Consider the following 72089-nt stretch of genomic DNA (forward strand, 5'->3'; position numbering starts at 1 on the left):
AGGCAGCGAGAAACTGGCGTACGTTTTTAGACGTCAGCCGAGGCGCCCTCAGGTTTGGAGCGGGTCTTCTGTGCACACCTAATGAGATATGACACCACGGAGCGCTTGTGTATGTATCTGTATATATTCATCATCATGGTCAGCGTCATTCTTTTCAGCGCGCGGCCTGCATAATAAACCGTCGAGGTTGAATAGCTATCTCGCAAGTGGTGGAGGCTGCTCTCAATCCCTTGGTCCTCTACGACTTCGAGTTTCCCTGAGGCTTCGTTCAGACTATATATGTATATATATATATATATATATATATATATATATATATATATATAATATTTTTTCAATACTTTTAGAACGTTAACTGCACCCAAATAAACATAAAACTGGAGCAAAAGTATGGTAAATTGGTACCCCGCTGGCATAGTATAGACATAGAATATGAGAACTTGCGTAGTGGAGAAGGCTACATTACTTAGGTAGCCGTACTTTACAGGCTATACTGCTATCATTCGCACTCCCTGAAGATCCCTGTACATGCTAATTAACTACTTGTTTGCTTCCAATGCTCAATTTGTGCTTTTAATTAACATTGCTTCATAATGTACTACGTAATGACAAAAGCTTGCTAACATTAAGATTACTAGGATGTGAACATCATTTTATAATAATTACGATAACGGCTGTTTATTACTCGAAAAATATTCGATATTCAATTCGATTCGTATCTGGCACGATTCGAATGGGATTCGATTCGGTCTCAAAAATCAATATTCGTGCACCCCTGATCACAAGTACGTCCAGACAGGGATTAACCTGTTCCTCCCCGGTGAACCGTGTGACCGACTCGAAGGAATTAAGGTGTGGCGTGAGCTTGAATACTCTCTATACTAGAATTCGCCGCCTTGTCAGCTCTAATTGGTCCGCAGGGCTGCTACGTACGGCCTCTCTGATTGGCTAAGAGAGCCAAAGTAGAGAATTTGACAGGTGTCCCGAATGCCACCCCGCGGTTGTCTGTATAGTCACGTACACCTCCCCGAATGAACGCGCACTGCTGTCAGACACTACGCCGCATCTCGGAACTCTCTCTCTCTCTCTGTCGTCTGTTTCCAAAGGTGGGGGTTGCTTCGAGTCAAGGGCTTATTTAACACCGTGAACAAGACCACGAGAGCTCGATTCATGACTCGCTATACTAGTAGTTGCCTTCTCAATCTATCCTGTCTGCTGCCCTTCATTGCTGTCTCTTGACTCCCCTACTCCCATACGCCCACTGCTGACCGCTGTTTAGGTGTCAGCAACCTACGCTAGGCAGTTAAAGTACAGTCAGGCAGTAAACTCCTTCCCTTCACTTTCGTTTATTTTTTTCATGATAAGCGACCAAGTAAGAATATACGACTTCCTACTCGCGTCTTCATGTACGGTAATGATGCGCTGTTAATTAAAGAGAATGCACATGTAGTATTTTTTTCTCAATTATCACTGAGACATTTGGCATAAAGGCATAGAGATTAAGTTTTGTAATTTTTCAAATGTATGTCATTCACTCCTTTCCGACGAATGCGAAATGTTCCGGCAATGCCAGCTATGTTGGCTTCGTTACTGGCTAGGCGTTCCTTTTAAAGAGACACCAAAGAGAAACACTAAACTCGTGCAGACTGACGTAGTGTTCGTTTAAAACTGCATTTTTGATAATTTCGCAGTAAGTGGTTAATCACCTGGAGAGAAATTAGAGGGCTCTAAAGCACTTATGCGGCCAAGGTTTCCAGTGGGCGAGTGATACGCGGGCAGCGTTTTAAATGCATGTGGTTTAATTTCAGGCAACTGCAATTCTTAATGCAACATCTTGAAAAGAACAGCTCCTCTGGAAATTTGGTTGGGATACGACGTTCAGGCAGAGTAACCTGCGAAGTTTAGTATTTGGATAGTTTATAATAGAATGTAAACGATATCTGCCGATTCAACAGTGAACTAGGCACGAGTGGACGCCGTCCAAATCCGTTACGTCACGACGAGTTGGTGTGAGAACTTCCAGACGGTGTCGCCACCCGCTTTTCACTTCTGCGTCTTTCTACGGCTTACGAAGATGGCTTACGAAGCTTTCAGGGCTTACGAAGTTCTGCGGGATTGCGCAGACTTGATGACTCCAAACACTTCCCCATACGCGGCAAGAGTGGCATTCTCAATTGGTATTGTGGAAGGCTAGTTTATGAATACACCTCAAGTTACGTTTTCTCTGAAGTGTCACTTTGACACTGGACAGTGTTTGGGTTTTACATATTTGGGTACCTCTGTAGCTACCTGAGTGAGTTTTTTGGTCTGGATATGTTTGTGCACCTCTATAGCTACCTGAATACGTGTTCGGGTTTGGACATGCTTGTGTACCTCTATAGCTACCTGAACACGTGTTCGGGTTTGGACATGTTTGGGTACCTCTATAGCTACCTGAGTACGAGTTCGGGTTTGGACATGCTTGTGTACCTCTATAGCTACCTGAATACGTGTTCGGGTTTGGAGATGTTTGGGTACCTCTATAGCTATCTGAGTACGTGTTTGGGTTTCGACATGTTTGGGTACCTCTAAAGCTATCTGAGTACGTGTTTGGGTGTGGACATGTTTGGGTACCTCTATAGCTATCTGAGTACGTGTTCGGGTTTGGACATGTTTGGGTACCCCTATAGCTACTTGAGTACGTGTTTGGGTCTGGACATGTCTGGGTACCTCTATAGCGGACGCCGCTTTGATTCTGCGGTCTAAGGCACATACCTACCGTCAGCCGAGCTGCACAGAACTGCGGAGGTCGTTACCTTTGCCATCCAATACTCAGTTTTCTTTCTTTTTTCCTTGTCTGTTTTCTGCGAACTAAACGTGTGGCCTCACGCTTGTTCACTTTTTTTTTCTCCTTCTCGTTTTGATCTTTGCTGAAATGCTATTATCTGCGCTCTTTCTCTCTTCTCTAACCCCTCTACGTGTTACCACCGACCAGTGCTCGGTAATGTCACGCTTCACTCGAACTGGGATGTCCAGATCTCGCTGAAACGAAAACGTTCTCGCCGTATTACAGGTCCGAGCCTCGGACGTGGCGGCGGGGTGCGCGAGAAATTTTCGCAACGAAATCAGCAATAGTGTCGCCGTTATCGAGCCAGGAAAATTGCGCCGTCGCCTGCGCATTTTGACAGCCGCCCGCGTGGGTACAAAATTTTCGCTCAGGTTTCGCTCGTCGCGTCGTGACGGCGAAGCTATTCTCGATGCACGTGGCAGATGGGCTACCGATTGTAAGTGGAAATCGCTTTTCTATATAATACGGACTACGCACGCGATTCCGGACAAGAAATTTGTTATGAATGATGAATGATCGTAGATTAGTTTCTCGCTTTGTTTTCTTTAGCCGGAAGGCAGTCTCTTTCTTTTGTTCTTTAGAAATCGGTTAGGTTTATTACTGTCTACTCTTGCGCAAGTCAGCATGCGCCCACAATGCATCCCGATGAAACATGGCCGACTTTTCGGCGTTGTTTTAAGGAAGCGGCATCGCTGATCTTTCTGTTGCTCCTGAAACCAGACGTGAACCGAATTGCTTCTGTCTTGCGTTTTTAAGCAATACCATAGTGTGCGGTTAGGACATTCTAGGTCTAAGGCTACGAGCTCATATCGATGACCTGAATGCCACTGGCACCACCGCGCACTCATTCGGCAACATCATTCGTTCATATGCATCCCAAAGAAAAACGTTGGCTATGATGTGACATGGCAGCGGTGCACTCCGAATCATTTACGACTACCCCGGCCTCTTTCATTTGTACGATAATTTGTGCGCACAGATGCTTTCTGCATCGGGTCCCGTGGCAGTTGGTGAATTTTTCTCGCGAGAAAAGCGCAGGGGAACAGTAATCTTATTTTCCCAGTGGCACAAGGGCTAGGTAGCATCTGACTGAGAATTTGACGCTACGAAATTCGGCTGCTTTGAGGATAGGAATAAACTTTATTTGTCCAACGGTTATGGCTGTTGGTGCCCGGGGCTTTCTGCTTTCTGTTTGCTAGCGCAATAGCCTTATAATGCGAAGAATAAACATATAATAAATAAATAAATAAATAAATAAATAAATAAATAAATAAATTATTTACGTATCCAGCCCAGGAACAACCATGAAGTCTAAGCGCTGGTGCACGCATACATAAAAGAAAACTAATAAAAGTGACAGGGGAATATCAGTAAAAAAAAACAATGAAAAAAATAACAATCTTGAAAAGAAAGGTGTACATACAACTAGTGATTTTATTAATAATAATAATAATAATAATAATAATAATAATAATAATAATAATAATAATAATAATAATAATAATAATAATAACAGCAACAACAATACTCACCGCGATAGACCACTTGTTACGGCGTTGCGCTGCTGAGCTTGAGGTAGCGGCGAGCGCATTCCGATGGGGACGGAATGCAAACAAAAGCAATAAAAAAAGAAGAAAAGAAAGCACGTGTGTACCACTGATTGGGTACACGTTGAAGACCCCCGTGTGGTCAAGTTAATGCGGAGCTCCCTCATTACGGCGAGCCTCATATTCAGATAAATGCATCAGGGCATTTTTACAGCGTAAGCGGTTATGGGCTCATTCCAATAGCCGTTTCGGGTCGCGATTATGCCGCGGCCGCTGGCGTCAGGCGCGTAATCGCTATCGCCGGAAACGCGAAAAAATGTGGCAGTTTCGCCCGACGGCGAAGCATTGATTGCGATAGCAAATTAGTAGAGAGCTATTCGGAGTAGGGATAGTGGTTTTATCGGCTGCATAAACTTGGACACATTCGCTTGCTAACTGAGTTAACAAGCGTGGTGTCAGCGCGCACAGGCAAACATGAATAGATCACACTGAATGACCGCAGACAACGACTGTCAAAACGCTGGCAGCAAGCTAACAGATAGCTACAGCAGCAGATAACATATAGCAAGCTAACAGATAACAGACTGGTGCGGGCGACCGCCACAGCCGCGGGCAAAGAACGAGCGCAGTTGTTAAGGTGCCTGCAAACGCGGCGCGCCCGACATGTAAGTTGCAGTTATAAGGCTTGATCGGGCACAGCAGACTGCTGTGCAGAGAGCATTACTAGCCGCAGCTCGCCGCCGACGCCGGGCGGACAGTTCACATCGTTCTCGTCAAAACGAGGCGAACAGACTGCCGCGAAGACCCTGTTGTGCGGGGTGCCCAAATTGGAGCTACACTTTTTAGCCGCTCCACTAGCTTGCGCTGTGACTGTGCTGCGTGTGCCGCGCAGGCCTGTTTCAATATTGGTTCAATATTCGGGCAGTGCATTTAATAAGGAGGGACTTAACAGCTGAACTGAAGACACGGGACAAAAGGGAGAGGAGACCAGGATGTCGCTAAACTGTCATCATTTACTTACTTGTTCAGTATACTGCGAACCACAATAGGTCCAAGCAGGAGAGGGCAAACATAGATATGTGCAGCCCATGTCATAAAACGTTAATGAAGCTTGTAACTAGATGAGCGTTTCAAATGTTGAAAAATGTGCCACGTGCAAATAACATAAAAATACAGATAAACATCTGCGCCTAGTATCGGCCACGCGATATAGGAACCGATACAGAATCAGGAATCACCTGCCGGGAAAAAATATTTCTTTTCATTGTTGTCCCAGCTACTGAGGCGGTCCTCTTTAGCGCTGTCCCACCTTTTGTGCCGTGTTTGCAGTCCAGCTTTAAAACTTGCTTAAGCCACTAACCGTGTATTTGCATGTCAGCTACTAACCAAGGAAAACGCGTGAAGGCAGGAGATGGATACGATGAGCAAAATGAGAACAAGGTGACAGCCGGAGCCATCGTTTCGACAAGTGCTTTTTTTTTACTTTTCAAGGCTACATCTTGTCTTCTTCGAGGGGATATATGTCGCCTTGAAAAAGACAAGTCCACTTGTCGAAACGTTGGCTCATGCTTTCATCTTGTTCTCGTCTTGCTCATCACCTACTAACCACTAACTCGGAGGAATACCATTCTGAAGCCCTTTCGAATAGTGCCAACAGCTCTCTCGCGTTAGCGAGGATGGTCCAGTGCAGAAACAGCACTGCAGCTCCACGCAGCGGGCCTCCATTCAAACGATAAGAAAGTTGAGCCCTGACCTATCCGGGCGACGAGGACTCTTTTCGATTCGTTCCGCTCCCGCGGCGTTGGCGAGCAGCGGAGCAGGCGGCGAGGGGGTTCCAACTCCTCGCGACAGACCGGGTCGTGAGAGAGAGAGAGAGTAAAACATCTTTATTGTAACACCAAAGTCCGGCGCTCCTACGAAAGGTCGAGCGCTCTCACAAAAGGCCCCGACTCCGAAAAGCCGCAACGACGGAAGCGACGACCGAAGCGCAGCATGCAGCAGCGAGGGTCCGCGTCGAGCCATTAAAGTTTCATGACACCCAGGAGCACTTTGAGCCCGAGCGCCGGCCGCGAAGGGGAAGAGGAGGGGGGTCGCTTACGCGACGAAACGGCCGAGAAATTGCTTTGATGCGCTGACGTGATTGGGTGCGGCCGCGGAAAGGAATCTTTTTTTTCTCTCGGAGCGTATGTGCGCCTCTGTGCGCGGCCTCTGTCTGTGTGTGCTTGAATCACGGAGGCCATATAGCTGCCACCCCGCGCGGTTTTCGTCTGCTCACCGGTTGTCGGCGCCGTCGTCTGCTACGTTCCTGTTGCGGTGACGACTGTGGGGCGCTGCCGCCTGGATCTGTATATTATATAGCCCCGTTCTCGTTCGTCTTTCATTTCCTGCTGGATCCTCTCGGGTGTGTGTATGTGTGTGTGTGTGTGTAAGTGTGCCTGACGCCGCCTAGTGGCCCGGGGCTCTGCTCCGAGACCCGGACGACGTGATGAGCTGCTCGCTGAGTTGGCAAGTGAGCCTCCTGCTCGCCAGCGCGGCTCGCGAATCAAGAAACTCTCGTCGGTGACGACCGAGATGACGCCTCGGTTCATCCGTATACCTTGTCGTCAGGTGCATTGCGGTGGACTGAGGAATTTTTCTTTATTTTATGGAGCTTGCTGTACATCCTGCCGACATTCGAGAATGCCCGCTTTCTTTGGTTCGCTCGCGCTATACAGCCGTCGCATATAGTTCTGTTTTCATCGCGCGGTGCGGCCTCTTGACCCTCTTATTTGGTTTGGTTTTGGATTCTCTCTAAATATGACGCATACCGCCGCTCCCTTTCATCTCCTTTTTTTTCATCTGTTACCGTCTGAGCGCTTTTAACTTGTGACGTGATGATGATAATGACGATTCTCTTTAACAATGGCCCAAACCCACTTCTAGGGGATATACGAAGAATTGGGTCGCATTACAATAACGCAAGCGTAAATAAAAAAAATAAAATCATGTCAAATGAATTAATAAGTAACAAAGTAATCAGCCTCACAAAAAGAAGAAATAAAAAGAAGTTGGGATTGCATAACTGAGGAAAAAGAGTCTGGTAAAGGGCATCTAATAAATTTTAATTCAAAATTTCATGCAATCACGGAAATATGGTGTAAGTAATAATCAACATGAAAAATAAAAAAATGCATTAACAATATAATATATTTGTTTTCGTAGACGTTGCTTAATAAACGTGCGGTGACCTGACACTTCTTTTTTTCCTTTCACTGATGAGTGGTCCGTGCGCATTCTATTGCGAGGCCACCTTCACTTTACTCTACAGATTAGTCATAACTTGTAAAAATGTTAGTTTTGCCGAACATCTTTCAACTCGCCTTTCTTTTCTTTGAGTAATAAAGCACTTGTTGCACTTAAAACTGTCTAATGGCTACATTTAACAGACGAAGTTCAGGTTTGAAAAATTGGTCTGACAGCTCGCTCTAAGAACAACGGTGATGGCCTTGCAGTGTAATCCTAGAAGTGTAGTGCAATCCTGGAATAGTCACCTTCTCATTGAATCATTCTCAACTCAATGAAAATGTGAAAACTGAAGATGTGATCTGCAGGATTTGAAGGTCACAGGTTAATTAGCAAAGTCATAATGCAATAACAAGAAGATGACTCAGGCATAAACTCTTCTGATCAAGTGATGAACTCTTGTTCGGAGCACAGCTTTCAGTGTAGCATTCATTCTCTGTATTACTCTCACAGAGAACAGCTTGGCGCTGTCTTAGATGTCAGTCAACAAACTATCGTCGTCCCGTCGTCATCGTGGTTCTAAAATTCTTTAGGAATAAGTGCCCTCCTCTCACCACCCGCTGCTTGGCCAATCCGCTGTAGTGGACATGCGCCATCGTGAAGAGGCATCAACCACAAATTCGCGCCCGGCGTTATCCTGCGCAGGACGAGCCAGAAGCCAAACGACGATGAAGAAGAAGCGAATGCCCGCAAGCTGGCGGGGGGAGTGGCGAGGCCGTCGCGCAGGGCGTCGCAGGTGAGCTTGGGGCGCTGAAGGGATGGGCCCGCGTCTGGGCTTGAGCCCGCCGGGGGCGGCCGGGGCAAGCGGTCATGCAGCAGGCGCCCGGCGCCTCTCGACTCCCTAAGCTGGGCCGATGGGACATGCTATCCCAGTTACACCGAAAGCTCACATTCGCAGCAGCCGGAGCCGGCAGTCCAATGGATAACCTTCCGCCGGGCCTCGTCAACCGCGGTCAGAACCTCTGCTTCGCCATCTCGTCGCTGCAGTGCCTTTTCCGCACGCCCGAGATGGCGGGCCTCCTGCAGGACTGGGTGCAGAACAGCAACCTCATCATGGCCACCAACGAGGAGGACTTCCTCTGGAGCTACCTGAAGCTGCACGTGGAATGCGTCGCCAGGAACCTGCAGCCCTCGACGCAGGACAACTTCTTCCGGCTCTGCCGGACCTTCATGCCGCAGCTGGTGTCCAGCTCGTCCTACACGCAGGACCAGCAGGACGCGGCCGAGTTCGCGATGACGCTGCTCAACGTGCTGCACAAGATACTCAACAGCCGGCGTCCGCGCACCAAGGCCGCGCAGGCCAATGCCAGCGGCTCGGCCGAGCACAACTCCGAGAACTTCCAGGTGTCCATCTCGACGCTTAACAAGCGCTGCCTCGACCGCATCCTCGAGGTGGCCTACAAGGGCTGGCAGGTCTACGAACGCAGCAACGACTCGCCCATCGTGCACCTCTTCACGGGGCAGACGTCGGACATACACCAGTGCACTTCCTGCCTCAAGACCAGCATTCGCACACAGGAGTACAACGTGCTGCCCATCACCATCGGACTACGCGACCGGAGAGACAGCAATGGCGGAAGGACAGTGCTGCGTCTCTACGACCTGCTGGTGTCCTTCACCGAGGCCAAGCGCATGGACAACCGCGACGCCGACAACGAGAACGAGCTGCAGACGGGGCCCATCTGCAACCTGGCCGCCCACACGAGCTGGCTTCATCGCACCATGCTCTCGCAGACGCCCACCGCAGTGGTGCTCCAGCTGCTGCGCTTCCAATACGACAGCGCGACGTGCCAGACCCGCAAGATTCGCGACCCCATCAAGATTCCCAGTGCCAACATGTGCCTGCCCAATGGCTCGGGCACCTGGCCACAGTACAAGCTGTACGGCATCGTGGCGCACATCGGCACGCGCTCAACGCAGGACGGTCACTACATCGCTTACGCCGAGGATCAGACGTATGGCAAGTGGTACCGCTTCGACGACGAAGCGGTGACCCCCATCTCGGATATCGATGAGGAACTTGCCAAGCCTTTCCTAATGGAGAACGCCTACCTGCTGTTCTACAAAAAGACATGATGTTGAACCATGCAGCGCTCTGCTATGCTGTCCCATCAACAATTCCTTGTGGTATCCTTTGGCATACATTTGGCACTGGCTTAACATAAACCGACAAGCGGCCACGAAATTCTGTATCCTGCGTTTACGGCAACAAGGGATCTGCGTCTTATTCTGAGAGGGACAGTGCCGTGTCACGGAGTGTAGTTTCAGTCATCCCTTTCCTATAACGTTGTGCGACCCCCACCCCTCCCCCCGTCCAGCTGCCCGTTAACGGTGCAAAAATCCCACATTACATTATCTCCACCGAAGACGAGACGTTGATCCTGAGGGGATGTTGCCTTGTAGATAAAATCTCCCGTGTTCAACAGCAGAAGCGTCTGATAAAATTATACTGCGGAATTTTACTTCTGCGCTGCTGCAGGTGCACCATCGTGATCACTGAAATGGTCTGTGTGGTTTGCGAAGTGAAAGTTGATTGCTGTGGCAGTGCAGGCGATGCAATTTCCACTGCAGTAATCGATGCATGAAAAGCGTAAAACAATACATGCAAATGAAGCCTACGTTTTACCAGGAAGTTTATCCCGCGAGTCGCCAGATAAGGTTCTTGCAAGATGCTTTATGCTCCAAATCGCATAATGATGCTGAGCGTGGGAGTCTATTGCAGGGCTATAGTCTGCACTAATGATGACATTCGTGAAATTCATCGCTTATGCACTACATTTTTCACGCTGGTTTGCTTGGTTACTATGCTTAAGGTGGAAGGACATCCGCTCACGTACAGGTCGTCACTAAGCATAAGTTGCCTCCGTAAACACAAAAACATCGCTTTAAGAGTGGCTAAATTTATGGTCATCTGCCTCTGACTGTTAAATCATATTTAAAGAGAACGAATATTTTATGGCTGACTACACCTAATTATAGTGGCACAGTAGTCAGCTGGTTTGCGGGGGGTATATTTGGACACATTTAAGTATTCGATATTAAGGCAATCGTTATAACGCATGAGTGGAATTGAGAGTCCACACGTCTAGACGACTTGCTCACTACAGTTGAAGCGCTTCGGTGTGACGAGAACATGAATTTCAAATCACTGTTTCGGTAACTGCGTCTTCGCCTATAAAGAAGCCTTAGCAGACAGACACGGCTTGTGAGCCTTAAGTACCACAGCTGGTTCTGGGTGAAATTATCAGCCTACTTTACGAGATGGAAACAGGTGGAGTATTCGAGTCAAAACCACGTTCCTGTTTTCATAGTTTCCGAAGTAAAACCATGTCACCTGCGGCTCTCACTGCAAAATCTCACAGGCGTGAAGAAGGCGTGATGTATGGAAAGTTATGTTGCTTCACTCATGAGCCATTTAGTGACAGTGCCCACTTCAAGATGCGAGGTGGTGGGCAATTAGACTATGCGCTTCGCCGGCGTTGTGGAGCGGGCTGATTTTCTGTGGCCGTCAGCTTGGAAGTGGTCTTAAGCAAGCGGTTCATTTAACTGGCAATAAATGATTGCTCGCTTGTCACCGGCTAATTCCAAGAGAACTGCATGCCTTCCTGAGGTCATTCAAGGAAAGGCTACATTGGCTTTCTGGCTGTCGATGACGTTCCTTGCCTTACATGCTTAGACAAGTGACTCTATGAATTAACTATGAGACATGCGCCACCTCCAAATTTGTCTTCTTCTTTCTGGGGTTTTACGTATCAAAAACCAGCTCTGATTATGAGGCACGCCGTATTGGAGGGCTCCGGATTAATTTGGACTACCTGGAGTTCTTTAACGTGCGCTAGAACACAAGCACACGGGCGTTTTAGCATTGTGCTTTCATTGAAATGTGGCCGCCGCGGCTGGGATTGGATCCCGTGACCTCGTGCTCAGCAGCGCAACGCCTTAGCTAACTGAGCCACCGCGGCCATCAAGCTATACGAAAAGATGACGTGCAAATACCATGCACTCTCCCGTGCACACTCTGTTCCGTTAACTGTCCTGTATTACTGTGGTTCTTCAGAGTCTTTACAAATCACAAGTCCTGGAGAACAACTGCGGCTTAACAGAGAAGCGGTTCTCTGAGCCCTACTTGAAGCTAGAGCTGCCTTGATTTGAGCTGGACAAAATAATTAGCCTTGACTGAAACGGGTCTGCATTTTGTGAAAGTCTCCCGTGGAACGGGTAATGGACTAAATAACGACGACAAATATTTACATGGGGGCTCGGAAGCGAAGGCCACGAGTACAACCCTAAAGAGCGGTAGACGACAAGGGCGAAACTTCACCGGCACGACGACGAAAACACCGACAGCGACAACGTCACGTCGACGACGATGATTATGCGACGACGCGACAATGGCGCAAGTGCTCACACATGCATCGGGGGAGCCGAAATGCCATATTTGGCGGCACGAAGTTTTTTTCTCTTTCGATAACTTCTTTTGCCAGGTAGGCATGACCGACGACGATGATGACGATAAACACAATTGTCTCACATGAAAGAGACGGCCGCGAAATCTGAACGAAGCGCGCCTTTTCAAGAGCGAACGCCGTAAAAAAACATGTGGAGACGCCATATGGCTGGCGCGTCAGGAGGTGAAAAGCGAAACAAAGGAGTCAGGAGGAGGAGGCCGTCACTCCTGGGTGGCACGAGTGCGCGGCACTTTCGGCTCTCCTCCACCACCCACCACCCGCGCGAAAGCACGGCACGTATGTACACAAATAGGGGAGGCGAAGGCTGCGCTCGTCATCTGTATGCGACACGGTCGCGGGCACAATTTGGGCGCGAAAAATCTGCGCGTTGTCGGCGGCGTTCCGAAAGCACCGTCTGCAACGCCACTGCTCGACTTCGCTGAAAGAAAGAAAGAAAGAAAGAAAGAAAGAAAGAAAGAAAGAAAGAAAGAAAGAAAGAAAGAAAGAAAGAAAGAAAGAAAGAAAGAAAGAAAGAAAGAAAGAAAGAAGACAGAAAATTGCACGCTCTTTCCGCCGTCGCCAGTCGAATATACCCCCTTGTCACTAAATCGGTGCAGTGGATTCAAAGGTAAGGATCGCTCTACCTACTTAGGGACGACAGCCAAGAAAAGGACCGGTCCACTGTCCTTATTCTGTAGCTTAAAGGAACGTGTTGCTGAGGCTAGTTGGGTCACACTTGGAGGTTTGACAAGTGCTCTCCTCAGGACGGGGGGAAAGGAAGCACGCGCAGGACTCGCCCTTGTCCTGTGTTGGTGTGCGCTTGTTAAAACCTGCGAGTCCTTACTGTACAGCGTGGCGCCTATGGTGACGGACAGAGAGGATCTATGACGGCGCAACATGGCCACATGCCTTACCGGTATTCCGCTTTGCTTAACACCTTGCGGCTTTTACGTACAGCTTTCATTCACGAATTAGCTGAACAAAAATTCCTGATATTCCACTCTCCCGTCATTACAACCGTATGTCGTTAGCCCATCCGTGATCCACCTGGCCAACTAGCGTCACGCACGGGAGGATTAGCAGCGGGTTGTGGACATTTGTACGAACCCTTGGCCTAGTTCTCGCTCTTCGACTGGCTGACGCGATTCGTATAGCATTGGAAGTATTGCACGGATTTTTGTGAGACTCGGGACAGAGCGGAATTCGAGAGCGCAAGCCAGGGAGGGGAGGGGAAGAGGACAGAAAGAACAGCACAGTCGATGCGAAATGGTGAAGGGGGTGGGGGGGGGGGGGGGGGGGGGGCAGTGTGCCTTCCTGCGCGAGTGCGACCCTCTTTAGCGGCAGCGACATTGCATTACACAATGGCGTCGACGACAACGGCGACGCGCCGAATATACAAATGTATGCAGAGACGCCAGTGGAATATTGAGCGCGTCAAATCTGAGTCGAGGCGTCGTCCGAGCGCCGCGTACCATATACACAGAGCTCGCCTGTCGCCGTCTGCTTCTGTTAGACCGAGTGCTCGCTTCACTGCTCACTGGCTTTCATTGCTCGCGGCCGGGTGCTCGAAGTATTGAAAAAAAAAAAAAAGTGTGCGGTCTTGCCATTTTTGCTCCGCAAGCCCAGGCGGAGAACTTCAATGGCTGCTATACCGGCCGTCGGAGCGTCAGACGTCGTTTGGGGACGTATTCTCGGACGGTCACTTTCGGATATATCATTTTCAGTGCGCGCTTATGTTGGCTGGTTGAGCAAAACCGGATGAGCTGATTGGCTGGTTGAAAACTACGTCACGCGAAACGTATAGTATCGCCGATAGTGATCGTCCGAGAATACGTCCATCGGATACGACGCGATACCTGAACATGAACGGTTCCGTTTTGCCACACGCCTTCGCCGCCGTGCGTTTATCTCCTGAACTCCAGCAAATCCCGCAACTGTATAGTCATCGATGAGTCCTGCAGTCTCAACTAAGTATATCCACTTGATGAATTGCCCTTAACGAGGCCGGTACCTCACTTTGGGATCGAAACATAAAAGCGAAGTGTAAGTCTATTCGAGTATGATACCAGAGCCAAGCCATTGCAGAAAGTATACATGCAATTCAATCGCATCTGATCAGAAAGTCATGTGAAGGCAACAAAGTCAGTAGTAACGGAAGGAAAATTTTTATAAATGCTCTTGTAAGTGAGACGGGTATGTTTTCATTCAACGACCTCGAAAAAAAAGAGAAAAAAAAAAACTACGTGCCTGTATATATACAACAGCAGGTGATGGGAGCTTTCTCAAAGCGTCAATCCTTCAAGAAATCCACTGCTTTGTTGTTTGACGATATATGTCTACATAAGACCTGAAAATTGTACTGCTTTCAGTTCTTGCTACTCCTACGCGGGCAAAACTGGCATTCAATATTATGAAATAAATTAAATTAAATAACTCCTGGCAGAACCAACCTTGGCTTGATATCTTTGTAAGTGATAGCGTACACATTACAACAAGAAAGCGCTGCAGATTTCAGTGACGAACGCGTCTCTCAGCCACTGTGGTAGACCGTGCAGAGAAAGCGGAACGTTTATTCAGTATTAAAACGGTGTTAAATCACAGGACACGACGTGCTTGACCTTGAAGAAACGCGCGACATCGCCACAGTACGACGAGCGACGCGCAGCGAATACCGGCGATGAACTCGTCCCGTAACTACTATCGCCATTGTCGGACAGAACATGCGCGCGCTCACTTTTGAAGACATTGTCTTCATCTACCACGACTTCCTTGCCGAGTTACCGCCACTTGTTAACGCGAAAGCGTTAAGGGCCCCGTGTCGCAGAAAATTCGGCGACGGCGTTGGCGTAAGCGCCGCCGTCGTTGGCGGAAATAAGCGTGCCGAACAACATCATCCCGAACCACCCGGACAGGGCAGGCCCTTCGCATGGCGCAAGGCGTTAGTGAACAAAGATTGAATTTATCAAAGTAAAATCCGTCAGAAAAATTGTAAAGTACGAGACTTAACCACAACCTACCGACGTGATAGCATCGGATTGTAATTTGAATATACGAGGAAAAGGTCTGATAAGCAGCCAGGGATCTTTGAATGCTATCGCGTTCCACTCTTAAAGGCGAAACTTTAGCGTCCTCCAAATTTTTTGTATCGAGTATGTCGTTTCAGGAGTGCCGGCCTTCTTCCGGACGTATAAAGTCCATGCGGCACACTATTCATTCACGCCTTTTAACCACACCGTCACCACTCGTAACCATCTTTCTCTCCCCATCTATTTAACCCCGCTCTTAGTAGATGGCTAGAGAAGACGACCTCACGCCGACCTCTCTGCCATTTCTCGAAAACCTTTCTTTCTCTCTTCCTTTTTCTTCTCCTGTAAAGAGGTTCACTTCAACATCTGCTTTAAAAGAAAGCTCTGCTAATGGAACTTGGTCGTCCTAGCGAGTTTCCGCAGAACTCCTTTCCTAATTCAGAATTCATATCCTGCCGAATACTTCGGGTTCTTTTCAAATCACCGAAGCAAGCGGCAAGCCCTTGCGAGCGCTTCGTTCCCAATATTGGACCAACACATGTGTAGCTCTTTCAACCTTAAGGTGGCTCTTTTGGCGCTGCACAGGTAGGGCGCCACGGTGTCATCAATCAAACGATATGCTCCTTCCCCCCACCGCCTCCCTTCCCATAAAGCCATCGTCATCCAGCGGACACCCGCCCCCTCATCAACTGCGCATGCGACACACCGGTTCACCAGCGAATGGGGACTTTTTGCCACCGGCGGTGACAACGGCCGGCAGCCGCTCGTATGCGTCCCTCTCACGCGATGGTCCCATCAATAATGGGGCGGATTGCGCGTATTGCCCAGCGTTGGTCCCCAACCACTACACAAGACTCTCAAAGACGCCGTCGGGTCGCCGCCTTCTTGCCCGATTACACATCCAAAATCCAACACTAACGGAACAGCGCGTGCGCATCCCCGAAATCTGGAGATGCGCCCTGCACGTGCACCCTCTTCCGGCCAACATGACACGAGACGACCATATAGTGGCCCGCGCCTCGCGCGCTCGGAAGCGTTGGCACGTCACTATGGGAACAAACACGGAGTATTCTACGTGGACGCCTCCGGCCCACACCATGGGGGTTGGTACACGGCCGCAGTCGTCCATCAAAAGACCGCGGTGAACGGCCTTACGTTCAAAGCACAAGACGTAACACATGCCGAAGAAGTGGCCATTGCGCTCGCCGCCGCAGATCAGGACTCGCGGGTCATCATCACCGACTCGCGAGGGGCCTGCAGGAACATCGGAAAGAGCTTTATTCCATATTTTCGGTACCGCATACTTAAGCACAGCGATTATATCGGGGCCCCGCGTCTCGCACGATAATATGGACTCCCGCGCACACGGGTCTCGAGGGCAACGAAGCGACTGACGCCGTTGCCTGCGCGGTTACTCTCCGAGCATCGCCCTCGCCTCCTCTCGATACGGACTCCGAATCCAATACGGATTTTACCTTTAAGGAAATCACCCAACATTGCCAATTGGGGCACGCAATCTTTCCTAAACCCTATAGGGGCCTCACGAAGGCGGAGGAGCGTTTACTCCTTCGCCTCTATACTAAAGCACTGCTGTGCCCGGCAGTCCTAAATCATTTCGACCCTGCGTGCACAGGGAAGTGTCCACACTGTGAGAAAAAGTCTTCGGACATTTTCCACACGGTGTGGGCATGCCAATCCACTCCGCACCTTCCCCCAATACCCAATCCTAACCGGGAGGACTGGGAGGCGGCGCTGCTCGGCTGCTCCGGCCTGGCGAGCCAGAAGGCCCTGGTCGTGCGGGCCCAAGCCGCGGCTATAGCCAATGGGCTCCTGTAATGAGGAGCCCACCTAGTGTTTATAAGGAACGTCCCTTAAGGATCGCTCCACACCCTCCCTGTCAATACTTCAGCCAAAAAGAAAGGTTTTCCGTCAGTCGTTCCCCTGTCACTTAGGCCCGAAGCCGTGGTGTGCATGCATCCCTCCCACAGTAGTTTCATACAAAAATTTACTAGAGCTAAAGCTACGTGTCTTTTCGGCTACGGCTACGTGTCTTTTCAAATAGACCATTTTGAACAAACGAATATTGCGTTGGAGACGCAGCAATTCGCAATGATTATGCATGTGCATGCGCAGATACTCATTGCATTCCCAAGTTTAGAAAAAAGAACCCGGCCGAGTTCGTGATGACGCTGCTCAACGTGCTGCACAAGATACTCAACAGCCGGCACCCGCGCACCAAGGCCGCGCAGGCCAACGCCAGCGGCTCAGCCGAGCACAACTCCGAGAACTTCCAGGTGTCCATCTCGACGCTGAACAAGCGCTGCCTCGACCGCATCCTCGAGGTGGCCTACAAGGGCTGGTAGGTCTACGAACGCAGCAACGACTCGCCCATCGTGCACCTCTTCACGGGGCAGACGTCGGACATACACCAGTAAACTTCCTGCCTCAAGACCAGCATTCGCACACAGGAGTACAACGTGCTGCCCATCACCATCGGACTACGCGACCGGAGAGACAGCAATGGCGGAAGGACAGTGCTGCGTCTCTACGACCTGCTGGTGTCCTTCACCGAGGCCAAGCGCATGGACAACCGCTACGCTGACAACAAGAACGAGCCGCAGACGGGGTCCATCTGCAACCTGGCCGACCACACGAGCTGGCTTCATCGCACCATGCTTTCGAAGACGCCCACCGCCGTAGTGCTCCAGCTGCTGCGCTTCCATTACGACCGCGCGACAGGCCAGACCCACAAGGTTCACAAGCCCATCAAGATCCCCAGTGCCAACATGCGCCTGCCCGATGGCTCGGGCATCTGGCCACAGTACAGGCTGTACGGTATCGTGGTACGCATCGGCAGGCACTCAACAGAGAACGGTCACTACATCGCTTACGCCGATGATCAGATGTACGGCAAGTGGTACCGATTCGACGACGAAACGGTGACCCCCATCTCGGACATCGATGAGGAACTTGCCAAGCCTTTCCTAATGGAGAATGCCTGCCTGCTGTTCTACAAAAAGACATGATGTTGAACACTGCAGCGCTCTGCTCTGCTGTCCCATCAACAATTCCCTGTGGTCTCCTTTGGCATTCATTTGGCACTGGCTTAACATAAACCGATAAGCGGCCACGAAATTCTGTATCCTGCGTTTACGGCAGCAAGGGATCTGCGTCTTACTCAGAGAAGGTCAGCGCCGTGTCACGGAGTGTAGTTTCAGCCATCCCTTTCCTATAACGTTGTGTGACCCCCACCCCTACCCCTCTCCGGCTGCCCGTTAACGGTGCGAAAATCCCCCATTACATTATCTCCACCGAAGACAAGACGTTGATCCTGAGGAGATGTTGCCTTGTAGATAAAATCCGCCGTGTTCAACAGCAGAAGCGTCTGATAAAATTGTACTGCGGAATTTTACTTCTGCGTTGCTGCACATAGATTCACTACCGCGATCACTGAAATGGTCTGTCTGGTTTGCGAAGTGAAAGTTGATCACTGCTCAGAGCGGCGGGCGATGCACTTTCCCAAGCAGTAATCGGTGTCTCTGAAGCCTAAAAGAAAACATGCGAATTAAGTCTACGTTGTACCAAGAAGGTTTATCTCGCGAGTCACGAATAAGCTTCTTGCAATGTGCTTTATGTTCCAGCTCTCATAATGGGGTTGAGGGTGGGATTCTATCGCAGGGCTATAGTCTTACTAAAGATGGCATTCATGAAAGTTGTGTCTAGTGCGCAAAATGTTTCACGGTAGTTTGCTTGGTTACTATGCTTAAGGTGGAAGGGTACCCGCTCACGTACGCGCGATCACTAAGCATAAACAAAGCAATAATTAAACTAATGTTTAATTAAGGAAGCATAAAGCTCCCTTATTTAAGGAAGCATAATTGGGGAAGCATAAAGCTTCCTTAATTAAGCACGAAAGAAGCACTTCAAGTGGCTAATTTTATGGACATCTGCCTCTGCCTGTTGAGTCATATATTAAGAGAAATAACTTTTCTTATGACTGAGTGCACCTAAAAACTGGCACAGTACCCAGCTGGTTTGCGAAGGGTATTTTGAAACATTTCAATTAGCGTTATATTTTAAGGCAACCGTTCTGTCTAACGCATGAGGGGAATCGAGAGTCCACACATCTAGACGACTTGCTCGCTACTGTTCAGGTGAACGTGCTTCTTCGTTGGGGCGAGAATTTTGCTTTTAAATAATTTTGCTTTGATAACTGCGTTATAGCCTATAAAAATGCCATCGCAGACATGACGTGAAATTCGGTACCACAGCTGGTTCTGACCGAAATTATCAGCCTAATTTACGAGACGGATGCAGGTGAAGTATTCGAGACAATACCATTTTCTTGTTTCTATAGTTTTCGAAGTAAAAGCATGTCACCTACGACTCCCACTACAAAATCCCGCAGGTATGAAGAAGGCATGATGTATGGCAAGTTTTCTTGCTTCGCTCGTGAGCCATTGAGTGACGGTGCCCAGTTGAAGATGCGAGGGACTGGGGCCAGTAGACCATGGACTTCGCCAGTGTTGTCGAGCTGGCTGATTTCCTATAACCGACAGCTTGGAAATGGTCTAAAGCAAGTGGTTCATTTAACAGGCAAAAAATGATTGCTCGCTTGGCACCCGCGAATTCCAAGACAACTGCATGGCTTCCTGAGGTTGTTCAAGGTAAGGCTACATTGGCTTTCTGGCTGTCCTTACATGCTTAGATGAGCGACTCTTCACTATGAGACATGCGCCCCTCCCCTCCCACCAAATTTGTTATTAAGCTGTACGAAAGGATGACATGCAAAGACCATGCGCTCTCCCATGCACATTCCGTTCCGTTAACTGTCTTTTATTACTGTGGTTCTTCGGAGTCTTCACAAATCACAAGTCCTGGAGGAAAACTGCGGCTTAACGGAGAAGCTCTTCTCTGGACCTTATTTGAAGCTGGAGCTGCCTCGATTTGCGCTCGACAAACTAATTAGCCTTGATTGAAACGGTTTTGCATTTTGTGAAAGTTGCCCGAGGTACGGGTAATATACTAAACAGCAAGGACAAAAATTTGCATGGGGCCGCTGAAGCGAAGACCCCCGAATTCAAGCCAAAGAGCAGTGGACGACAAGGGCGACAACACCGCTACGACGACGAAAGCACCGACAGTGTCACGTCGACGGCGATGATTATGCGACGACGCGACAATGGCGCAGATGCTCACTCATGCATCGGGGGAGCAGAAATTCAATTTTTGGCTGGACGAAGTTTTCTTTTTTCTCTTTCGATAACTTCTTGTGCTAGGCAGGTATGACCGACGACGATGATAAGCACGATGACGATAAACACGACCGTCGCACCTAGAAGAGACGGCCACGAAATCTGAACGTAAGCGCGCCTTTTAAACAGCGAACGCCGTAAAAAAAAAAAAAAAAAAAAAAAAAAAAAAAAAAAAAAAAACATATGGAGGCGCGATTTGGCTGGCGCGTCATGAGGTGAAAAGGGAAACAAAGGAGACAGGAGGAGGAGGCCGTCACTCCTTGGTGGCACGAGTGCGCGGCACTCTCGGCTCGCCTCCACCACCCACCACCCGCGCGAAAGCACGGCACGTATGTACACAAATAGGGGAGGCGAAGGCTGCGCTCGTCATCTGTATGCGACTCGGTTTCGGGCACAATTTGGGCGCGAAAAATCCGCGCGTTGTCGGCGGCGTTTCGAAGGGAACGTCTGCAACGCCACTGCTCGACCTTTGCTGAAAGAAAGAAAGAAAGAAAGAAAGAAAGAAAGAAAGAAAGAAAGAAAGAAAGAAAGAAAGAAAGAACGAAAGAAAGAAGGAAAGAAGACAGAAAATGGCACGCGCTTTCCGTCGTCACCATTCGAATATACCCCCTTGTCACTAAATCCGTGCAGTGGATTCAAAGGTAAGGATCACGCTAGCATGCTTAGGGACGACACAACCAAGAAAAGGACTGATCCACTGTCCTTATTCTGTAGCTTAAAGAAACGTGTTGCTGGGTCTAGTTGGCTCACACTTGGAGGTTTGACAAGCGCTCTCCTCAGGACGGGGCGAAAGGAAGTAGGCGCAGGACTACCTCTCGTCCTGTGCCCTGTGGACTAGTTCGTGTCTTGTCCAAGGCTAGCTCTTGTCCTGTGGTGTACGCTTGTTAAAACCTGTGAGTCCTTACTGTATATCCTGCGCCTATGGTGACGGACAGAGATTAGCCATGACGACGCAAGATGGTCACGTGTCTCAACCGCTTTCTGCCTTGCTTGGCACGCTACGGCTACTACGGTACAGCTTTCATTCACGAATTAGCTGAATCAGACATTCCTGTTGATCCTGCACTCTCCCGTCATATTGACCATGTGCCACAAACCCATCCGTGATCCTCCGGGCCAACTGGCGTCACGAACGGGAGCATTAATTAGCTGCGGGTTGTGGACATTTGTACGAACCCTAGGCCTGGTTCTCGCTCTTCGACTACCTGACGCGATTTGCATAGGATGCTATGGGAATTGCGTCAGCTAGTGCAATCCGTGCAATGCGGTCAATGGACCGCATTGCACGGATTAATAGTACAGTCTATGCAAAGAATAGTACAGTCTATGCGGAATGATAAGGGGAAGGGGGGTGGAGGGGCTCGTCGGTCGCCGTCTCGTTCTGTTAGACCGAGTGCCCGCTTCACTGCTCGCTGGCTTTCACTGCTCGCGTTGGAGTGCTCGAAGTAATGAAAAGAAAAAGTGCGCGGTCTTGCCATTTTGGCTCGGTAAGCTCGGTAGCGGCTGCTATACCGGCCGTCGGAACGTCAGACGTATTTTGGGGACGTATTCTCGGACGGCCACTTTCGGATATATCATTTTCAGTGCGCGCTTATTTATATTGGCTGGTTGAGAAAGCCCGGATGAGCTGATTGGTTGGTTGAGCACTATGTCAGGCGAAAGGTATAGTATCGCTGAAAGTAATCGTCCGAGAATACGTCCCTAGGATACGACGCGGTGCCTGAAAATGAAGGGCACCGCTTTCCACAAGCCGCCGCCGCCGTTCGTTTATCTTCTGCAGAACTGCAGCAAATCCCGCAACCGTATTGTCATCGACGAGTCCTGTGGTCGCAACTAGCGATATCCGCTTGATGAATTGCCCTGAACGAGGCCGTCACCTCACTTTATGATCGCAAAATAAAAGCAAAGTGTTAGTCTATTCGAGTATGACATCAGCGCCGAGCGATTGCCGAAAGTATGCATGGCATTCAATCACATATGATCAGAAAGTCAAGCGAAGGCAACAAAAGTCAGTAGTAACAGAAGAAAATTTTGATAAATGCTGTTGTAAGTAAGACATGTATGTTTTCACCCCCCTCAACGACCTCGAAAAAAAAAAAAGTCTGCGTGCCTGTGTATACAGCCAACAGCAGTTTATGGGAGCGGCCTCGAAGCGTCAATCTTTCAAGAAATCGCCCTGCTATGCTCTTTGAAGATATACTTTGTCGACATAATACCTGAAAATTGTACTGCTTTCAGTTCTTGCGGCTCCTACGGGGAACAAACTGGCCTTCACTATTATGAAATAAATAAAATAAATCATGACAGAACCAACCTTGGCTTGATATCTTTGTCAGCGATAGCTTGCGCATTGCGGCAAGAGGCGCGCTGCATATTTCAATGACGAACGCGTTGCTCAGCCACCGTGGTAGACCGTGCACAGAAAGCGGCGCGTTTACTCAGCATTGAAACGCTGTTGAACCACAAGACACGACTTGCTTGACCTTCAAGAAACGCGTAACAGCGCGACAGTTCGATGAGAGACATGCAGCGAATACCGGCGATGAACTCGTCCCGTAACTTCTATCTACATTGTCAGACAGAACATGCGCTCGCTCACTTTTGAAAACATTGTCTTCATCTAGTACGCCTTCCTTAGCGAATTACCGCCACTTATTTTCTATCGGATATGTTGTTTCTGGTGTGCCGGCCTTCTCCCGGATGCGTAAAGTCCATGCGGCACACTATTTATTCATGCCTTTTAACCACACCGTCACGACTCGTAACCATCTTTCTCTCCCCATCTATTTATCCCGGCGCGTAGTAGATGGCTCGAGAAGACGACCTCACGCCGACCTCTCTGCCATTTCTCGAATAACTTTCTTTCTCTCTTCCTTCTTCTCCTGTGAAGAGGTTCACTTCAACATCTGCTTTTAAAGAAAGCCCTGTTAATGGAACTTGGTCGTCTTAGCAAGTTTCCGCAGAATTCCTTTCCTAATTCAGAATTCATATCCTGCCGAATACTTCGGGTTCTTTTCAAATCACCGAAGCAAGCGCCAAGCCCTTGCGAGCGCTTCGTTCCCAAGATTGGGCCAACACATGTGTAGCTCTTTCAACATTAAGGTGGCTGTTTTGCCGCTGCACAGGTAGGGCGCCACGGTGTCGTCAATCAAACGATATGCTCCTTCCCCCGACCGCCTCCCTTCCCATAAAGCCGTCGTCATCCAGCGGACACCCGCCCCCTCATCACTTGCGCATGCGACACACCGGTTCACCAGTGAATGGGGGGACTTTTTGCCACCGGCGGTGACAACGGCCGGCAGCCACTCGTATGCGTCCCTCTCACGCGATGGTCCCATCAAGGGGGCGGCCTGTGCGTTGGTCCCCTGTCGCTTAGGCCCGAAGCCACGGTGTGCATCCCTCTCACCATAGTTTCCTACAAAAATTAAATAGAGCTAAAGCGGACGCTGTGGAGCGTCTACGGGTGCTGCAAGTATATGGGAAACGATGGGCCGGTATACATGGATTTGCCTTAACTTCGTCCCTTTGGCTTCTAACGGCTACGTGCCTTTTCAAGTAGACCATTTTGAACAAACGAATATTGCGCTGTAGACGCAGCAATTCGCAATGATTATGCATGTGCATGCGCAGAGGCTCATTGCATTCCCGTGTTTAGAAAAAATTATGACTGTCTGTAAATTTAAAAACAATCGGCGGGTCCTACATATCCGTGGAAATCAACTTATAACTTATAAACCAAGATTTCTTTTGACGTTTACTGAATTGCGTTTATTCCTCCTTCTTCTTCACTTCTCCAAGTCTCCGCTGCTCTCTCAATTCACTCGCTGGTCCCATCTTTCAAGCGAAACTTGTATTGTCTCACAAGTGTCGGTGGTGGTGGCGGTGCCATGCTAAAAGTATCGAAAACCTGTCGCAAACTCTCGTCTCGTTCACTTGGTATATACCAAAATTGGTATGGATGGGCATGAATGTATGACTAACAATACTGATAGGTCATGACATCAATACCATCACATGCTCGTCAGTTACGTCACGATTAACGATTATAAAATCACATCTCGCGAATACTCGCATTAGATATGCAGATTTCAGGGATATGCGGGTAAGAGCCAGGGATATATGTGTATGAGCCAAGAACAAGAACGAAGGAAAGAATAGAAGAAGGAAGGAAAGAAAGAAAGAAAGAAAGGAAGGAAGAAAAAAAAGAAAGAAAGAAAGAGAGAAGGAAATAAAGAAATCGCGTGTTGCGCATACCCGCATTGGATACGCGACACGCGTAACCACGAATCACATGACACGCTGATCACGTGACACGCGCGCGACCCATCAGGGTCATTTGGTGCGTCGCGAGGAGGGAAATGGAAGGAAAGGGGGTTGGCGCGCGCTCCGCCGGGCTTCCCTCGCCGGTGAACGGATGGGAATGCCCGCGTGGTGCGTTCTGCTAAGGAGCAGGCTGCGTTTGGTGAATTCCACCGCGAATTCGTTAGGGAAAGGGCTCGTCGTCAACGTGCCGATTCTAGCGTGAGGGCTTTCGTGGCCGTGGCTCGTCGTCAGCGAAGAGCCGAGAATCCCGGGGCGAGGGCTTCCGAAGCCGAGGCATCTCGTGAACTTTACGTTACCTTGACGAAGGTCACATACACACATGACAGGCTTCGCTTACCACCGTTTTTTTTTTTTTTTGGCTCTCTAACACATCTTTGTGATGACGCAACTGTTTCTATACATGCTCTGCAAAACGTGGTGGTGCAATATAATGCCCAGACTCCAGAACACGTGTGTATATATAAATACAGGGTGTCTCAGCTATCACGCAGCATGATTAAAAAAAAGGGGAACGGCGTTCGGCGAAGTAAACCTAGTGCTCATTGTTTCTAGTAGAGTGGAGTAGCCGCCAGTAAATTCTTCGTTACTGAGATTTAATTAGTTAATTGTCATTATTTATCTAACTCGAAAATTACTGCCCTAATTATGGAAGTGTCAATGAGAAAATTGTAGAGAAACATTTTTGTTGCTCAATACGGGCTACATAAAAGTGTTTTTTCGAGTGTGAAAGCAGCCCGCGAATACACGCAAAATTGCCCTGCGACTGGCCGCTCGAGGCACTTTGCGTGTATTCGCGGGATTCTTTCACACTCGGAAAAAACACTTTTATGAAGCCCGTATTGAGAAACAGAAAGCTGTATCGGGAGTTTTTCATGTTGCTCTACAATTTTCTCCTTGACACTTTGACAATTAGGACAGTACTTCTTGAGTTAGATAATTAATTACAATTAACTAATTAAATCGCAGTAACGAAAAATTACTGGCGGCTACTCCACTGTACTGGAAACAATAGGCACTAGGTTTGCTTCGCGTAGCGCTGTTCTTTCCTAGGTGAACTTGTCTGTAGCGCTGTTCCTATTTTTTTTAAATCGTGCTGCGTGATAGCTGGGACACCCTGTATTTAGAGGCACGGCACTGATAACAGCATGTGGAACTTACGCTCCGTACTTTTCCAGGCTGCAGTTTTCGTCTGCACGTTACCCCGGTCTCCTTATTCTTGGCGGCAAAGCGCAGCTGAAGCACCGGCGCACACTTCGACCCAGGTGCCCCTTCGGCCAAGTCTGGAGGCAACCAGGAGCTTCGTCTGGCAACAACGCGGGGCTAATGCTATCGCTTGCGCGCGCGTCCCCGGATATAAACGCCCGCCTGTGAACAACCCTCTTGGGCATGGCAGCGATAACAGCATGCGGAACTTACGCTCCGTACTTTTCCAGGTTAGGTACCTTAATCATGCTTTTTGCATTAGAAGTGACACAGGTGTCTTGTTTCGGTGCAGTGCCCAGTGAAGTTGCTTGAAGAATATATGCGTCCGTTGCTTGTTGCTTCACGACTGTGTTGCGCTTTGTCGAAGATGCTGTTGTTCATTGCAGGTGATATACAACCTAACCCCGGGCCTGGTCTTGATTCCTTAGCTAACCCCCTGCAATCCGTATTAGAAACCGTTTGTAAATTAGATGCTGGACAGCAGGGTATACTGGGCGAACTACGAAGTATAAAAGAGGATCAGGTGGCGATGGAGAGCGAAGTAAGGTCGCTGAAAGAAGGACACAAAGTTACTGTTAGTGAAGTCAAGCGCCTAAACGACGAGCAAGAAGCCATAGGCTGGGGAAATTGCCAGCTTGACAGCTGAACTTGCATCCATTAAAACTGCCCCTGCCTCGCTTAATCTGGCTGATAATAGCGCCGGTCGCAGTTCATTAAGTGACATAAATGATCAATTGCAGACTATTTCCGCAAGTTGCGATGACACTGAGAATCGGATGCGTCGCTGCAATCTTTTTTTTTTTTTTTGGATTGGAAGACGAAGTAAAGGAGGGCTGGGTTGCTTCGGAAAAAAAAATTATTCATTTCTGTTCTGAGAAGCTTGAAATACAAATTACTAGCACACAGCTGGAGCGCGTACACAGGTTGGGCGTGTTCTCTGAAGGTAAACGCAGACCGATTATAGCTGGATTTGCTTTCTTCAAGGATAAGCAAACCGTCCTAGCATCTGCACGCAAGCTAAAGGAATCTGCCTTTTCAATCCGGAAGGACTTTTTGCCATTGAAACGAGAAGCTAGAAAAAGGTTAATTGAGTTTGCGAAAAGTTAAAGTAAGCCCTTCAATGCTGTCTGTGCAGTGTGGACAAGCTTCGCATGGGAAAAAAACTTACACCTATGAACACTCCACTAAAACGATTGTCTTCTCTTCCAGGCAGCTAGCTCAGGCTATTAACTCAGGTGTTCAAGAAAAAACACAGCCATAACCGCCAGTATGTTCTTTATCACTGTCTTTTACTAACATTTGAAACCTGCGGCCTAAACGCGATCTGGTTTGCACTTTCCTTGAAGATACCTGTTCTGACATACTTTTACTAACTGAGACGTGGCATGCGTCCCGATATAACGAGCGAAATTTTTTGTGGTAGCACTTTGTATAATGCATACAGACATGACCGCGCCGAAAAAGGAGGTGGTGGCGATCTAGTAGCCATCAAAAAATATGTCCCATCTTTTGTTGTTCATACCGATTGTGATCTGGAGATTGTCTGGGTTGCGTGTTCATCCCCTTCCGTTAAGGCATTAATCTGTGCGTGCTACCGCCCACCAGATAAGAACCATATTTTCGTTCAACAGCTGCGCAACAGTATTGAAAGTGCTATCCAGCAATTTTCCGCGAATAATATTTATATTTTTGGTGGCTTTAATCTAACGGATATCGTTTGGTCCCAACTGTCTTCTAACAATCGAACTTAAGTCGAGTTCATAAACTTAGCATGAGATTTTAACCTATTTCAGGTAGTGTCTGAGCCCACACGAGGCTCGACTGTCCTCGATCTGTTATTGACAAATGTTCCTGAAACAGTTGGCCCCATTTCTTGCCTAGAAGGTTTCAGTGACCATAAGTTGCCGCATTTACAGGTTAATATTCCGTTACCATTTGCAGGCGTCGTTTGTCAAACAATTTCGTAATTATAGTAAGGCTAACTATGTGGATTTGAACGCTGATTTAACTACGTTTTATAGTGATACATTCCTGCCCTCTTTTCCTTGTCGTTCAGTTAATGAAAACTGGGTGCTCTTTAAAGACACTCTTTTAGCATTAGTTGATAAGTACGTTCCCCTAATTACAATAGCTAATGATAAGTCTAAACCCTAGTTTAACAAGCATCTTCGTACTTTACGAAACCGAAAAAAAAACCTACTGTAAAAACGAGCTAAAAATTGCAGCTGCCCTTCGCATGTGCTTGTTACAATTATTACCTAAATAATTACTGTGCCGAAATAATCTCAGCTAAAGATAGGTATTACTGGCAAGATCTACCTTCCCTTCTTAAGACTGACCCGAAAAAGTTTTGGCGAACAATTGCTCGTGATCGTCTCACCCATAACGTAACACTACTTAATGATGACCAGACAGTAATGTCCGATCAACAATCTGCGTTCGAGTCTACTAGGTTCTTCACATCAGTATTCACCAATGAACTTAATTCCCGAGTGCCCATTGTTTCAGATCTTGATTTTCGATTCATGGCGCCAATTAACACTACAGCAGAAGGGGTAGCATAACTCATCTGAAGTAGTAATAAATTCTAGTAGTAAATTCTTCTTCTCTTTCTGATGTGACTTCTGGTGTACCACAGGGTAGCGTTTTGCGTCCTCTGCTTTTTCTAATTTACGTTAATGACTTACCCTCTCACATTTCCTCTTGCATGCGACTTTTCGCCGACGATTGAATTATATATAGAGCTATTTAAAGTCCTCACGACCACATCTACCTTCAAAACGACCTTAATCTTGTCTATTCCTGGTGTTGCAATTGGCTAATGACCCTCAATTCGTCAAAGTGCGAAATTGTCTCATTTTTTTCGTAAACAGTCAAATTTTAATTGTTCGTACAGAATAAACAACACTCCAGTGGCTAGGGCGCAGTCATATAAGTACTTGGGCTAATCTAATCTTTAATGGAAAACACGTCTAATCTTTCATGGAAAATTCATATCATGACCATATGCGCAAAAGAATCCCAAACATTAGGTTATTTACGTCGCAATCTGAGTCACTCAACTGCTAGCACACGCAAATTAGCTTATATAACCTTCGCTCGTCCACAGCTTGAATTCGCACCGTCAGTCTGGTCACCTCATCAAGATTACCTAATTTCAATGTTAGAGGCAGTACAAAACAGAGCCGCCAGATTCATCTCATCCAACTACGACCGGCATTTCCAGTGTCACTCAAATTAAAGTCTATTTCCTTCAAGCATTATGTACCCTATTATGGTGGCTGGCTGGGCTAGTTGGTTATTCATACTGGTAATACACAGCGCGAAAACAAACATGGGGACGAATAGCAGACGTGTCTGCTATTTGTCCCCGTGTTTGTTTTCACGCTGTGTATTACCATTATATAGCCGTAGAAAAATCGCTCTGTTATGTCTGATACACATACATTCACGGCACAACATACATTGCTCCTTGTAACCCCACCACGTACTTCTAGGCATCTTCTTAATCACCTCAGCTTCACTCGAATATTTGGCAGAACTAAAGTTTTTTAACTCCTCAGCGTTTCCACAAGCCATAGCACTCTGGAATGATCTTCCTGATAGCCTCGTTTCCATCACTAACCGTGAAACATTCCGCGAGAATTTGCACTCTCACTTCTTGTAAAAGTTGTGCTCAGTATTGTATAGAATTTTTGTAGTCATTAATAACGTTCCCTTGTTCCTGTTTATGCTTTATGTAATCTTGTTGTACTTCCTCCCCCATCACGCAATGTTCTGATTGGAACCTGTGGTGTATTTATACAGAAATGAATAAAAGACTGTGTGTGTTTGTGTGTGTGCGTGTGAATGTGTGTCAGCAGCACCTCTGGGCGTTGCCTCGTTGCTGCAGCTACAATTTGTTTCTCTCCCTCTCTGGCTCTCATTTTCTCGTTCTCTCTCTCGAGTATAGCGCGCGACGCTCCGCGAGGTGGTCGCTAGACGACGCAGTGGCAGGCGGCACACATTACGGCCGGCGTAAACAGCTCCGCTGTTAAAAGACTAACTTTCCTTATGCTTCCTTGGCTTCATTATCTGCTGGCTTCATATTTTACATATATTCGGAACATCACGGCAACGACGATGACGAGATCGAAATTCGCGAACTGCGCACTTATAATTTACACGCAATTCGCGTAACTTATAAACGTGAGCACTAAAGAGAGGACTTACTAATGCGCAGTAATTTGCGAACCTCTCTTAAAGTACGTCGGCGGAGTAACTTGACAATATATTTTGCGTGGTGTGAATAGCAGCAATGGACGACGTGGAGGAGGAGGAGGAAACAACATTATTTTGTTAATTTGCTTAGTGAGGGGTGGCTACCAGGTGGTGCCTTACAGCCACCTCCTCAGCTCTTTTGATGGCCCGAAGTTGAACCTCCAGGTTCGGGTTCATAAGTATCGCTTCCCACGCTTCAGGCGAGGGAGCGGCCAGGAGATCTGGTGGGGGGAGATCTTCTCTGCAGTCCCAGAGAATATGATTTAAGGAGGCTATGGACCCACATAATGAGCAGTGTGGGTCTGTCAAGTCAGGGTAAAAGTGTGCGTATATTTGTGGGCTGGGAAAGGAGTGCGTTTGGAGTCGGCGCCAGGTGACTTCTTGTCCCTTGGTGAGCTTGGGATGAGGTGGGGGTTTTGTCCGTCTTGCGAGGCGGTAGTATTGGGCAATTTCGTGCTATGTGGTCAGTGGCTCGCTGACCAGGTCCCCTGGGTCGGAGACGGGACCCACCGCTCAGCTGACGAATCCTCGAGCACACTGGTGGGCCGCCTCGTTCCCCGGGTTCCCTGCGTGAGCCGGGACCCATATCAATTCAATTGGGGTGGGTTCTTCTTCACTATCTTGTTGTTTAGGGGAGAGTAGGGGATGCAGTAGTCGTAGTGTGGCTGGGGCCACGATTCCACGTGCAAAGTTGGATATGGCGGTCTTTGAGTCGCTGACTATGGTTGTAAATCCGGCTGGTGCAGCGAGGGAAATGGCCGCCTCTTCTGCCTCCGCCGAGTTGAGGGCACGCACAGAACAGGCCTTCCGTATTGGTGTTGCTCGGGGAGTAAATTAGTTGATGTTATTGTTGTTGATTATCTTGGGGAGACTAATTACGCTAATTGCGTGGAGGAAACCACGTGCACGCTCATCTCAAACTTCCCATCACCTAAATATATTTTCTCACTTGCACTTGGGCTACGCTGTGGCCTATTTGCTGTGGCGTTTTGTTGCTGAGACCGAAGTCACGAATTTGACTCCATTGTGTCTTTGACTCCCTTTTGACCCCATTTAGAAGTAGCGGATTTGACCACATTCTGATGGGGCCGGAGTGAAAAAAAATTCATGCCTTAGATGCGTGTTAAGGGACCTCAAGTGGTTTAAACTCATTGAAGAATTTAAAAATTGCCAGTTTTGCCCACAAACAAAGCACTCAAAGCGATAGCAAGGTTTGTCGCTCCGCTGAAGGCGTCTCAGAACGCTGGAGTGATTAGCGCCGCCAGTGGCGTTACAGGCATCGCACTTCAATGGTGCACGAAATGAGACCCAAGGAAAACCGTCGGCGGTTTTTCAGCGTCCAAAGAAAGATTTGGGGCTCACTCATACCGGCGACTGACCGCGGTCACGCGACCAAGTTTATCGCAAAGTGACTAAAATGGTCGCAAACGGTGGCTTTTCTCGAACAAAGACTATGTTCGGCCAGTCACTCGATTGTTTCACTCGTGTTACCGCCGTCTCAAAACTGCTGAACCAATTAGATGTGCAGGAACAGGACCTCTGAATTCGCTGATACTTATGTTACGTGGCGATGCGATTGTGAGAAAATGGCAACAGGGCCGGTCGCACTTGCCGGTGTGAGTGAGCATCGGTCGCCTTCTGTCGCTTTTTTGATCGTCAGTCGCAAATGATGTCGCCCCTCAAGTCGCCGGTGTGAATGAGCCTTTTAGGTATATTTAGCTTGACATTTAGGGTTTATTCTGTTCAGGCCAGTCTATGCACCACGGTGTGCACGTGTGCACAAAGCTAGAGTAGATTGAGCGGATCGTGACGGTGCCACGTCCTCTTGGCTTCGTCGCTTTTGCAGCCAAATAGACTGCGATTATCTGGAGTTACAACCCTGCATACGCGAGCCGCACGTGCGCGTCGATACGGTGACAGCACGGCGGTGGCGGTGGTGACATGCGAACGCGCCTCGAGGGTCCTGCATGATTTCTATCGCACTAAAAGAAAACTACAGGCTTCAGCGACTCCTTCGGATCTGAACTCGTTTACTTCTGCAGCAACATTCTCCCACAGGGAATTTCATAAGTGACTGAGCTCACACACTAATAGTCTGTTTAGAAATAAAATCACCGCATATCCACGACGTGAATGATGATGAGTGGGCGAAGCACCGGGGGATCATTCGGGTAAACCGGAGCTACGGACGAGAGAGAAAAAGAGCGCGCGTCGGGAACGAACGCTCTTGTGCACCGCAGCTCCCCTAGCTACGGACGAGAGAGAGAGAGAGAGCGCGTCGGGAATGAACGCCCTTGTGCATCGCAACGCCCCTAGCTTCCGGCGAGAGAGAGAGAGCGCGTCGGGAACGAGAGAGAAAGAGAAACGAATGCCCTTGTGCACCACAGCGCCCCCCCTTACAAAAATTTTTGTTGAGAATGCATTGAAATATCATTGGTCAATGTTGAGTATCGTATTGAGCATTCATTGGGAGTTTGTTGGGATATCATTGAGCGAAGTGTTGAGGGCTCTTGAATATTGGCCACTGAAGTTTTATTGAAACACAATTGGGCAAGTCAATGTTGAATAGTTGTTGAGTTAGTATTGAAAGCACATTGTGCTTAGACATATCATTGTGTAACTTCTGTTGAATTTCTGTTGGGTTTCCATTGATGCAGTCTTGAAATGCTGTTGTGATTGTTCTGTTGACCATTTGTTGAGTGATTATTGACACAGCATTGAAAAGTACATTGTGCACCTGTTGAGATGGCATTGATATTTCGAAAATTGCCGCTGAAATATCATTGATATTTTGTTGGGCTTGTGGCATTTTAGTGCACTTAATTTTGAAATTGCTTTGCTATTTGCACTTGCATGCCCCGGTGCCTCTTCACATAACTTTCCCTAATCCGAACGGAAGCAAAGGAGCGACTGACATATTTCATGTACCCTAATATGTAATATAGCGTGCACATGACACATTATTACAGTATATAAGGCACAACTGTATGAAACCTGAAGACATACGCTAGTGCCTACAGTGCTATTAAGTGTAAGGGAGCAGAACTATAGCACACATGCTGAAAAAATGTTGAAAAAGCGTACACATGCCTAGTTAAACTCGAAACAATTTTTCTGGAAGATATACAACACCACCTGCACTTACAGCATAAAAAAGCTTCCTGTGCCTGTACAGCACAGCACAAAGCAGGGTCATGAGAACTGAAAAGTAGAACTTAGTGGGTTTAAAACTACGATGATGATGGATGAAATTGATAAATATTACAAAGTTATCACTCTTATTGGCTACCTAAGGGACTCCTTGAACTTGACCTACAAAGATGTACAGCAATGTTAAAAACAAACGGAAGATGGAAACCTATAGCCTTCTTGCAGGAATAAACAATGCAAATAGCCTTATGTGTCACAATTTTACGAGCACTTTGGCAATTTGGTGTATGTACAGACTTGACAAACAGCAGCTCAAACAGAGATGCGAACACTGAATTAAGATAAGAATACACACGAATGCTCACTCAACTTGAAGTTTATTACAGCAGAAAGAATTATATTTCACAATTACAGCAGAAAAAAATATTTTGTAAAAACAACAGTCAAGTGACTCAAAGGCAGACCTTAAGCATACCCTTGTAACTAACTTTGAACACATGAACTCTTGGCTTGCATGCATAAATACAAAAATGAAGACCACTGGATACCTTACAGTAAAATGCTTCACACACCCAGTAAACACTCACAGAAGGGTTTACGGCTGCCTGTGAGTAGGCAAAATAACAAGTAAACTGGAAACAAATGACTTCATGTATATATATACAAAACACCTGAATCGTGTTTTTCAGACGTAAACTTCTAAAACATTTGTGCTGTAAAAGCAGCTTACCTCCCTGGCATAAGTCAAGAACTGCACAGTATTTCAAGACAGTAGAGGCTTGGGCTAGTCGGTGCATACTCGAGAGGGAAACAGCGCAAAAAAACACAAGACAAGAAGGGACAAGAAGCGCTGGTGTGTGTCTCCCTTCTTGTCGAGTTTTTTCGCGCTGTTTCCCTCTCGAGTATGAACAGTATTTAATTTCTTGTGTTACTTTTGGGTGCGGAAGAGTTTCCTGGTGGCATTTTCTAATTTAGTGAGCTCATCAGTGAATTTTTTTCTGGACTTGAACAAAGCTAATGAAATCATTTCTTTGGGCCTTTTTCACCCTACACAGCAACTAACTGGTACCTCGGTCAATAAAAAGCAAATGCAAGGCTAATAGTTTCAATGATATAATGAAGTGACATAAAATACACAGACAACTGGAGTGACACACAGCTAACGCAATTCCCAACAGTGAAATAGACGGTCACCTGCATCATCAAAGAGCCTAGAACGACTCATTATAAAGCATGAGAAAAGGTTTCAATAACTGTACAGCCAGATTGGAGAGCTAGTAAAAAACGCAAATAAATGCACGTACAAAACGCCATTTACCACACTTGCGCACATAAATATATATAATTCCACCAGCATTTCGCTGCATAAAATATATAAAAGTTGTGACAAAGCAGTAACTGAAAGACGGAAGGAGCTGCACTACCCATGTTGAAAAAAAATATCGAAAGTTACATACATGCATATTTCATCTGACAGAAAACGTCTTTCCAAGCTATATATTATAAAAACTGTACAACAACGTTAAGAACAAACGAGATGAGGAGCTATACCATTCTTGCAGAAATGAATAGTGCAAATAACTTCATGTATCTCAATTTTACGGATACTTTGGTAATTTGGTGTGTACATACTTTACAAACAGCTCAAACAAAGATGAGAACGGTGAAATAAGGTAGAAACACACAATAATGCTGACTCAACTAGAAGTTTGTTCGTGACGACAAAGATATTAAGCACACTGGCCAACTTGACAAAGAAATGGCCATGCATGCGTGGCAGACAGCCCGGTGCAACAAAAAAAGGAACGAAATACGTGTTTTGTAGTATAAATATGCAGGTAAAAAAAACAGTGAGAGATGTCCTATAAGTGATACCACCAAACAAGGAGAGCTCTTTTAAAAATCCCAACTCTTTCCCATTAAGAGCAACAGATAGCTTATGCATTTGTCTTCTTTGCAATCAATAAATAAGGCTTCCATAATTTCTCTTGTGTTCTGGTCTTTGTGATGAAACAATTGTTCATTCTACCCCTTACAGCAGAAAACACAATTTTGTTTAATCACAAAGGCCACGCATACATGGTTTCTTATCTTTGTCAAGTTCCAATGTGTTTACAACCTGTCTTCAATAATAAACTTCTAGTTGAGTCGGCGCTTGTATGTGTTCCTGTGGTACGCATGTACCACTTGGTTAGGCTGATAAACATTCTCACAAGAAAAAGGAACTACCTCCACTCACAAGGTAGCCAATTCTTTACAACTAAAAGGCAGAACACATCGAAAGTAAGCCTTCACAGCGTCCATGATAGTAAGTCTTCACAGCGTCACAGCGTACACCACAGGGCAGAATAAAAAATAGTTAAAATCCCACTTGACGCAGAGTGGCAACAGAGATGCGAGCTTCCTGGTGAATCAGCCGCAGATCAATGGATGTCTCTTGCGAGAAACGACGCCAAGCTGTTCTTGACGAACGACACGTTAGCACCTGGGCATTTGGTGCATGTGTAACCTGTAGAGAAGGGAATGTAGACAGAATTAGATAATGCAAATTAAAAATCTGTCACACAATATACATAACCACGCACTAAATATTAGTACGCACTACACTGGCAATTAAAAATTTGCGTCTCTTTCAAGAGGGCCGTCGCGAAAATGATGAAATGGATTTTTACAGTAAATGTCACCAAAGATACGCACAGCGATGTTTGTTTCACACCGGTGAAATATATTCCCGGCTCTCTCACAACACGAAAGACCATGCTATAGTACACAGCCGATACCAAGCAGCAGTCCGAATCTTCGGGAGCAGCAGGGCAGACCTAAAAATTCGCCGAGAGCAATGCGCGCGCGAGCGTGCTAGTGAGAACCGGCACCGTTCTTTGAAGCTTAGTATCCGCTGCTGCATGGCTAAGAAAATTCCGCGCGATTTGTGTGCCGCGCGTTGCGTACGCGTCCTGTGCGCATTGCACGCTTGCATCTGTGCAGTGAGCTATCTTCATGAACGTGACATTCCTCGCCGCGCTAACGGTGCTCGAGTGCGGCGCTTAGCTTGAGGCGCCGATGAGCCGTCTGGCGTTCCTTTAAGGCTCATTCACACCGGCGACTGACAGTGGTCGCGCGACCAAGTTGGTCGCAAAGCGACCAGTCGCAAATGGTCGCAAATGGTCGCTTTTCTCGAAAAGCGACCATTTTGGGCCAGTCGCTCACTGCGCGATTTTTCAGTCGCGCGACCGTGGTCGCAAAGCTGCTCAACCAATCAGCGCCGCGCCGAAAGTGATGTGTGTCGTCGTCCACGCCAAATGCAATGCCCGCGTCACGATATGCAGGCTACAGGCCGGTAATTGGTGTCTTGTATTGTGATTCTGGGACGCAGCAGTTGCAGCAACGTGTCGAATGTACGCGGTCGCATTCGCTGGAAGCTAAACAGCAGGAAAAGAAAGCACAACACAAACCCTTTTTCCAGCTTCCGTTCGTTGGATGAGCACGCCACCCAAAGGTGAACAGCGGGTGAACAGCTTTGCTTTAATATTATGCACCGAATAACACGCAATGCGAACTAGAAATTACAACTTGCTCTCGATAATACTCGTTGTCATGCGCACAAAGTTCGGGCAGGAGGCGGCTTGCGTGGCCGGTCACTTCACGCGAGCGGAAGCACGGGCGCACCCACGAGCATCGCGTTTTCTTCGGAGGCTTCCGCGCTGCCACAGCTGACACCCCGGCGGAGCACATCAGCACAGGGACGACGTTTTCCTGTTCGCTCGAATCAAAATCCAGCCATCGCTCGAATCAAAATCCATGGCTGTTGCCGGAACGCGAAACCAATTTACACAGTGCCAGCGAAATGCGCGCTAACTGCGTAGATCCCTAGAATTCTCGCTGAAGAACGAGAATGTCCGGGATTGCGACTTGCAGGTCGCGCTCAGCCGGGCTTGCCGGTGTGAACATCAGTCGCCTTCGGTCGCGCGACCTCCTCAAGTCGCCGGTGTGAATGAGCCTTTAGTTTCTGCAAGCAACGCACATTCGAGTCGGCCCAGCTCAAAGAGGTATCAGAGAACGGCGGCGCGCTTGAGTTATCGCCTATGAAAAGCGTGCAGTACGCTTTAAACGGCAACACGTCACGTTCGATAAATATGCTTACTGCGGTTGGGGTGGCGATGTGTGATAAGGCAAGCCCGTCGGCGGCTTTGCCGACGTCGCCACCACGCCTCTGTTCATTTACGATGTGTATCCGTGTAATCATCGCGCCGATGCAGGAATTATCGGTAGGCTGTTCTCCGCACATACCGAAAAGGCGAAATATATTTTGCAGCACACCGCGACATTAGCCACAACGCAAATAGAGGCGCAGTTAACGACTACGCGAGAAAATGTGCACACTAGCCTTAAGGTATACGATGAGCCACTACAGATTAAGAATATTTTTTTTTAATATCGCAGTGTCGCTACAAAGGCGAAGCATCGATTGCGATAGCAAATTAGTAGATAATATTACGAACATTCCAATCGAAGCAGCGGCGGCAGCAAGCGCTAGCTTCGCGCGCTTTCGCTCCAGGGCATGCGGTTTGCCTGCAGAAAGTGAACGGTGTGCTTAACATCTGACGATCGTCCAAGTGACAAAAAAAAAAAAAAAAAACCGCGGCTATGTGCTCAAGAAAACGAAATCACTTACCTGTGTGCAGAAGTCAGGCTGCGGCTTTGTTCGCCTTCCTTCCATCATGAATTCTGCCGCGCAACTCATCAAAACTGCCAGGCTCGAACATCACCCGAAGACCAGTAGCTGCGTCAGCAAACGTCTTCAACGGATAAACATCCCACTTATCATCATAGAGCAATTTCACTAAAACTTGCGTCATGATGTCCAAAAACAAAAGAAAAAAGCTCCCAACAAAGCGCGCGCGGCACGAATCACCGCACAAGTTCAGGCGAGTGACAGAGTCGAAAAGCGGCCACAGCCTCAGTATCGTATTAAGTTAATAAAATCGTTCCTACTAAAAATAACCACTAAAATTCATAAATAATGATTGATAATTTTTGTTCATAGAAAATATAATAAATTTTGAAGGAAAACTTAATTTGTAGCGTAAAAAATAAATAATACGATTAACAAAATTGCGACTACGAAACTAACGGCACACTGGATACCGTTGCAAAATACTGCTCACAATAAAGTCACGCACGCGCGCACACACCAAAACACTCATGCTCAAACACTGGTTTGGCGTTTATTGCGCCACCTATGAGTAAAAGTTATTACTAATATCTTTATTTTTACGAACAATAACTCTTTCAAGTAGTTTGCAGCATCTTTGCAGATGACGCGGTGAAAAGTAGGGTATAACGTGGGCGCGTAACTGCTGTTTCATTTCTTTCATTTTTCTTTGGCCTTCGTTTGTTCCACTGAACAAAGGAGAGCTGCAGGCTTGTGAGGCTTAATTCTATGGCAAGAATTTTATCGCATGCTTCTGCAAGGCGAGTGTCGGGAGCAGCCGCTGAGGCAGCGATTAGCTGCGTAATGTTGCGGCTGTTGCTGAATCCGAAACTCTTTCAACGCGCTGTGCTCTCAAAGCGCGTTCGTTGTTTGATATCTAGTACCACGGCCGTTGGATAAAAAAATGTATTATGCTTTCGAGACACAGGGTGTGGCACAGGAAATTCTAAGACCTCTGAAGTGTATGTTTACAGCCTGTGCGCGCTTGCATCCTACGGCTCGCACAGCGCGTCCGATGCTCAAAGGTAGCGTCGTCGCTTGTCGGCGCCTGCCTTATCGCCACCATCCGCGCTGCCGCCGTGTCTACTTTTGGGGAACTCCCCATGCACGCAGTCACCGTGTTTGCAAGTGAATTTCACATTCTTTTGCTCCCTAAAACGTGCGCATTTTGGATCGCACCTATGGCTATGCCATATGTTGTATGTTAAAACGACGATGGCATTTGTACGCCGGCGAGAAAGTCACTCGTGGGCGATCATGAAGATGGTTCAACGTCGCAGTTTCTACGTAGCGTAAACGGCTACGAAAGCGGGCTGGTCCCGGACATAGTACAGTCTAACACGGCGCCTCAAAGCGCGAGCTGTCACAAGAAGACGAGGAAGTTAGATGGGGCGCGCGCGCCGAGCAATCAAAGCGCTGACTGGTTTCGGAACGAGAGACGTACGCGTGCGCTCGTGGCCTAAAGGTTAGAGCACCGGGCTGCTGCGCTCGAAGGTCAACGTTCGGTGCCAAAGTCAGTCACACACTGTTTTCTTTTTACGAAAGCGAGCCCAAACTAGAACCTACCTACCTACCGCAAAGTGACAAGAATGAGGCAAAGATTGCTTCTTAATAAAGTTTTGAAATATCGCCTTCATATGCGAGTCCTAATTAGTATATGATAAACTCAACTGCTACACAACAAAAAAACAACTACGAAAATCAACACAAATTACTCAATAAATTATTTATTGAGAAGCTCTCAATGGTAATATCATTGTGCAACTGTTGAGCGAACTCAAAGACTTTAGAGACTTTGTTGAAAGTCCGTTGATTCAACAATACCCCAACAATACGTCAATAGAAAATCAACAGTCATTTTTGTACGGGCTAGCTACGGACGAGAGCGAGGGCGCGCGCGTCGGGAACGAGAGAGAAAGAGAAACGATCGCATTCGGGTAAACCAGAGCTACGGACGAGAGAAAGAGAGCGCGCGTCGGGAACGAACGCTCTTGTTCACCGCAGCTCCTCTAGCTACGGACGAGAGAGAGAGAGAGAGAGAGAGAGCGTGCGTCGGGAACGAACGCTCTTGTGCACCGCAGCGCCCCTAGCTACGGACGAGAGAGAGGGCGCGCGCGTCGGGAACCAGAGAGAAAGAGAAACGATCGCATTCGGGTAAACCAGAGCTACGGACGAGAGAGAAAGAGAGCGCGCGTCGGGAACGAACGCTCTTGTGCACCGCAGCTCCCCTAGCTACGGACGAGAGAGAGAGAGAGAGCGAGCGCGCGTCGGGAATGAACGCCCTTGTACATCGCAGCGCCCCTAGCTTCCGGCGAGAGAGAGAGAGCGCGTCGGGAACGAGAGAGAAAGAGAAACGAATGCCCTTGTGCACCACAGCGCCCCTAGCTACGGACGAGAGAGAAAGAGAGCGCGCGTCGGGAACGAACGCTCTTGTGCACCGCAGCTCCCCTAGCTACGGACGAGAGAGAGAGAGAGAGCGAGCGCGCGTCGGGAATGAACGCCCTTGTACATCGCAGCGCCCCTAGCTTCCGGCGAGAGAGAGAGAGCGCGTCGGGAACGAGAGAGAAAGAGAAACGAATGCCCTTGTGCACCACAGCGCCCCTAGCTACGGACGAGAGAGAAAGAGAGCGCGCGTCGGGAACGAACGCTCTTGTGCACCGCAGCTCCCCTAGCTACGGACGAGAGAGAGAGAGAGCGAGCGCGCGTCGGGAATGAACGCCCTTGTACATCGCAGCGCCCCTAGCTTCCGGCGAGAGAGAGAGCGCGCGTCGGGAACGAGAGAGAAAGAGAAACGAATGCCCTTGTGCACCACAGCGCCCCTAGCTACGGACGAGAGAGAAAAAGAGCGCGCGTCGGGAACGAACGCTCTTGTGCACCGCAGCTCCCCTAGCTACGGACGAGAGAGAGAGAGAGAGCGCGTCGGGAATGAACGCCCTTGTACATCGCAGCGCCCCTAGCTTCCGGCGAGAGAGAGAGAGCGAGTCGGGAACGAGAGAGAAAGAGAAACGAATGCCCTTGTGCACCACAGCGCCCCTAGCTACGGACGAGAGAGAAAAAGAGCGCGCGTCGGGAACGAACGCTCTTGTGCACCGCAGCTCCCCTAGCTACGGACGAGAGAGAGAGAGAGAGCGCGTCGGGAATGAACGCCCTTGTACATCGCAGCGCCCCTAGCTTCCGGCGAGAGAGAGAGAGCGAGTCGGGAACGAGAGAGAAAGAGAAACGAATGCCCTTGTGCACCACAGCGCCCCTAGCTACGGACGAGAGAGAGGGCGCGCACGTCGGGAACGAGAGAGAAAGAGAAACGATCGCATTAGGGTAAACCAGAGCTACGGACGAGAAAGAGAGCGCGCGTCGGGAACGAACGCTCTTGTGCACCGCAGCTCCCCTAGCTACGGACGAGAGAGAGAGCGCGCGTCGGGAATGAACGCCCTTGTGCATCGCAGCGCCCCTAGCTTCCGGCGAGAGAGAGAGAGCGCGTCGGGAACGAGAGAGAAAGAGAGCACAGCTGCGCCTCTAGCGGGAGCGGCAAGTACTAGCGTGGCTACGACGGCGCGACGAGGGACAAGGCGCGACCCTAAGGAGCTTCGCCCCTAAAAACACCGCCCAAGCCCTCTGTACAGATGGTTAACCAGCAAAGCTGAAACGTGCGGCCCGGTGTTTAGCAGTGGGTTAATCCCGACGCTGTATTGAAGCGTTTCTCAATTATTGGTTAGATGTTTCTGTTTCTAGTGGAACGCAAGCGCCAATGCCGGGCGGATGCTGCTAACCACGACGCCGAGCTAACTCGAGATATCGAACGCATGCGACAACGGCGAGCCAATGGCGACGCAGCCAATGGAGACGTTTAGCGAAACACAGGACGAACGGTTTTTCGCTTCGCCTAGCCAGATATATACAGCTTTCACTGCAAAAGTTTATTTGGACAAAAGTTGATAAGGACACTTTGAGTAGCAATGACGCGCACAATTCCACCAGGACGATGGCCTATAGAAGAAGCCAACCATGTGTCGGATTACTTCAGCCTATTGATATGGAGCCGAATGCGAAGCCCTGCTAACATATGCTATCTCTAAAAACCTCTGCACATACACTGGTTAGTTCGCAGAGTAGATGTCTGCTTATCTTATCACAATTACAGGTAACCAAGTACATCAAGGTACAGCGATGAAACTGCTCACGCTTTCTTGGTGTTCTTTATTTAACTTCTATAAACGCGAAGTAAATACATATCGAAAACTGTGATCTTGAAGCGTGTGTTACCGATGGATACCAGAATATGTGTTGTGATCTCAAGTTTGGAGCTTAAAGGGTCACTAAAGGCACGGCCGCTGGATTAAAAAAAAAAAAAGAAAGGTGCGGCCTGCCACGCCGGGCACCTTTTTTTTTATTGCGATAGCAATTATATGGACACCTCAACCGGATTTCTGCCGTCGGCGTCGCCGTCGCCGTCAGGTTCCCTATAGATAAAATCTTCACCGCGCACCGTATGCCCGAGCGGAAGCGTGCGGGGACGCGCGCTATCACGGAGAGCGAACGCACTCATCTCCCACGCGCAAGCAAGGAATCAGGAAGCCAGCGCCGGAGGGAGCGAGGGGGGGGGGGGGACTTCTACTCTGCCAACAACCGCGCTCGTCGCTCGTCCGCACCGTCTCTTATCTCCACACGGCTCTGACCTTTATTCGCCGTGCATTCGCCGCTCAGTTTCCGTTGAAGCGATAGACCGCACGTACCTTCGCCCGCTGCGGCGTATGCTTGCTGCCAGCGTTTTGACAGTCGTTTTCTGCAGTCATTGAGTGTGATCTATTCGTGTTTGTTTGTGCGCGCTCACACCACGCTTGTTCATTCAGTTAGTAATAGTCGGGCCACATTTTCCAACGCACGCTACACATGCAATGCTGCCCGGATCGGCAGTGCAGCGCTACAGGTGTGTCCCTTCGCACGCGCTGCCCACGGGAAGCGCTTCTCATCAACACCACCGCTTCACAAGCGCCTTCTCGTGGTCATCGAGTCTCTCTTCATGTCGGTCTACTTACGGCGCAGCACACCTGCTTACTTAATCAGCTCATGTTTTTCTACAATTCACATTGCTACCAAAGCCGCTCACCTTACTTCGTATGACATTGCTGTGTTGCTATCGCATTCATTGCTTCGCCCTTAGGGCGAAACTGTGACATTTTTTTTTTATCCAGCGGCCGTGCTAAAGGTAAACACTACGTTGACTGCCTAAAAATTCAGAGCCCTTCCCCTGTCGCGAAAATGGAAGCGAAGCTTGTGGGAAAATGACGCTGTCGCAGGCGTTTCGCTTCGTTTGCCCTAAACTAACGGTCGGCGGCTCTTTGCTGACGTTTGGCCCCAACATCGCGCTCCCGCAACTCGGGGCCCACGGCTCGCTTCGGAAGTCCTCACGCTAGAATCGGCACGTCGACGACGAGCCCTTTCCCGAGCGAGATCGTGGCGCCATTGCTCAAACAAAGCCTCCTCCTCGACGAAACGCACGACGCGCGGCTTTCCATCCGATCGCAGAAACTGATCTGAAGCGAGGGAAGCCCGGCGGGGCCCGCACCAACCCCCTTTTCTTCCCTTTCCCTCCCCGTGACCCACCAAACGACCCTGATTGGTCGCACGCGTCACGTGATCCGATGCCGGCGCAGCTTTCCCCGCACGTGATCTACTCTGGGAGCAGCCGGGTTTGCTTTCTTTCCTTCTCTTTCTTTCTTTCTTTCTTTCTTTCTCCCTTTCTTTCTTTGTTTCCTTCCTTCTTTCATGTCCCTGGCTATAATACCCGCATATCCAATGCGGGTATGCGCCACACGTGGTTTTATTATCGTTAATCGGGACGTAACTGACGGGCATCTGATGTCATTTGTGTCATGACCTATCTGTCATGTTAGTCTTCTATGCCCATTTTGGCATATACCAAGTGAACGAGACGCGAGTTTTCTACTGGTTTTCGATAGGGTTTTGGCGTGACACCTCGTAAACTGGCAACAGGAAACACGTCACACTAGTATTGACGCCGTTCAATAGCTGCCGCGACCATCGAAAAAAAAAGTGAAATTAAGTTAACATACATTGTTTTATTTTTTTTTTTGTAATTATTTGCCGCGAAAAGTAAAACGTTTTGAGTTTAAATAGTGAGTTTTAGTATAGCGTAAAACGCTTGAGTTAGCGTCAGCGTTCGATGCAACGCTAACGCAAAGAAAGGCTGCACTGCGCGGCACAAGGTAGTGTTTATAATAGCGGAAGGGAGCAAAACGCTAACGCTAATACACTTGGGCGCCATCTCAGGCGGATACAGCAAACATGAGCAAACCCTCTCGTTAAGCCTACTGCGTCGCTAATCGAGAACGTATATCGAAAACAACACCCATGTGTCACCTGTACGCCGCTGTCGAAGCATCATCACACAAATCTAAGGGAAACACGAGCATTAGTGGGGAACAAAGGAGCCGAACAGTGCAGGCTGAGGACTCGATAGATCCGAAGCGGGCAGCTCTGACTTCGACTGGAGCCGCCATGTTGCCGTACGTAAGGCTCCTCTTGCGTGCGTTAGCGTTCACCGCTAAATCCTGAAAATAGCGTACGTACGTAAGAGCTCCAGCACCGTTTACATATAGCGCGTGCGCAGTGTGGTGCACGCAACGCTAACGCTCTTTGCGTTTGCTGCTTTAGGCTATACTAAAGCTGTCTAATGAACTGATACTTTGCGACTTATTTTTCTTGCGTTACCTAGCGACAGGTCAATGACACGCCAGATGCATGCGTGATGCGTCATGTGCCAGACACGCCACCGAAGTGAGCGAGGACGGCTGCGCGCGTGAGCAGAGAAATGCGGAGAACTTTGCAGAGAAATGCATTGGCGTTCCAGTTAGGTTCTTAACAAAACGTCGCTTTATGCTTTGAAGCACAAAATTAACTGGAACGCCAATGCAATTCACCGCAAAGATTGGGAATTAATATCTCGAAACTGGTGTCGTCCTGAGAATTAATTCTAAGTGGATCCGTCTTGCGAACTCCAGGGCTACAATTTGTAAATTGCAATATGGGCCATGATCAGGTAATTAGTTAAAATTTAATTAGCGAATTTTTGTTAATTCGTCGATTATGCATTTAAATTTTTGTGCAAGTAATGTCCCCCTCTTCGGGTAGACCAGTTCATTAACTAGAATCGGGCTATCTGCCACAGGCAACCTTAAATAAATTTTGAAAGTGTTCGCTGAAACACCCTGTATAGATATATATACATGTATATATGTACATATAGAAAAGTACTGAAACTAGAGCTATATATATATATTGTAAGACAATGCCCGGTCCGAAGGCAGAGCCCTTCTATTTCAACGCGGCCGCGCGAGCCAGCCAGCGAGCACCAGCCATACAAACGATGACGATGATGATGGTTTCTTCTAGTTTATATATATATATATATATATATTTCATGTGACATACATTGATCAGGTCTCCACCTCGGTTACGCTTCCGGCTGTTGAAGGGGTGCAGTCGTCGACCCTTGCTGACGCAAGACGCTCAGCTACTATTTCAGTGTTGTGGGCCGCCTGCTGCGCTTTCCACCAAAACAGCCAAAAAACTATACGCATCATATACCGGCCTTCGGCCTCTCAAGGTGTTCAAGCAGCGTCAGACATGTTGCAATAAGTGAGTTGTCTGACAATTTACAAAGGGTCTTGAAACGTTTCACAGCTGAGTACTTGGTGATTTTATCCTCACTGACAATAATACGGTTTCAGTTGTGGCCTCGAGAGGGGCTTCGCAGCATTAATGCTAGTAAATGCAAAACTCGCCTTTCTCTTCAGCCAAACAATAGACTGAATGCTCATGCCAGGTACTTCTATGGAAGACTAGCTGTCTCTATATCGGTAGTATCCGAGCCAATCCTCGTTCGGCCAATAACATGACATAAGGTGCCTGAGATGCCTTTCTTTCTGTTTTTGCTGTTTACCTTCACTAAGCTTAGCTAAGCTCAGAAGGCGGATTCGCTTAGCTTAGTCGCCAGCAAGCCCTCCTACGGCTTGCCTGGCTCGAACAATATGACGAGGGTGCCTGAGAGGCCTTCGTGATTTTCTCTTTTGCCGTTAAGTAGCGTATAGGAAAGTGTGAATGCGCCGTTAAATAGTTATTTCGATTTAATAAACGTTATTAAGACGAAATGCGGTTCCGCGCAAAGTATTATGTCCGGAGGCTACTGTAAAAAAAAATGGAATCTTGTCACGAGGAAACAGCAAAATGTGCAACATTACATACATATGCTGCCCAGGGGATGATGAACCAGTCTGTTATCTGCGCACACACGCACTCGCACGCACAGACGCATAACATAGAAGTTCGCGACACATCCTTGAAACGAGCTGGGGACCTTCATGGGCGAAAAGCGGAACTGCTCTGTCGGACACTTCCTCTCCCCCCTCGTCCCTGTCACGTTTTGCCCGGTAGCACGTCTGGTAAATTCACGCTACAGTAAGCGTCGCCGGACGGGCCGTGTCTCGGACGCCGGAAGTAGAGCGCCGGAAGTGTCGGTAGCGTGTCGTCACGGGCCCCTGCCCAATCGCCGGCCCGAATCGGTCGCTTGTCTCGGCGGCCTCCGCTGTGCCCGGGATGTTCGCTCGCTGCAGTTCGCTGCCTCGCGTCTAGCGTCCGACCGGCCCGACGCTGCGCACCGCACAAAGGTCGCCGGGTCACGGCGATATATTGTAACATCCACCGGCAATCGCAACCGTGAGTCGTTCCGCGCTACGGGAGCCGACGTGAAATATCTCTGTGACACGGAGCAGTGGTTGCTGATTGACAATGCTCATTCCGGAAATATTGAAGGAAGGATGCGAGAAAGAGGAAGTATGGCGCGAGAGGGGGAAGGAAGTAAAAAAACAAATATTGAAGGATTCGTGGTTCGTATTCGTCACAATAGAGATTACGCATGCTTATTAATGTTTGCAGAATGCACGAACAGTTTGCCACTAGAGACGCTCACAATGGCAATAAGCATGAACGATGAATAGATCTACAGCCTCCCGCATTTTTAGTTATATCGCGCGAGAACGCTATAATATGGTCGTACGTCGTCCAGAAGGGAACACCGCATTAGACGACTCTTGCAGAGGAAAGCGTTTATTTAGTGCGCTTGAGAGTTCTTCTGCCGGTCTCGCTGAATATCGCTGCTTAAAGGCACTAAAATGAGGCGTGATGGACGCTCGCGCGATATAGCTAAAAATGCGAGAGGCTGTACATTTTAGTATGAAGCAAAGGAAAAGGCAGCCTGACCTGACAGGGTCGAATCCCTCACAAACAGTGAGGGATATGGTAAGCATTTGACGGTAAGCAGCAACTCCACTTCGCGATAGAGTAAACATAGTCTCATGGGATCTTTACCTGGGATACTTACTATCGATACAGATTCAGTGTGACCACCCAACGGCTCTTATACTCAATACATTTAATTATTATTTCCCTTTAAGCAGCAGACACTTTGAAACGATCTCTCCGTTTTGAATTGAATTCTGGGGTTTTACGTGCCAAAACCACGATTACATTAGGACGCACGCCGTAGTGGGGGACTCCGGATTAATTTTTACCACCATGGTATCTTTAACGTACCCCCAATGCACGGAACACGGGCGTTTTCGTATTTTGCCCCCATCAAAGCGCGGCCGCCGCGGCCGGGATTTGATGCCCCGACCTCGTGCTTAGCAGTGCAGCACCATTACAACTAAGTCACCACGGCGGATGATTTTTCTGGAACTCGCTTACACTGAGCTGTTAACAACTAGGCTCGGAAAAAAAAAGAAAAGAAAAAAAGGTTCATGTGAATGGTCTCCACGAGCACCAGTGATGGTGGCGAAATATCGTCACGCTGTATTTCAACGAGCGTGCTCGATTTCATTTGCAATGATCGATTACTTTGTACTTAGCTGATCGCGTCTTGTAGTTTTTCACTGCAGCGTCATATTATTGGGAAACAGAATAATGATCTTGTTGCCGAAATCGTCGTTGATTCCTGAAGGAATACTGAGGGTTCGCCGGACATTTCCTACTTGTCATTTTTTTTTCTTGTTGCTCTAAATGTAGGCCCGAACCCTCTCAACTCGACAAAAATATACTCGGAAGCATTCGTGGTGTCGTAACTAATTTATTGATAATACTTGCTCTTACGGACCAGTATCGGTTTCGGTACCCAGTAGGGTAGTGCGTCATGACGTCATCATAAGTTGGCTCGTTCCGTTACTGCAAAGGCTACCACAGCCAGACGCGAATGTATACCCGCAACAAACGCACTCATCACTGTTGTTTATTATCATTAATATTATTAAAGACGATAGTCTTTCTTGGGGAACTTAAACGCTGAAAATTTGGTCTGTCTGTCTGTCTGTCTGTCTGTCTGTTTGTCTGTCTGTCAACCGATTCAGCCACCCGGCCAAAGTTGGACCACTTGCTTACCGCCCACACTACTTAAACTGGTACGGCTGTTCATACTTGTGAACGTTATCGATCAAAAAGTAAATATTACGCATATCTGAGGCGCAACATCACTAGGTAAGTATTAGGAGGTGTGTTCCTTTAATAGAAAATACATAGATACGTAACTCTAAAGACCCTAGTTTCTTAAGCTGCGCTGAAAATGCAATGCTATGCGCGCCGACGAACGACGTCTGCCACGAAGGGAGGGAACCCTCTGCACAAGCTCGTGTCACCGGAGACGGGAAGGCGTCTACTTCGGCGCACCAGTAGTACATGCGCACAGCCATTGACCCTTCCACGCAATAAAATACATTCATGTCTCACAAATGGTTCTTCTTTGCAAACTATCATGCTATACAGTATACCACACGCGACCGAAACATTGCTGACATATCGTGGAGGTACGAACACATGGCATGCCAGCAGTGATAATGCGGTAAAATGAAATCTGTTCAAACAAACCTCCATTGCATTTATCATGCCAGGACGGAAATGGTACGAGAACAGCATCACGGGTGGCCGCGGATCAGACCAGCACTCATGTAGTACGGCCGCCAGAAGACTATCGTCTTTCGACGACATTTGCAGCGAAGCACGCAGATACGCCGCCATTTTTTGCTTCACATTTTTTTTACTGCTAAGCGTCCAGTGCACAGTTAGATAGAAGACTAACTCTTTGCATCAAATGCTTGCAGGTATACTTTTTATTCGCGAGTCTGTTGCGTATTCTTAAAGTTGCATTGAAAAACATCATCCAGGAATGTAGCCCGATAGCGGTATTTGCTTTAGACAACGCACAGGCATAATATTTGGGCATTTGGCTCCAATGACGATCGCCACGTACTGCGCTCGGTTCAGGTCGCTGAGATGCTGATGTAACCTATTTCTACACGTATTATGTACTGACGGTCAGCTTAAACAGCTCCGCTGTTAAAACACCCGATATTGCTTTCTGTTACTCAACAGGTGCTACATAAAAGTGTTTTTCCAGGGGTGAAAGAAGCCCGCGAATACACGCGAAGTGCCTCGAGCGGCCAGTCAAGCGTCAATATTGCGTGTAATCGCGGGCTTTCTTTATAACGCGGAAAAAGAATTGCCCGAGACATAGCACACTGAAAACAACTGAATCGGGTGTTTGAACACAATTATTACTTTCTCGTCAAAATCCGCACACTGCATCTAATAATTAAGAAGTTTCGTTAATTAATCTCATCTAATTATTGAGGGTTCAATTATGAAGAAAAGAATACTCCTGGTGCGTTACGTCACTGCTGACAGAACACCATTGGTTCGTCGTCGTATATTCCATATTTTATTTTTAACAGCTTGGCTAACGCTGGCACGCACTATACATCTAGCTTTTTACACAAGTTCCACGCATACACGTAACAATATTTATTTTGGCAAGCGACACCGCACTTGTTTAATGAGTAAGCGAATATTTAAGTTTTTACTTGTAATACTGCTTGCGCCTGATTGCATTTTCTTTTATATTTGATGTTTATTTCGTTTCGTTTACGTGCTTGTTAGAAAAATGTATTTATATTTGCGGAAGTTCATACGCGCCGGTGCAGCTACTTTCACATTCCAGCATGGCGGCGGAGCTCGGTTGGACGCTAGATGGCGGCACTTTCCGATAACGGTGGCGCCACAGAAAAAAAAAAATAATAAAAACCAGCGGAGACAAAAATAGAAACATCCGCCCCCGGGAGGGCTCGAACATCCAACCTTTCGGTTAACAGCCGAACGCGCTAGCCGATTGCGCCACGGAGGCCGGATGTTGGGTGGGAAAGTAAATGAGTAGAATATAGACCACCACATCAGCAAAAAATTTCAATGTATTCAAGCACAGCTCCGCGGCCTCGAATTGGCTTAATACGTTGTACTGGTTTAACACGTGCACGTAGGCGTGCGCTCTTCATTTCACCAGGAATGCCACGGCTGCGAAGAAAAAAAATAAATAAAATCGTGCGACCTTTGATCCTCAAACTTTTGCTGGCGACTGTACATGAACCCATGCGTTGAATTGGCCAAAGCCAGGTAACAAAAAAAAAAAAAAAAAATCCCGTCCAGTGAGTTTACCACAAATAAGCACTCTACTCAATAGTTTACGAGAATATTTCTCGCTTCTGGAAATCTTTGAAGGGCCAGTAACGCTCTTATTAGTGAGAACGCACCAATATGCGCTTTCTCACTAATGAATCTGCGAAGATTCTATCAGACTGCAGCGTTAATTTCTCTGCACTGCACTTCGTGCGCGGTCGTTGAAAAAGCTTAGCAGGGGTGGGTGCGACTACTATAGTTTGTGTTCCCTAAAATGCGCTTTCCCAAAGGAGTAGGCGTGTATTTGGAGACCTCAACGGACCCTGCGAACACCGCACCTACATGCACAGTTCTGGCCTCCTCTTTCATTCCCTGTCGTCACCGCCATTATTAGATGTAAAGACCTTGCACGATTGACGTGGTTAATTTAAACCGTTCATATTCAAGATAACACTGGGGCGTTCGGTTTGGCCTACGCCTTTATTGGTGTTCTTGTATAGCGAACATTGCCAATGGAGCCAACGATGTCCTAATTTACGGACACGGTTGTAACCGGTGAATGTGCAAATAATATTCACTTGGAATCCATTCTGAGCATTACACCAGTTCCGAGATATACATTCAAAAATGTGCAATGAAATTTCAAGAAAGTTCTAATGTATCGTTACTGCTCAGCAATGTCAATGGTAGATTGTTTCATTCACCAAAAGTGCAGAAAAGAAAAAGAAAATTTGGAATGAGAAGAGAAAAAGAAACATGAGCGTCAGAACTTTGCGTTGAAGTTGCAGTGTCTGGGCGCCAATGCGCTTGCATGAGTGTTGTGGGCCAGTCGGTGTTACGGCAGTTAGAAAAAAATAAGCCTGTTTTCCTCTGAACCATTTCAAGTGCGTTAATATTTTGTTATACAGGGTGTTTTTTTTTTCTTGGCTGCACGAAATTAAAAAAAGAAGATTACTTCTAGGGGAAATTAAACTGCTTAATTGAATAATGAACATAATTGCGCTAACTATTGTAAATACTTTCTTTACGGCCCATATTTCATTCGACGAATTGTAGCTAAACTCGTGGACAACTTTCTGTGGCAATGAAGGGAATGATACGGAGGGAAAGCGCGCACAAGTGAGAGCGCTTTTCAAAAGAGTCCCGTGTTTTAATCCACGTCAGTTTAGGCTGGAGAAGAGAAAGCATAAACACCTTAGAAGCAACAGTTAAATAGACAGAACACACCACTGAGTGTAAATTTTTACTTATTTTCTGCGAGCTGCCTCACCGTAGCTATCCTTGTTGCTAACGGTGTCAGCAAACTTTGCGACGGGTCGGGACGTCACAATAGTTTCAATTACGTCAGCTCTCGCGCTTCGCGATCACCCGTAACGTCAAATTAAAATATCTCGTTAGTGTTTTCCAACCTCCACACTTGCTAGGTGTCGAGGCTTTTTTGTTTGCGAGAAGCATGTGGTAACGTTTCTACGACTTCCAATTTATGTTTCGTTCCTACTCCTTTAACTGATCGAAAAAAATAGCACGGGTGTGGTCTCGTTCTTGACGTGATCACGTCAACGAAGAATGTAGAAAATAAAGCAAGTGCACAATGCGAACGGATGTGAGGTCGCACGTGCGTAAGCCGCGGAACGATGACTGATGCCATTCGCGTCTAAGAAAAAGCCGTATGATGACGGTGACCAAGGCTCTTCCAAATAAAGAGACGAGAGCTTCACCACACGGCCGTGGCTTTGGCAGGGAAAAGCCCGCGCAGATTCCAAGGGCGTGACTCTTTCTCGCGTTGCTTCCTCCATCTCCTCCTTGACAGGTCGCGGTCGCTGCGGAATATGCATGAAGATGACGGCTTCGACGGGCTGCCGAACGAACGTGTCACAAGAAGCCAACTGGCGCCATGTAAGTGTGCTCTTTGCTCACGTGTGCTTATTCTTATTTCCCCCGACACACGATTCAGTGATAGATCACTTGGAGTCGGCACAGGCAAACACGCAGCCGGCCGTGTTACAAGCAGGAAATTCCATTTGGCAGTACGCAGAACGGTAAGGAGCTTGCACAAAAGGTGGCAGGGCTAAAGGAAGCTATGCGTGGTTTTCGTGCATGACATTTCAGTATGTAGTCTCTGCACTGTTCTCATTTCCTGCGCGTATCACCTCGCGTCTTGTCTGTCTCCTCCTCCATCCCATCGCCGCCAACGTCTTGAAACGATGGTAACCGTCACGCTTCAATTTCACTGCCGTTGTTGTCGCACCAGCTACCCCTTTCCTTTCGGCGTGGTCCTGGCCCTTCTTTCTTAGCTCTACTTTTTTTTTTTTTTTTGACGTGAAACGTATTTGAGTTCAGTCAGCATAAGGAGTCGCTAGCTAAAACCGCATGTAACTAAATGTAACGAAAACATGTAGCACTAATACCACTTATACCTTTGCAACCGCACACCTACGGCGGCTTATTTTGGTATCGCTATGTAGAGGATAGAAGCCCTTACTCGATCATGTATGTGCCGGGTGTACAGGGGGCGCTGTTGTTGGGTAACGCATGACGTAATCGAAGCTAAAATTAGAGGGATGGCTCGATAGTACGTTTGACGATCTGCGTGGGAGTGGACGCGTTTTAGACCACTCGCTCTGTCATAATATGTAGCACGATTCATCAAATTGAGACCTGTGCCCATCAGGAGTTATGAGGTTTACAAGTGTGAAATTTGTTGCAGAAATTTGACGGTGAAAGGGAACGAGCACGATTGCAAGATTAGACCATAAGTCCCCCACTAGCTGTATCAGAAGTTTGGCATGCAAGCTTTGTAATGCATTAATAATTAAGCAAGTGTTACACGTCTGTGAAACTTTAAGGCGAAAGGCTGACTGCACTCTCAGTACACTTTTTCTCACGATTAAGATACGTTTATAAAGAATTGTGGTATCTGAGTGCCAAGTGTGCAATCAGGCTTTCGCCATCACGTTTTACAAACGTGTAACACTTGCACTATTTTTTTTTGTACCATCTCCGTCGAAGGTTCGTCCATCGGTCCTCCGCAATCGACAGAACTCGCCGAAATCGCCGCACCTACTGGTAGTCGGCCAGTGCCGTCAGCGCCTTCGCAGAGGGAAGGGCAGTATGAGAACGTTGGCATGATGAGCGGCATCGGAGACAGCTGTGGACGACGACGACGACGACGAACGCGTGAGAAGTGGCACGATCGCGTCTCTGTGACGTGTACAATCACGCACGCACTATAGGCACGCCTTTAGTAAACCAGAACCGTGGAGCAGCTGTGGCTTTAGGGAAGCCTGCTCGCCTCACACCCCGAAGGCCCGCGGGCTCGATTCCCACCCAGACCGAAATATACCAAATTTTTCTTTCAAAGCCCCTACGGGAACCTCCAGGAGCTTGTTTACAGGAACCTCCCTGAGAAATGTGGTGTCAATCTGAAGTTTTGTTGACGTGTTTTTACTCTTTGCGGCGTCGGCCATCTTTCGTCACGGCACAGTTTCGCCAAGGGCACCGCCGACATAGACACCTAAGGCTTTCGCCTTAAAATGTCACTTCTGTATTTGGTTGCGTCATTTCTGTACCTTAGTACCCATACAACTTCCGCAGCACACACAAGACGTATTGAGTATCTCAATGCGGCTGCGTCTCTGATACAGCCTATCCGATAGTCTGTTTTTTTATCTAACCGCATACCACCCTATGCGTAGCGTACTCCTACTGAAGAAGTTGAAGGGGGAAAGGGAAAGGGGGAGGCTGGCAGTTTTCGTTGTCGCCATGTAGTAAAACAACAAGACCAGCTCCAATAACTGTGCTCTGTCAGCAAAGGTGAAATCTGTAGGCATGTTGTCAAGTGTGTCGGGGCTAAGGAGCCTTATGCTGTATTGTTTCCTGTATAACACGTTGTTCCATTTTCACTTTGTAACTTTTGTCGTCGAAAGGCTGGTGACACAGGTTGTCAGCACTGAAAGCGTTAAAATGTCATCTATTCGACTGTAAAACGAAGCTACAAATAAATGCCGTGCGAGTTTATCAAGAAAAGAAAAGGCTTCGCAGTGGAAGAACAATTCTTTTTTCAAATGCGAAGAGTGTTTGTGAGTGTTTTAATTTCGACCAAAACGGGGCTATAATGCAGTAGGGAAGCTACGACTAAGCGCCGTAAATGCGTATGTGTCTTGGCGGGGGTATCTTCTCTACGGTGCCAACTCAAAGTTGTTCATATTCGGCGAGATCGTTTGAAATATATGTGTTTATTTGGAAATGCTGCCCATTAAGTTACTGTGGTGCATTGAAGTGAAGTTCGACAAATGGCCGAAGTGGTAATTTCCAAAATTCACGTGTGTGACGAACATATCAGCGAGGCCGAATCATATGCATAGGGGGGGGGGGGGGGGGGTATTTTAACGACTCTTTCGCTGACGTGTAGGCTCACGGAGAAGGCATATAGGTCTGATCTTGTGTGCACATAAGTTCTCTTGCGAAAGCACCGGCCGCGATTCCTCATCGACGTGGGGATCGATTCGTTGTTACGGCCATTTTTACCAACCATGACGGGCATCCCAAACTCCGCCCGATGTGAAAACGCTGTTACGTAAGAGAAGCATTGCGATTGTGGACTCAGATTTGCTCGTTAAAAGCGCGGTACACCGTGTATAACGCAAGCAATATCGCGAACGTTTTCTTTCATTTTATTTTTGGAAATTCGCTTCAGCCGTGCGAGGTCGGTATCGGAAAGTTGCGTGACGCAATCCGAGAACGAGATGTGCAGGTAATTGCGTTGTGAAATATTGACATATCAAAGTCTAATCGCATGGAAGCAGAGTACACGAAGCACAAAAATTGCAACATTAACGAAGGGGGCTTGAAGATCGCACATTTGAGATTATTGTTATAATAAATTAGATGCGAGCGTGATAAAAGTGCAAAGTCCCATGTTTTTTTGCCGGACGGACTAATCCAACGGTCGTAAATATCCTTCTTCTTCCATTGATTTCTGCTGCTTGCGCACGTCTGATGATATATATATATATATATATATATATATATATATATATATATATATATATATACATACAGGGTGTTTCAGCGAACACTTTCAAAAATTCTTAACGGTTGCCTGTGGCAGATAGCACAGTTCTAGTTGTTGAGCTGGTCTACACGACGAGGTGGACATTACTTGCACAAAAAATTGCAATGCACAATCAAATAATTAACAAAAATTCACTAATTAAGTTTTTAACTAATTGCCTGGTGGCCCATATTGCAATTTACAAATTGTAGCCGTGGAGTTTGCAAGGCGGATCCACTTGGAACGAATTCTCGGGATGACACCAGTTTCGAGATATTAATTCCAGAACTTTGCGGAGAAATGCATTTGCGTTCCAGTTATGTTCTTAAGAAAACGTCACTTCATGCATTGAAGCTCAAAATTAACTGGAACGCCAATGCATTTCTCCGCAAAGTTCGGGAATTAATATCTCGAAACTGGTGTCATCCTGAGAATTAATTCAAAGTGTATCAGCCTCGCGAACTCCATGGCTACAATTTGTAAATTGCAATATGGGCCATCAGGTAATTATTTAAAAACATAATTAGTGAATTTTTGTTAATTAGTCGATTATGCATTTCAATTTTTTGTGCAAGTGATGTCCGCCTCTTCGAGTAGACCAGTTCATCAACTAGAATTGGGCTATCTGCCATAGGCAACCTTAAATAAATTTTGAAAGTGTTCGCTGAAACACCCTGTATATATATATATATATATATATATATATATATATATAAAAGCAAGGTGATTCTTACTGTTGTTAACGCGTCTCTACTTGCGAAACCGTTCTTGCCACACTCGCGCGCACATGCACGTATCAAACGTGCAACTGTCAAGATACCGTAACATCGCTCCAACTGATTCATGGCAACCATTGAATATTTCTCCTTTCTCTTAAAAGTGATTAAATTTCACCACTCGAACACCTCTGAGTTCTCGTTGAAGTTTTCATATATTGATTAATACCGATGTCTTAATATAATCTTTTAAGAATATTAATCACTACAATTTCATATGTCCACTAATATGCAATAAGCATCATTCGAGTGGGTTCAGAGTTTGCCTAATGACAGCGTTCGTGGGTTTCACCCTTATTTAAAGCGAGGGCCCGCTTGCAAAGGATTTTCTTCCGGGCATGAAATATTACTAATGCACTAAGTTTACGAACGACGCAGCGCAAATATAAATATTTAAATGAGCGTCGCAAACTCGTTATAGATCGCCCTCATTCATTAGTTATATTTCGAACTTATCTCCAGCCTTAACCCACGCAAATCGACCGGCCATGCTGGTGAAAACGTGCGATCGATCTCTTTTATCGTGCACGGTTGAGTCGACACTGACAACTCGAACCAGCATTTGCCCACTTTGGTTCGTTTAGAGCACGTTAAAGCAGCAAGCGCGCTTCATTGTCTATCCCACTCGCGTTGCTCCAAATGTAATTAGAAAACTTGACGACGCACCACGTCGATCAGTTAGGAATTACCTGTGTTAGCTGAACTATTTAGTAGCCTCTGTTCGCTGAACTGCGCGCGCGAATGGGAAATTCCGTGTAGTCGAATACACAGTATATACATTCCGGAATCTACACAATGTAAGCGTGCAACTTAAACATGTCCTTCTGACCCTTTGGAAAAGAAGCTGCTTTCGCGCTACGCCCTTACCCACTTTAAATTGAGAATCTCATTCATACACTGATTCTTATGATGCTCTTCATCTGCGACACAAACATTTGAACTCGGTAACTTGCTGACGTTACTCGGTCCTCTGACTTGCCCGTAAATTTCAAACCCGTCATCATATCTTTCTATCACTTGTTACAGCGTTTGCAACAGTTTTTTAGCAAAAAAGATATTCCTGTCGTAGAGATCAGTTTCTTGCTGATGTTACATTTACCGTCACCCTCGTGGTGTAAACGTTAAATGTGGCCGTTGTTCAGTGCAGAACAGCAGACGATGCCTTTCGGAACAGGCGTGGTTTTCTGTCTTTCGAAGCAGAATTGGTGTCGGTTATATGTACTGGAATGCGTGCAGGTGTGCGGAGTTGGGCGCATTAGTGGCAATGCAGAAGAGCCTATAGGTAGTACGTGGGCTGGCTAGCTCCTAATTTGAAGAAGAACGGTGTAATGGCGAAGACATGAAGTAGTGATAGACAACGGTGTTTCTCCACTTCTCCACAAACTGTCATGCGTTCGCGTACGCCCCCATACGTCATAAGATTGCGCTCCTTCGCTGCAACGTTTCGGTTCGCATAGCCAGGGAATGTAAGAGTACTTCTTGTTGGGATATAGTTTAGGATGCATAGTTATTAGAACAGGGGAGCCAATTAACCAATTAACACATCCACAAACGAAGGAGACAGGAGGAGTCTCTTTCGTCTGTGTAGGTTAATTTGCACCCCTCTCCTGATAGCCAGGGAACGTTGCCATGGCGCCGGGTTGCAATCATCGCAGGGACACAACCTTGCAAATGCTGCGTCATTGACGATGCCACAGAGGTCTGAAACAGAGTCTGCGTCCGTCACAGGTGATGCCAGCGCACCGTGAGTCAGCGTTCCTTCGCGTATTGTTTCCATTCTTCTGGTCGAGAGAGGTCGCCGTGGAGACAGACCGCGATCCCTGCCCAGCTCTGGCACTTACACTAACAAATGCTGCGTCATTGCCGATGCAAGAGACGTCTGAAATCTTGCAACATGTATTACGCAGTCTGCGTCTGTAACAGTGAGCGTTTGCACATTGAGTCGGCCTTTCTACAGGGCAACTACCACTTGGGACCAGCACACACTCTTTGCTATCTGATGGAGTAACCGTAACGCTGATATACACAGCGCTAAGCCAACGCTGTTTTACTTCATCCTTCCCTCCACAACTCCATGATGCTCATGCAGCCATGGCTTCCCTTCGTCAACGCAATGACTGCATTTACTTTTCGTCTGATGCCAAGACTGAAGGACCATTCGCTATCTGGTGAGTAACGTTCGCCCGAAATGTATCCGCCGAAGGAATTTCCACGAGCATGACCTTCAGATGAACGCTAAGAAACTGAGTTGGGTGTGGTAGCCTGAGTAAATTGTTCTAGCTTGCACAACCTGTGCTTATCTTGTTCCTACAACAAAACATTCCGGAACATATGAATATGTGGACAGATTTGAGAGTGCACATTCGAACTACTGTCCCTCCACTTAGAATAAATGTTGCTGTCTGCAGGTGCGCTAAGTGACAACAGTTACGGAGTAGTGCACAGCGACAGCGTTCAAGTGCAAGATATTCTTGAGCATTGCTAGCGTAAACATTTGGTTGTGTGACTGGGGTGCTAGGTCATGGGAAGGGGTACATATGAGTGTAGCTGCTCAGCGAAATCATTGACTTGGGTCTGTTGAGGATTTTCTTTTACTCTCTCTCTCTCTCTCTGACTTCTTATTTTTATGCGTTAGCACGTTAGCATTCTTTGGGTACTTAACGCACTTTTCGGGGCTACCTGTCTCTTTTTATCTATCTATGTTTGTATGTTATCTATCTATGTTTGTATTTAACTGTTTTCCCGCCTACCTGGATACCTACATGGTTCGCACGTGGTCGGATGGTTAGCACATCGGGCTGCTGTGCAGAGGTAACAGGGTACAAAACCATGAAACCATCAGACCAACTTGGGTCACTGAGTGTGTGGAAACGTTTACATTGGCGCCTCTCTTCAACAAAGCACTGTCACGCCGGCATGGGTCACTGATGGTCCGAGGCTTGGTATAGGCACCGCTGTTCGAATCAACTGACGCCTGCTTGGAGAACTGTGTTGGTCTTCAATGAATCTCCTTGATGCCAGCTTGAGTCCCTGGGTATGCGCCAGTAAGTGCGCACCGCTCTTTAATGAACATATTTGACGCCAACTCGGGTAACTATAGGTATGTGCCACCGGAAATGTGCCGCTCCAGAATGACGAAAAGGATCCCTTAAATTTCTTTCAGGCTGAGCGTAATCGAACCCACGTCATAAGGGTTCCTCAAGCACAGCAACCCGACGCAGGCTGCGCCACAAATGCCCCGGGTGTGTGCCGCTTTTCGATGAACGCCTCTCACGCCAACGCTTGAGCGAGCTGCGCCCATGAATGCACTATAGGCAGATATGTGTCGCTCTTCAATGAACGTCTCGCCAGCTCAGGCTATGTGCTACTGAGAGTGTGTAAAGCGAGGGAACAATTCTCGACGTTCGCAAGTCCCCGTGCGCCGTGCATTTCGGAGGCCACGCCCAGGCTTCGGGCGGCGGCGCGTAGATGGCGTTGAGTGTTCTTGGAGAAGTGAGAAAGAGAAGCTCCGCTGGAGTACACGTCTCATAGATAGCTCGTTTGGACGGTGGCAATACGTTGTGTGGCTATATTGAGTCAATGCTAACGCATTACCGTCGACAGTCGTCATGAGATGGGTTCTGCCGATTTCATTTTTATACAAGGGCGTATTACATTTGCGTTCGCAGTGCATGGGACAATGCCGCGCGACCGAAAGCCTGCAATTATGGCATATTTATTGTCTTCAACTTCGTTGCCAAAGCTGAGTGCATGCCGAAATATTCTATAGCAGATGCAACCGTACGATGGAATACACGACGCTTTCTCGTCGTTTTACTGTTGTCTTTTCAGAGAGCTATACTTGCCGCGTATACGTGGCCGACTCCGAAGAAATTATAAAAAGAATTCGAATAATTACAGTTGTGAAGTTCGCGACACCTGCTTACGACTGGCGGTGTCGTAATTTGACGTATACCCGTCTCTCAAGCGAACCTTAATTAACCGTCTACGTGTTCTGATCTTCTCAGAAAGAGAATTTAGTAATGACAGCCATCGTTTGCAGAGTGACGTCGTGGAGGCTTATTCATCGGGCCTGTCATCACCAGCGACGCCGGGCAGTAGTCACGTTAGAGGAACTTGAATAGAAAAAGTAAAACGCACGCACAAACTCCATGCGCAGTGAACTGTACTTAAAATGGGGCACCACGTGGCGACGATCCGTCAGGGAGTTCTAAAAAATGCCTAGCAGTAGTCGTTCATATGTTAGGCAATAGCCTATGAAATTCAGTTTTTTACGCGTGGAATTGCGTTATTGCGTGAGTTGAGCACGATTCGAACGATGAAATTTTGACAAACTTCGGGTCGCTTTTAAGTGACTTTTCTTTTTGGCTTGTCTGGCTCGGCGTCGTTTGCACGCACCGCAAAACTACAATTACCCCTAACATCGCTGAGGAAAATCGATTATGATGAAAAGCGTGAACCTCGGAAAATAATAGAGCCTCAACGGACTGAATAGAAATCACGTGTACCTGGCACGCGGGCATTCTGTGGGCGCCAACTGCATCGACCGTTCAAATCTGTAGCTGTAGGGGCTGGCGCAATATGACTCCCGCAAAAGCATAGATCACAGTGTGCGCCGGTCGAATCGTTTAATTCTAGCACTTCTTTTTTTTCCGGTAATGGAATATAAATTCATTTCTTTCTCTGTTTTCGATGTGTAGATGACAGCCCCTGGATGAGCACTGTAACTGGCGAGGTTTGGAAAAGGGCACGCGAAGTTTATCGACCACAATGTACTCGGCACCTAATGTTTTTCTTGTTAAATTTACATCGGCTCGGGTTTCGAGTCTTGCAGCTAGTGTTGGCTCTTTAAGGACACTTAAGGAGAGATTAAAGAGAAAAATAATTTGAGCTGTGCTAGTACATTACCCATCTGCAGTTAAAGAAAAATGAAATGAAACAAAATGAAAAGCTATACTCTTGTAGTGAGAGGACTATTGGCAAGCTAGAAAATTAAGAAAGCCAATAAGCAACAGGTGTCGATGCCGCATTGGAAATCCCGCAACTGCTCGCCGCGAGGTCATGGATTTTAAACGTGTCTGATGGGGCCTAGTTGTATTTTTTTGTTAATCAGTAGAGAATAACTATATTGCATTCTAATGGGGAACCAGCGCTGGCCAGAAGGCGCAACGGCAGTTAGGGTGTGCAGCTGAAATATGCTGCCACCATCCAATAGGGCTCTGGCCTTAGCCCTGGCCATACGGCCATACCGTGCCGCGCTGGAGAAGCGCATGCGCTCATAAGTTCTAGCATGCCGGTTCCCACTCAGGCCAAAATCTTAACAGATGTACTATACCTCAAGATGATCGGTGCAATTGATGACACGTAATCGCAGCATGTGCCGCTGAAAACGGTTTCCATCGCACGCTAGGCTGTGTGTTAGGTGTTGTTGCTGTCATGCGAAGTTTCAGCCCTGGTTGCCCATAGATTCAGACACTTCGAAAGTTTCGAAAAATTTTACGCTAAAACAACTGTCTCCATAAAAAAAAAAGTAATTTGAAATTTGTGACGTCACAATGATGTAACGGTGCTCGGGTTTCCCTAGGATATGTAAGGTTTTCTATGTAAGGTTTTTGTTAGGGAAGTTTTTTTTTTTTTTTTTTTTTTTACGTAAAGTTTTACGTAAGGCTTTACGTAAGGTTTTACGAAATGTAAGCTTCTTTACGTAACGTTTCGTTACGAAACCTTGCGGTTTCCTTACAGGGATGAGATTGATACGACCGGATCCGTTACAGGCATAGGTAGCGGTACAAGGTAGATAGAGAAGTTTTGAGGAAGACAAGATATATTAAAGATATGTATACAGAAATGCTAGAATGAGTAGCAGGTATAGCATACCTGAGTAATTCAAACAGGCCAGGTGACTATTTTTCACCGCCTCGATCGTTTCAAAGGGGATGGGAGATAAGAAGGGCTTTCCGATGTACGCCCAGGGTGAAGGTGACGGGAGCAGGTGACATAACAACATAACAGTCAATCAGATAAAATATAGTGGAAATATTGTATCAGAAAACCTGCGAGCACTTATTTGCAATGGCCTGTGCCTTCAAGTGTACCAAATATATGACAACAATGTCATTATTTATCCATTATAAGGGAGATGTTTTTGAATTGAAAAATCACATGCCTATTTGCTTCCTTTCAGTATTGCACAGAGTATTCTTTAAGGTAACTTCGAATAGGATGATAGCAACGCTTCACTTTGATGTGCCAAGAGAACAGGCTTGCTGTAGAGGTGGATATTAAACAATAGATCGCATCTTGACACCAGTCGAGTATTTGGATATCGTGCGGAATAAAGCCGATTCCTATATTTGGTAGATTCGGAAAAGGGGTTCGATTCAGTCGAAAAAACAGCAGTCATGGAGACATTGGGCGCGCAAGGAGAAGAATATCTTAGAAATATCCACAACTTTTATCACTTTTTCACAGGAAAAGTAGAAAAATACCCATTAAGAATGGTGTCAGGCAAGGGGACGCAATCTCTCCAGTAATGTTGGTCGTATGCTTGGAGGATGTGTTCAAGGGAAAATAAAGAGAAAAAAATATTTCTTCTGCATTAGTAAATCACCCTTCCACAATACTAAGAACACCACTCTTACCGCGAGAAAACACTTGGTAGACCAGAAATGGGGTATATAGAAGCAAAAGATGGTTGGTGACGCATGATACATAACGTCACGCACCAGCCCGCCGGGATGTCATGAATTCCGACGGCGTCTTCTGGAGCCCAGGTAATTATTCAGCGGTAATAAGATCGACTGAATTGTGTTCTAAAAGAGCCGAAGACTGAATATAGCAGGTTTCAGGCCTTTTTTACTGAGCCAACGCCGTCAAAAGTTAGAAATGTTGCTTTGAAATATGTGACGTCATATTGACGTACCGACGTTCGCTAAATTAACGACAGCAGACAAACGAGTTTTCAAAGGCCACTTTAGTGTCCTTTAAGGCTGGTGGACTGGGAACGATTTGGTGTAGGGAGCTTCAGGGAACATCTCAACAACCTAGGGTTTGTAGACGGCGCACTGCTGGAGAGGACTTACAAGTTATAACTAATGATTAACGACACTGACCAGCGATATCTGCAGATAACCCTATATGACTTGGCGTTGGGCTAGTTGGTGATTTTTGAGAATTGAACATGCTGGGTGCGGAAGAGAGGGAAATAACATTTATAAGTCCCAAAGGAACAAAGAAAAGGCCCCAGTCCGAGCCTCCTGGTAGGCCCCATGCCTCCAGGCCCAGCACGTTCTTGACGTGCTGCACCAGCAGCGGCCACCATAGTTTTTGAAACATTCGTGGGGGAGTGGTCCATTCCTCTCAGCATCGGAACGCTAGTTGTGTGGTAGCTTATGAATTATTGTCTTTCTAGAGATGTAGTTGGCAGGGCAATCCCACAAGGTGCGTTTATTTGATGGATAGGCCCCGCACTGTTTGCAATACGGGGTAGCCTGTGTCCCTGTTAATGTAATGCGTATATGTAGTGGGGTGTGAGTAATGTGTGTGTTTGTGCTTTTCGCGTGACTGAGGCATCCTCTCTCGAATGCGTGTAAGATATGGTGTGTTGAGAAGTGTTGATGCTTCCCTGCGTGACTTCAAAATATGTAGCCGTTCGTTTCGCTGCATCTCCCGCTCTTTTATGGGGTTGTAAGTGTCTTCGACGGGCCAAACGATAGGAGTTCCCGGATTTTCGGCGCGGGAGAGCTGGTGTGCTCTTAAATTTCCTCGCAATCCTTGGTGGCCTGGAACCCATTGTATACGTACGTGTAGAAGGGGGTGAGCCTGCATGTATACATGTGGAGCTTTGCGCTTATGTGTAAAGGCAGGTCATCATTTTGAATATTTCTGCAAGCGCCTTGACTGTCTGTTCGGATTTTTATCGTGTCAGATGTATGTGTCATATCCGTTATGGCAAGCATTATCACCAGCCACTCTGCGTCTTGAGGCGTCGGGACTCTAAAGTAACTTTTTACAAGCGTCGAACCATGACCCACGACCACTGCTTTGCTGATTTCGGTGTTATGACTGGCATCTGTATAGTATGTGTTTTTATCGTCTGTCGGCTCCATTATATTTATTCTTTTTGACCGCCGCTTTCAATTCTTTTCCGGGTGCTTTTTTTCTTTTTGTAATGTGGTCTGCTTTTATTCTTGGCAAACCATCCCATGGTGGTAACTTCGGCGGAATTGGGGGTAAGTTAGGGATTTCGTATCCCAGTCTGTTCGGCATTCGTCGACCCTGATGAGATGATTGAAGTCTTTGTGTTTGCGCCTGATTGTGGATGTGTATTTTGTCTTCTAGGGAGTTAAAAAGCCCGGTTACTTCAATTTTATGGTTGGATGCGTACTTAGGAATTCCCAGGGCAAGTCTATCGCACTTTCTAACTATGTTTTCTATCTGTTTGCGTTGTATGTTGGTTATCTTGGCGTATGGTAGATAGTACATTATCCTGGAAAAGATCAGAGATTCTATAACCTTACGTACCTCGTGTTATTTCATTTCTCTCTTTTGTCTAGTTACTCTACGCATCACTGCAAAGACCTGTTCGAATTGTACGGTCAGCTTCTGCACCCATGTCGTTGCTTTACCATGGTCCTACGGAAAGAAACCGAGGATTCTTATGGTATACTTGCGGGGTAAAGCTGCGTCTTTCATTCGAAGTTTTATTAAGTTCTTATATTATTCGGCTCGATTGCTTACATCTTCACTAATGACAATATATTCTGATTCCTGAGGGGAGCATCCTAGCCCCTGGTGTTTCAGCGTATTCACGTACGGTATCTAGTACACTTCGAATCATGTGTTCTTGCCATCCTGGTGATCCTCCACTGCATCAAATAGTTATGTCATCGGCGTACAAGTTATGTTCTAGGTCTGGTATTTCTTCTAGTAATGTGGGCAGCTTCATCATCGCAACCTTAAATAAAGTCGCTGAGAGAATAGAACCTTGAGATGTTCCGCGCATGATTGGGATGGCTATAGGTGACACATATTCATCAAGTTTCACTTTAACCGTCCTTTCACTTAGGCAATTTTTAATATAGTTGTATACACTAGGCCCCGGTTTAGTTCTCTAGAATTGCGTGGCGGGTGGCACTATCAAACGCTCGTTGCATATCGACCCCTACGATTGTTCTTAGCTGAGCTGTACTTGCTAAACAGAACACCTGGTTTTTTATGCTAAGCATAGCGTCATGAGTAATAACCTGTTTTCTGAAGCCTATCATTGTCTCGAGTAAAAGTTGAAGGGCTTCCCGGTGCCACTCAATGCGTTCTAAAACCATCTTCTTCGTTAATTTTCCTACACAGGAGGTTAATGGTATGGGCCTGAAATTGGATATCTTGTCGGATGGTTTTTCCCGGCTTAGGAATTGGTATTACTACTGCCTCCTTCTATTGTTTTGAAATTACTCATTTTCCACATGCTTCGTTTATATATTCCAGCAGAGCTTATTGATAAATATCGGGCAAGTTTCTCAATATTGCGCACGTGGTTCCATATGTTCCGGGGGTAGCGTTCCTTTTTAAGCTGTGCATGGCAGCATGTAATTCACGAAGGGAAAAAGGCGAGTTCATGTCTTGGGCATTGTCGTTACCGTACTCGTCGTAATCTGGTAAGGGACGATCGTCGCTTCTGACTACAAGAAAGTTGCGCAAACATTCTGCAGCTATAGCTTCTCTGCATTTTTTTTATATTTCAACATTTGTAGTTTAGTTACCGATTGTCTTGGTTTTGCCTGGCCTAGAAGGGTCCTAAATATTTGCGAAACCTTCGGGGTATGCAGCTGTCTATTAAGCTGATCACAGATTTGACGCCAGTTCTCGTTGGCTAATTCCTGGGCATAATTTTGCGCTTATATCGCGATTATTTGAATTGCTTTGCGTAAAGCTTTGTTTGATATATTCCTTTTGTATGTATTGATTACCTGTGGCACTTAAGTGTCCCAAAGATTTAGGAGATGGGAGTCAACATAGGGGTGATCTGTAGATGAGTAGGGGAGAACTATAGATAACTGATAGGGGCCTGCATTGCTGTGGTTGGCATAAGTTAGGCTGACGAGGACGTTAAGAGCACGGACCTCTACCAGCCTCTGGATATCGCCCCAGCAGTCTCTAGCCCAGTACATTTGGTTTATATATTGAATAATAATTATTGTTACTGCGCAGAATCCATCGACAATGATTGTCAACGTGAGCAGGCAAGCAAAGGAACGTTTTCCTTGCCCAGTCCGACCGCCGACCAAGCGCGCGAAAACGGCCGAAAGAGAGAAGCGCGGGAAAAAGTTTCCGACGTCGGCCGCCAGGGTTGCGCTCGGCGCTGGCGTCACCCGACGCGCGCGCACGCGGTCGGGGTCGCGCGAAGCGGCGACCGGCGGCGGATGAGCAGAGGCGCGGCAAGTGTTTGCCGCCGCTCAGTCTACGCGGCGGAACGCCAGAGTGCGCCAGCGCTGTCCGCTCCCGCCGTACGACTACGCACCTGCACAGGTGTGTGTGTGTGCGTGTGCGCGTTGTGTGCTGCCGTCGTTGCCCGGCTGTTGGCGCCGCTCCGCTGTTGCTGTCGGGCTTGTGCGCGCGCGTGTGCGCGCGGCTTTTTTCTTCGATGAGAGAGTAGTAGCGCGCCGGTGAACGGAACAACGCCCCCCAACATTTTTTTTTTTCGGGGCGCCACTTTCTTTAACCTCGTCGACGAAAAAAAGAAAACCCCGACGTGCAACTGGAGTTCCCGAAATTTTCGCCCCACTCGGAATTCGGCGCAATTCATCTTCCGCCGCATCTTGCTTCTCGGAAAAAACACAAATGCCTTCGTGCCCCGTGACCTAACCTGTGCCCGGTCGGATGCTACCACGTCTCTGTCGAAACAGCGCCGCCGCCGCAACAACAACTCTGGTTCGGTGATTGCTCCATCGTCACACATCACGTCGATTTCATTGTTTTGTTTGTTTACATTAACTTCACGAGAAACAGCCCTTACAAGTGGGAAGAGAAGCATCAAGAACAACGTGCTCGCTGTTTACGTTTTCCGGGGTGTCTTCTTCGCGGGTGATCCTCGGAAGATGCCGTGAGTGTCGTCGTCGGTGTGACCGTTCTTGTGTCCGCGGTACATCTTGCTTCATTTCTGCCTCAACCGTCGCATCAAGGAATCATCTTTCGACCCCACCGGAGTGACGCTTCCTCCAATCGCCGTCATTATTTACATTTTTTCCCCCGTTTTCATTCCTTCGTGTTCAACTTCTGCGAAATCGAAAGCTGCGAAACGCGTGTCTTTTCGTGGAGGGCTGTGAACACTGCCCGTGTCTTCTCCCATGCTTAAGTCGTCGTCAGCGACCCACTCTCTGCGTCCCGGGAAGGAAAAATAGGATACCGTGTCGCCCCCCGCGTCCAGGTGACAGCCGAACGTCACGGAATTCTACGCACACGGAGGGAAAAAAAAGAGGTACCGTAACGCTTGACTTCTCTTCGGGAACGCTCTCAGTAGCCTCTGGCAGCTGACCTTCTATTTTCTTCTTTATTTGCGTCTCCTTTTTCTCTGTCTAGTCGGTCTTTTCCTCGTGCGTTCTGAGTCGTCATATTGCTTCTGTTCTACAGCTCAAGTAGTAGATGTGCAAAGAGATATGCGCTGTGCTCTGCCGGCCGCTCAGTGGCAGCGGCGTTCGCCTGCCGATTACGGAGTATCGGGTTCGAATCGCGTATGCGGCTAGCCCGTGTTTCGATTGCGCGCGCAATGAAAAGGAAGGAAAAAAAAAAAAAAAAGCTCGTGCCGCCCAGCATCGAGCGTCTGCCGGGAAACCAACACGAGCGCAGCTGTCCGCTAAGTCGTCGTTCATCCTTGCGTTGCTTTTGGACATTAAACTCTTAACAATCAAATACTCTTACAATAAAGATTTTTTTTTATTCTGCAAATCCTTGACACTACGGGAATCGACGCTATGCGAAGCATTCTGCAGCTAGCTGGCAATCGAGCGTCGTTTGTAGTTCTGTAAGCCGTTACCAACACGTGCTTATCTTTGGATTTAGGTCGACGTCAAAGAACTCCTGGTGACTGAAAAAAAAATGAAATAGGAGTTCTCCGCCACTGGCGTCGTTCATTGCTTGCCTGTTGTGCATCTTCGGCAGGTAAATCTCTATCGGTTAGCTTTCGACTTGCTGCGTTCACTGGTAACTTCGTGGTCCTCTCACGTACGCAGACGAAACGTGTAATAAACCAAGGCCGCTTCGAAGTGTGTTCAGCGTTGTTCACCAAAGAATCGTGCGACGAAAACTGTCGATCAGTTGAATACAGCGTCAGTTTTGCCCCTATGCAACAACTGTGCCCCTTATTGGCTGCCCCCATGTTTGGAGTGCATAGAAGGAAAGCCTGCATATAGGAAGGAAGAAGGAGCAAATAATGTCTAGAATGACTGCGAAGCGAGAGCCCTCGATCTCGTGTCTGCAATGGCGCCCATAGAGAAGCCGTGAAGTCAAGTTTTACGCGGAATCGCGTTGAATGTGCTTTAAAGTAAACTAGCCTTCATCGGTTGTGCTTGCTCTAGCTCTGTCATCCCCCCAGTAGATCACGTTGCCGTTTTCGACGTGCTCGCCTAACAGAATTTGTTGGGGATCTGTTACACGTTCCGTACGTTTATTTTTTTTATATCTAGCAGCGATATTCATTTAACTGGCGCGCAGTGTAGAAGCTATTAAGCGCAGCGCGATCGAACCACTCTGCACTTGGTGTTAAGTGCAGCTGTACAGCCGTTATAGCTCTCTCGTTGTGCGCCTACGTTCTCTTGCTCACTGACAAAAAGAAAGAAAAAAAAAAAACATTTGTCAGTCTGTGTTCTGCGTTCGCGAAAAGCCAGCTGTTCGCTGCCTTAAAGAGCGGGGGGAAAATATATCTTGAATTGAATTTTGTCACCCGTCATTCGCAAATCTTGACAGCGAAACACGTTTTTTTTTTTTTTCGAAACAATGTCTACCGTCTGTTTTAAAATTTAGCTTTATCTCTGTCGCTCTCTCCTCCCTCGCCCCCCCCCCCCTTTTTTTTTGTTTTTAAATATACATTTAAAAGAACGGTTGATGCTCCAAAGCATATGTGGATATAAAACTTTCTGCAGGCTTTTAAGGCTTTTACTTAGCGTTTTTTTTTCTTTAATTCATATTGGATTTACTTTTAAGAGTCTTTTTTTTTTCTTTTATTTAAGTGTAGAAACGTGGAAAGGTAGAGCACGTCAGAGCCGTCTATCCCGAAATTCCAAATTCGTTATTCAAGCAGCAATAAAAAAGAACGGAAAAACAAGGAAAAAAATGTCAACAATTACTACAGGCGCACGAACAAGCACACAAAGAGTGCCTCGCAGCTGTTTTCACGCTTATTATAATTAAGTGCCGGAAAGCGTGATTCTGTTTTTGTCGCTCACCCGCAAGTGCACTTGCGCTATACTTCCGGCCACGCAAAGGAGCAAGACAGCGGCCATTGTGGCATTAAAAAGAACCGAAAAATGAATGTAATAACGCAGGGTTACGTTCGGTGCAGGCTGCCAACGCTTATATGACACGCGAAGGCCAGTCATTGCGTTCTTTAATTTACCGACAATACTAGTAAAATAAAAAAAAAAACAGGGATGGCAGCACGGTAGCTGCAGCTGTAGCCACGGGGTCTGTGTTGCTTACGTGTCCCTGTACAGAATCGAACCGCCGTTGCGGTAAATCTACCGGCTGTCTCATTATTCGCAGCAGAGCGTTCAGTGCGTACATTCGAGTGCCTCTTCTACACAGGATAAAATTTCACTGATGCGCCAGCAATTCGGCTGATATTCATTACGATCGGTAACGCTCTCGGGAATAACAATTGGAGAGTTGGAGAGAGCACGCCAAGCTAACCTCTAGTCTGCTGAAATGGAAGGGAGGGGGGGTCCGAAACGTGGCCTGTATGACATGTTTCTGTATCTGCAGTCGCTTCCGGCGCTTGCAGAGAGCAAAAGCATGACCTTCGAGATTAGTGTCGAAAAGCAAACATGCGCGCGGCTTGGATATCACCACCTCTGTTACCCAGAGAGTGCCGTCCCTAGGGCGTGGATTTGGACACCACCTATAGACGCCACTAGCTGTAACGCTCCTTGGAATCGACAACAGCAAGCAGAGAACGATCATCATCATTAATTACTGCAGTCTATCGCTGTAGGTGAAGCCGCCGGTTGTTTCTTTTCGTCGTTTCTATTTCTAGCCAATTGTCTTTATGTATGAACATTAGGCGTACATACAAATAATAATGTATAATAATGTTTAAATTAGACACTAGCTGTAAGTTAAATGCAGACGTAACTACCCGTTTGCTTTAGAGATGCTGTGCAGTTAATTTGTGTTGCTCTAGATATGACCATCCGCTGTATTGGTCCCGGATTCGTCTTGTCATCGTTCTACATGGAGTGCAAGCCCGTAGAAAAAAAAAAAGAAATTTATGTAGCTTCGGCTTTTCTTTCTTCCCCCCCCCCCCCCCCCCCCCGAAGAACTACGCCAAAATAACTTTAGCCGACACAATTGATTCGAGGTGTTTCTGAGGGCGCACGACAATTGTGTAATAATCACTGGTGCGATCAAGCGTATGAAGAAAAATATTTTTAATAATTATAATTCATCAGTACCACTGAGAAATATAGTTAATTGTGACTGGGGGACTCAACACTGTTGACACACGTGATTTCGTTCGCGTGGATTACAAATATATATATATATATATATATATATATATATATATATATATATATATATATATATTAGTTTTCTGAGAATACGAATAAAGTTCATAGTTTTATCTTTCATAAAGCCTCACGAACTTTAAAGTCGGGGAGCCGGAAATTGGATAACGTTTTTTTTTTTTCTTTTTTTTTTTCCCAACCCCAAGTTGTGTTGACGAATGCAGGCAAAAATATGCAACGCGCGCCATATAAACAATGGCAAGCCCATTCCGGTGTATTCGATCATACACGACAAATGAGCAAAGCTGAGAGAAAGCGTCATTATTGAGGTCACAAGGAACGAAGTCGTTAAATCATCACGTGCACAATCACATTCGAGTGCAGGCAACATGCACCCACTAACCTCATTACGAATCTAAGCTGACGTTTAGATGCGTAGTATCAGCGGGGGAAAAAAAGGATCAAATGTTTGAGGGCATGTTGCATGGACGAATGGTTATCGAACGTGGCTAAGTGCGGTTACGCGCACACATATGCAAACGTATAGCTCTGCCTATCTATGCGTACCGAGCACTTGTTGCTTAATTACACTAGAAAAGGGATCGATGTGTCTGCTCATAAATATGCGCCACGTATGTATAGGGACCGATGGTTCCCCCAACTGGTCGGTTATTGATCTCTCTGCAGTATTTGAACAATATGCAAACTACCTTTATCGGAAAGACGAAAATGACGGTAAACGCATGTGGCCTCTTCTTTCTGCCTCCGCTTACGAATTCGTTCAAGCATCGCATTTTTGCGAAGGTAGGAAAAGGAAAATACGAAATGCCTCACCTTATAGGTAGTTTGCGGAGTGCACGGAGACTGAGCTGTAGACGAAACACAACAGTTTGAGTAGCAGACGACACAGGTGTTGATTTACAAGACTGGTATATGAGCGCTTTCTTTGTGTGTGTGTGTGTGTGTGTGTGTGTGTGTGCGTGCGTGTGTGTGTGTGTGTG

The 72089-nt window shown here is 47.3% G+C and overlaps 1 protein-coding gene, 1 non-coding gene and 1 pseudogene across 2 annotated transcripts; 2 read left to right on the top strand and 1 right to left on the bottom strand.

Moving 5' to 3' along the window:
• Positions 1 to 8341: 8341 nt before the first annotated feature.
• On the top strand, positions 8342 to 10173 carry LOC119462654 (ubiquitin carboxyl-terminal hydrolase 2). Its single transcript, XM_037723967.2, has one exon. The coding sequence runs from the start codon at positions 8467 to 8469 to the stop codon at positions 9730 to 9732; it is 1266 nt and encodes a 421-aa protein (XP_037579895.2). The 5' UTR covers positions 8342 to 8466; the 3' UTR covers positions 9733 to 10173.
• Positions 10174 to 12268: 2095 nt separating this feature from the next.
• Positions 12269 to 18156, top strand: LOC119462113 (putative ubiquitin carboxyl-terminal hydrolase 50; annotated as a pseudogene).
• Positions 18157 to 50202: 32046 nt separating this feature from the next.
• Trnan-guu (transfer RNA asparagine (anticodon GUU)) lies at positions 50203 to 50276 on the bottom strand. Its single transcript has one exon. It is a non-coding gene; the product is annotated as a tRNA-Asn (tRNA).
• Positions 50277 to 72089: the final 21813 nt, after the last annotated feature.

This window comes from Dermacentor silvarum, chromosome 8 (assembly GCF_013339745.2).
Source record: "Dermacentor silvarum isolate Dsil-2018 chromosome 8, BIME_Dsil_1.4, whole genome shotgun sequence".
In the NCBI taxonomy this organism is placed as follows: domain Eukaryota; kingdom Metazoa; phylum Arthropoda; class Arachnida; order Ixodida; family Ixodidae; genus Dermacentor; species Dermacentor silvarum.

What these genes read in the sequence shown, in the direction of transcription:
- LOC119462654 (XM_037723967.2), top strand. Translation starts at nt 8,467, where the DNA reads ATGCAGCAGGCGCCCGGCGCCTCTCGACTCCCTAAGCTGGGCCGATGG.